We start from the raw sequence: 71,793 nt of genomic DNA, 5'->3' as shown, positions 1-71,793 counted from the left end.
GGATCATTCAGACCCCAGATGCACCCACTGAACCCAATTTGCCTCCACATGAGCCGTTGGACAAGACTCCTCCAGACCCTCAACCACCACATGTGTCAGTTGGAAGTGAAGAAATTGAATACCGAAATCCAGTTTTTGCGGAGTCAGTGGCTCCCACAGTTGATAAAGGGCCTACGGGATCTAATGAGATTTTCACACAATACATCCCACAACCTTGCAACGAACCAGAGTCTCAGGAGCAGAGCATTCAAAATGAGAATGAAACACCCTGTGAAGGAAGTCAACCTAGCAGTTCATAGCCCGAACCATTTATAAACCCAGATGTGGGTAGTGGTAGTCCAAAAAAGCGGAAGAGACGATCAACAATCAGGCCTCCTCCATCAGGGCAAACCTTCATACCTAACCAGGATCCAAACAAGCATCCTTCAATCTTTATACCTGTGGAGGGTGAAGATATGTCTGAGACAAGTGCAAGGATGCATTGTTACGAGTCTGAAGAGCTAGATTCTGTTGCAAGTGATGATGAAGACAGTCAGCAAGCAGCATTTCCTCAAGCTAATCCAGATGCTCCAGTAAGGGAGGTAAGGTTGGTGCTTGGCATGGAGTTTGAGAATCTAGAGCATTTCAAGAAGGCAGTTAGAAAGTTCAACATCAACATAGGGCGAAGCATATTCTTTCCAAGAGTGGATTCAACTAGGTGCAAGGCCATATGTTATGACGAGGATTGCCCATGGCAGATATATTGTGCAAAACGGTCGTTTCCATTAAGCTTCCAGGAGAAGACCTTTGTCAACGAACATACCTGCAGCAGAGTTAATAAGAACAAATCTACAGATGGAAAATGGGTTGTAGAGGAGTTTGAGGACAAGATCCGTGACCATCCAAACATGACTCAAAGGCAGGCACAAGATTTTTTCAAGAAGAAGTTTGATGTGATTGTGAATGAGAGGAAGATATACCGTGCAATGGTGAAGGCGAAAGAACTAATAGAAGGATCAGAGATAGCTCAGTATGCACTTCTTTGGGACTATGCTAATGAAATAATGAGGACCAACCCTAACTCCACCGTAAGGATTAGCACTGATTATGTCGAAGGGACTGGGCATAAATTCAAAAGGATTTACATATGCTTGGAAGGGTGTAAGAAGGGCTTTTCGGTCGGCTGCAGGCCTTTTATCGGGTTAGATGGTACTTTTCTAAAGGGATACTACTCTGGGTAGTTGTTGACTGCGATTGGCCATGATGCCAATAACCACATATATCCTATATCCTATGCTGTGGTGGAGTGCGAATGCAAGGATAGTTGGAAGTGATTTTCCGAACGTCTCCAAGAAGACTTAGGGGACGCAGCTATCAATGGAATCAACTTCATGTCAGACATGCAGAAGGTAATGGTCTCAATTCTTACTATTCGTGTATGTCTCTATAATTATTGATTTACATTGTTCTTTAAATAGTTACTGCTGTCATAGATATTGTCCTTCATAGGGGATAATCATATACTTGCTTTACTTTTTCCCAACAGGGCCTCATCCCTGCTATGCGTGAAGTAAACCCAGGAGCTCATCATAGATATTGTGCTATGCACATATGGCAGAACTTCAGAAAACAGTGAGGTGATACAGAGTTGAAGATGGCAATGTGGAGGTGTGCCAAGGCCACAACCTCGCAAGAGTTCAATGCTGTATTGGTTTGTCATGATCTTACACTAACAACTAACAAGGATCAAACCCTCCTAAGAATCAGATACACAGTGCACACAACATTACAAACCACAGCCATTGATATCATCAGAACCCAAAACCTAATTTTGCTAAATTCAGCTTCAAAGCTCCCTAATCTGGTGAGCATCTTCACTTCAGCCTCAACCTCATCAACATCTTCCTGCATCTTTCTTTCCGACAATGCTCTCCTCAAACCCTCCCACTGCCCTTCGATTTCGTCTATCCATGCAAAGAAGTTGTAGTCCGAGTTCTATCCATGGCAAAAAAACTAAAATCAGATGCACATTCAACTCCCACAAAACAGGGTGTACAACAGGTTACCTTCCAATTGGGACAACGGACGAACCACCTCCCAAGATTCATCGCCGTCTCTGACTGTAACAGCATCACCCCCAACCCACAGAAACATCTGCCATTGAACTTTCTATCATGCACCCGTTTTGAAATTGAGCTTCCAGACACACTACCACTGCCATTCGAAGGTGGAGTAAAGAGTCTTCGCCTCGACATTGGTATAATTTCGAAGATTCTTGTGAATCTAGGGTTCGTACTTTGGATGAAAGAAGGTTTGAATTTGGAAAATTTTGGGGTTGAGGGTACATTATAACGGTCAGACATGTCAGCAATCCACGTGTGCAGCCCCCCAAGCCATGTCACGCCGTGAAGTGCCACGTAGAGAGTGTTACTAATGGAGTTAACGCCGGAATATAGATTGGTTAGTTTGGTCCCACAGAACTCATGATTGATTGTTACATTTGGGTAGTTTCCTTCTCTTGTGGATGGATTTGTCAGCGTCTTCAACTTTTATGGGTACAAATGGTAGTTTACTCGACAAAATTTGTTAAATTTTTATAATTTTTAAGAGTTGCCTTTTTCATTCAAGAATTATATGTTGAAATTAAAATAATTCAAATGTAAAACTTTTTTATGAATTTTAGGAGACTGCCTTGTTTTTAACCTTTCCTTGGTCGTCTTTTATAAAATAAAACAAAATTTTGTCAATAGGTTTGATTGGTATAGTATGTTTTTTAGCTAAGAAAATTTTAGCTCGTGTCTTTTTCTATTTTAAGTTTTTACGAAGAATCATCTGTAATAGTAACACATATTATGATTTTTGAACCATGAAAATAGAAAAAGGTGAGGGGCCTGGGATGCAAAGAAACATTGAGGCCCGCACGTTTGTCAGGCTTGATTGGACGCAGATTACAGAGAGCAGTGCAATAAATATTAATATATTATTGGCTCCAAATAGGACAAACATCTGTCCATTGCTTTGTGTTCAGTCTCCCTCTCATCATTATTCCCAACATGATCGGTGACCCCTCATTAAAACCTTATTTTATGGGATAAACTTTTCTTAAAAGAACATGTATTATTCTTTGCACCTTTTTCCTTTAATTTATCCTTCTTAATGATTTGCATGCAGAAATAGGACCACTAATTAGGTGGCTACAATTGGTTAAGAGATTAGATGGCAGTTGAGGGAAGAAATGAAGTAATGCGGCCGGCAAAGGAAAACCCTACTACTTCCTTCACATTCACCATTGATACATATGCAACATAAAAATACTTCTAGGTCAGCCAGTTTAATTTCTTTGGAAATTGATAGGGGTCGAGTTAATTAATGAGTTCAAGATTATCATAACTTTGTAATAAAAAATAAACATCCCCATTTGTAAAAAAAAGGCATCAATATAACCCCTCACTGACTTTAACTAACAATGTAAACTAGAAAGAAGGAATTTTGCCAACATATGAAGCTAAATAAATAGCAGCAGGGGCATGTCGAAACAGAGAACATAATCGTTCTTGTGAACAAAAGCAATATCCTATGTTATATCCAACTATAACGAGAGCATGACTTTATTTAGTATGATATATTCAATCTGGAAAATGGTAAAGACTCTCGGGATCGCCACACATGTCATCTCTTTGCATATATACACACACAAATCAGCATGCAAAACACACCTTAACAGCCACCCTTCGCAAAGTGAAAACACAGTAGCTAATTACATACACAAACGTTAGTGTACTTGGATTTGCTTTGCTTATTTCTTGCCTCGCAGTTTGGCACCAAGGGCCCTCTCCAACTTGCCAATTATCTGCTGGTTTGGAATTGCTTTTCCTGACTCGTACTCCTGGATCACTTGAGGCTTCTCATTGATAATCTGCCAGTGAAACAGAATCTTCATCAATGGTGTCAAAGTATACATTATCAACATGAATGGGTGAACAACATATTTGGTGAAAGAGCAAAAGGAGAGTATGGTACCTGAGCAAGCTGTGCTTGAGTGAGTTTCTTGTCCATCCTTGCTTGCATGAGAGCCTTCTTGAGTTCAGTCGGCACACGTTCATCTACACACGAAAGTCGAATTTCACGACATAAGCAAATTGGCAGGAAGAGATGCCAATAATGTGTGTGTATGTGTATCCAAGAAGGTTTCATCTTGAAGGGATCAAAACACAGAAATGCATCCATCAAGTACAATAAACTGATGTTACAGGGGGTACTAACACTGATCATAATTAACTATCTTCTATCTTCATGAACATTAAACTAGATGAGCCTTAAGAACAATTGAAACATGGACACCACCAGAATAGAAGAAACAGAACGTAGACAAAGTGCATCTTTATACCATCAGAATCTGTTTTGGATGAATTATCGGTATGATAAAGTATGGCCTTATGACTAGTTATGAGTATTGACCTCTCATCATGTCCACCAATCATTTGAGTGTACAATGAACTACACTAAGTACAATTGCATGATTGAATTCACATATCCATCTAAATAGGCATTGTTAGACTTTAGATTTGAGATATGAAACAAATAAATACAAATTACAAATATAAAAACTCAAGCTAACGAATATCAGGAGAAACGTTTGGTGATGTATATGCATTCCATAAAAATGTGCATATATGCAGATAAGACTTGCATAAACAAACTATTCGGAGAAACAGCAAAACCATAAGCTGGATCACATGAGTCTCATATATTAATGCATAAATTACCAAGAAGAACATGTTCCAAGGGGGGAAAAAACCCTGCAGCTGGAAACTACTAAAAGCAGTCATTGCAGGGGAAAATAAACCGAAAACCAGGTGCAACAACATTGCGTCAATGCTAGAAAAATATAATACAAGTGAACTGGTAGAGTATAAAGTTTCAAAAAACTGACGAGCTAGATTCTCTGTATCATCATCAAGCCTCTTGGTGTTCAATGACGTGCTACTAGATGCAGCTCTGTTTGTCCCAGCATTATCTGCATACAACAACAAGAATAACTCAACAATCATCACTCCAAACCAGCTAAAATATCTTCAAACAAACTCAAGCTTAAAAAACGAAAAACTAATTACTCGACCCCATCATCAGAAAATTAACACAACAAAAAAGGAAGATATCCAAAATCTTAAAAAAAAGCTTCATTTCTTCAAAACAAACAAGGTGTTTAAGCACATAAGAACATCAGTTAAAGATAGAATCAACAGAGATAAAATAGAAATTGATTATCAGGAACGAGTTTGCAAATAATAATAATAATAATAATAGGAGCAATCCTAGGGTTTAGGGATTCGAGCCGAGAACTAATCAAAGAAAGGAGAAGGGGCCTAACACTTCTTGACGGTTTCGATATCGGCGCCGGCGCGGCGGGCGGCGTTGACGGCCTTCTCGTCCTTCTTGGCAGCGGCGGTGGGAGCCTTCTTGCGAATTACCACCGGCTCCCAGTCCTGCGAGATAGGTCCCACTCCCGACATGTTGGTTCTCGGAGATTAACGACTCTCACCGTCTCTCTCTCAGATGAAAGGTTTCTTTCTCCTCTTTCTTGTTTGTTAGGGCTAATAGGTTTTGCGACGCTATTCGTTCCGAAACGTATCAAATGGCGGTGTTCGTTCGCTGTCACTGTCACAGGTGGATAAACCAGCTTGAGGAACACGCCTCTTTCGGGATCAACCTCCTCTAAATTAAGAATTTAAGATAAACATCATCGTAAAATTATAAAATGAGGCATTAATCACGGTAAAGTTTATATTAGTGGGAGTTACAAATTCAATAATAATTTATAGTTGATAGTAATATATTTTAAAAATGTTTTTTTTTTATGTTTTATTAAAATATATAACAAACGAATATAAAATAAATGTCGTCTTTAAAATATATTTCGGGGTAAAATACATAATTAAACCAAACTCAATTTAATATTACACAATTTACCCAAATAAAAAAATGTTATATGGATCTCTCTAATCACTTCTATAATCTCTATGTACAGACTCAATTTAGCTATTCTTTATGATTTATGCATACATGCATCATATCCTACTAAATCTAATCAACTCGATTCGATTTAGCCATACCTAATAATTCGAAACAAGCCGTTTCGTTTAGCCCTGATATTGTCCTTATATAATTCAAAACACACTGATTAGATTTACTATGCATACATAAATCGAATTAGGCAAATTCGATTTACTGTGAGACCAATCTATATAAATATGATATGAACATGAATTCTGTATGAGAGTAAAACATAATGAATTAATGACTAATGAGAATAGTTTTCTAGTATTTGTGCACTATAGATGGTCGATTAAGAAAAAAATACATTCTGAAATTTAGTTTACTGATAAGGATCCTTTTAGTATTTTTCTAAACCCTTCAACGAGTTTCACTAAATTCCTGAATTCTATAATCTAAAAACTGAGGTTGCAAGGCGTGAAACGGGTTGAGAAGTTAGTCTATAAAATTTTGATTTCAGTTTTGCGAGATGACGTGAAGTATGATTCGTTCGTCATAGGGAGTGACGAAGATTTGGAAGTACGCCACGTCCTGCAGTGTAATCGTGCACTTTCTAAACGGCATATGAAACGTGTGCCTCTCCAAACGCCATCTTTCCACGAATGCACTCACCAATGGCTCATCCAATCTAAACCAAGTTTCCTTCAGTTTCGCAAGATGGTATAAACCATGGTTCTGAAAACCGGACCGGACCGGCCGGTTCAACCGGAAAAACCGGGAACCGGTCACCTAACCGGTCCGGGTAACACTAATAACCGCCTGGCAAAAAACCGGCCAAAAAACCGGTCGAACCGGCGGTTAACCGGCGAACCGGAAGAACCGTCCAGTTTTTTTACGGTTCAATGGTTTGCGAAGCATATGCCAAACGACGTCGTTTTGGCATTTTTTTTAAAAAAAAAAAAAAAGACTAACGTTCGCGACACTAACCCTAATCTGATAACCCCCCCTTTCTTTCCCCTTTCTTCCCCAGTTCCCTTTCCCGGTTTCCCCACAGCGTCCATACTCCATAGCCACCCACAGCGCGCCGCGTCCGTAGCCACCCACAGCCATCAAGGCCACCATACCCGAGCCCGCGACCACCACCGGCCGAGCCTGCCTTCTCGTCGCCACCCACAACCATCGAGAGCAACAGGACTCCTCGTCGCCACCCACAACCGTCGACAGCAGCCGACGACCACCGGCCGAGCCCGCCTCCTTCTGAATTTGGTAAGACTCTCTTCTTTCACCTTTGCTTCTTGATTTTGATTTTCTGAGGTTCTGAGGTTCTGCTTCTGGTAGCTGCTAGGGTTTTTTTGCATTGTTGCTTCTGTGACCTTGTTACCTGCTTCTGTGACCTTGTTACATGCTGCTGTTCTGTTTTGATTTTGGATTCCTTGTTACATGCTTCTGTGACCTTGTTACATTCTGGGACCTAGGCTTGCTGCTTCTGTTACCGCCTGTTCAATGCTTGATTTTGGATTTTGATATTCTGAGCCCCCCTTGATTTTCAGGATTGACTTTTTTTATTTTGATTTTTGAATATGTTTAGCATTGCTGCTTCTGTTCGCTCACTGCTTCATGAATCAAATCATGATGAATATTTTTTTTTCTGCTTCTGGTAGCTGCTTCTTTTTTGCATTGTTACTTCTGTGACCTTGATAGCTGCTTTGAATATGTTTTGCATTGCTGCTTCTGTTAGCTCACTGCTTCATGAATCAAATCATGATGAATATTTTGATTATTTTCTGTTCTGTTCTGTTCTGCTGCTGTTCTGTTTTGTATTTTCTGTTCTCATTGCTTCTGTTCTGTTCTGCTGCTGTTCTGTTTTGCATTTTCTGCTTCATGATGAATATTTTGATTATTTTCTGTTCTGTTCTGTTCTGCTGCTGTTCTGTTTTGCATTTTCTGTTCTCATTGCTTCTGTTCTGTTCTGCTGCTGTTCTGTTTTGCATTTTCTGCTTCATGATGAATATTTTGATTATTTTCTGTTCTGTTCTGTTCTGCTGCTGTTCTGTTTTGCATTTTCTGTTCTCATTGCTTCTGTTCTGTTCTGCTGCTGTTCTGTTTTGCATTTTCTGCTTCGTGATGAATATTTTGATTATTTTCATGGTTGTCTGAAGTTTTCTGGTCTTTGGTTTTCTGATTGTTATAGATGGAACTATCACAAAGTAACCCACAGCCACAAGATTCTCAAACTGGTTCATCCAGGGGTAAATCCGATCCAGCTTGGCAGTATTTTAACGGTTTTTTATTAAATTAATATATTTAAAATTATTTTTAGGTTTTTTAATAATTTTATTTAATATTTAATTAAACCGGTTGAACCCCAGTTGAACCCCAGTCGAACCATTGAACCATTGAACCAGTAACCTCACCGGTTCATTGACCGGTCCGGTTCTCGCAACCTTGGTATAAACAGACCATTTGCAAGTACGGAACGATAATCTCGTACAGGGTCAAACCCTGCTGTCGTCTCATGCTACCGATATATCAGTGAGGCTACATAAACAACATAACAAATTGTCTCTTACGACCACATTAAAACATATTTACATAATAATATCGACTAATGCATCTCTTAATCCAAATAATGCTATAAACGCAACCAAATAATGTTACGGGTATAAGCAAAAAATAAAATCATATATTCATCCAACTGGGCTTAATAAATAAGTTTAATACTAATAAAATGTTTTTATTAACAACCCAAATCACAACATCGATTTCATTGACTACTCTTACTCTAACTAAGTTTCACTACACATTTTCACTACTCATATTCTTCTACTTATTTGTAAACGCTTCCAAATTCGAACTTGCTCGGTCAAACCTTTAGAGATTATTAAGACACTAATCTAACAACTCTATCTAGTTTAACAATTGTAATAATGATTAGCGTTAAAAGAGACAAAAAAAATATTAAAGTAAAATATTTAATACTATTTTTGAAAAAAAAATGTATGCACTAACCTCTTCATTGATGACACCAGCAATATGGGCAACTCCATCCAAACGATAAAGACGATTTGGGTTATCAATCAGGTGATTTTTCAAATGTTGGAGTGTTTGGGTTGAGGTTTTTCTGAGATTTAGTGGGGCAGGATTTTGGATTTGTGATTCGAATGAGCTTAATTCGAATTTTATTTATAAGGATCCTTTTAGTAAATCTAATTAGACTTATTCAAATTTTCATGGGCAGAAAATCGTGTGTAATTCAAAACAACCATAGTCAAATTACTATGGGCAGCACACTGGGAGTAAATCGAAACAGGTTGTTTTAAATTATTGTGTGTTCGCGTGCATGACTAAATCGAAATGGGTTTATTAGATTTAGTAGGATAGGATGCATGCATGCATAAATCGAACCAATGTGTTTCGATTTACATAGAGAATAGCTAAATTGAGTCTGGCTCATTCGATTTAATAAAGAAGTGATTGGAGAGATTTATGTAACGTTTTTTGTTTAGATAAACGGTATAATATTGAGTTGGATTTGATTTAATAGCGCGTTTTACCCTATATTTCACATACAAATACATCATCATCTACTATTTCATAGATAATAATTAATTTTTCACTTGATTATTATATTAATTTTTTATTTTAAAATATTTAAATTTTTAATATTACAATTTTTTATTGATGACGACCATCATTCTAGTTCTAAACTTCTAATACAAAAGTGTTGATTTAGGTTTTATAGATAAATTAGAAATTAAAAAGATACTTACAACTATGAAAAATTCAAATCACACCATCTGTTTCGAGGGTTTTAGGCCGAATGTGAAGTTTAGATTCTTTATGGGACAACGTCCAATTTATTCTTTATGTTGAGATACTGTCGTTCGAGTTCTTTGTGAGGAGGTAGGGGTGGTACCTGCAAAAGACTTTGATACTTAAGTTAGCAAGGACTTTGAGCAGGTTTTTAGTATATTAGAATGTGAATATACTTGAGGGGTGTCCGTGTATTTATAGTAGAGTTAATAACCATCTTTCGGAGTAGTTCCACCTTTGTTGGTGGATAATCGTTCCCTTTATCTTGAGAGTTTGTTAGAATCTATCTTTTAGAAGAGATAGAGATAGTAGTAGATTTTCGTGGGGACAGTTACTTATTTGGATAAGTGAAATTAGACCTTCTTGTTGTGTCCGACCTCTTAGGAGGTCGGGTAAGAGGAGACCCTTTGTGGGTCTTTATGCTTAATGGGTCTAGCTTTATGTTTTGGGTCAGGATATAAACAGTGCCCCTGCTTGAGTCCGAGCTTTCATGAGGTCGGGCTCAAGCATTTGTGGCTTCAGTCTCCATTGTTGGGTACGCCGCCTTCAAGAAGTCGGGTACTCGACGTGTTTCAAAATTTTAAACGTTGCCTCTTTAATATTAGGGCGAACATTACGCGGCATTTTTCTGAGAATCTGCGGGCTTTAAAGAGAGGAGTAAAATGTCCCATTTTCCCTTCTCTCTTATACAATCCTCTTCTCTTCATTCTTTCCTCTTTTTCATTTCTGAAACACTTTTCATTTCATCATTCCTTTCTTCAAATACTCCTTTGTTCTTGCTTTGTAACCATTTTTTGGTTTCAAGATTTCTCCATCCTAATTCCTTTGAAAATTTTTTTGGCGCTTTGAAGAGGAACGTTTGAGTTTTCTTGCTGCTTGAAATGCACTTCCCTTTTCGCATCTTCATCAAAGTTGGTACTTTTTTGTTATTTTGTCTTTCGATTGCTCTAAGTACTTGCATTTGCTTGTTTTGGATGATACTTTGAGTTAGTGTTTTTGAAAAGTTTTGGCGAAGACTTTTGCTTTTGTTTTAACCATTACTGCTCGTTTATTGTTGAGAATACTTTTGAAACTATTTATTGTCTAAGATTATTGCTATAGACTTTGGCTGTGTCTTGAAAAACCGTTGCTGGTTGTTGTTGTGGACTATAATTGTGTTGTCCCCAAATGGTGTTGTTGTTGCTAGTTCAGGAGTGACGCCATTTCTATTCTTTGAATTTATTTGAAAAAATCTTTTGAAATCGTTTTTTGTATTCTGTTTGTTAAAAATTTGACTTCTTTTTCTTGGTGTCCGAGTTCTTTAGTGATAATTTCTTTGTTGCATTTGTAAGTATAATTTTATGTCTCGATATGTTATTCTCAACATGTCAACAAAGGTCCCCTCTTCTCTTTTAACTTGGGTAGATACTTCTGTCCTTACTCCTGTCCCCGTAATTGATAAGGAATATGCCGAGACCTTTCGTAGGCACTATAAGATGTGTGAAAAATGGGAAGATGACTGAAACTATGAGATAATAGTGGCTGACCCCGAGGAGAGGGTATGTTTTTCCCCTTTAGATAGCTCGGAACGCCCCTTCTTTTATGCTTATGATTGTTTTTCATGAAGCTAGGCATTAGGCTTTCCTTTTCTGACTTTGAAGTCAATGTACTGTAGACTTGCAATGTCGCTCCTTCCCAACTTCTCCCTAATTTGTGGGCCTTTCTGAAAATAAACCAACTCCTTTGTCGGGAGTTTGACACCCAACCTTCTCTCAAAGTTTTCTTTTACCTATTTGTTCTAGCCAAGCCCTTTGGTTCAGAAAAGCTAGCTTGGCTTTCCTTTCGTGCCGTGCAGGGTAGAAAGATTTTCTATATTTTTGACAAACACTTTCATGATTTGAAAAATTACTTTTTCAAAAATTGAGCCATGGAAGATACCCGACCTTTCTTTCTTTCAAAAATTAGTTTTCCATTGTATTGGGTAGAGAAATTGGTAATAGCTAAGTATAATATAGATGATTTAGATGATCTCGAGAAGAGTGTAGCAGGCGTTTTTCAAGAGTGCTGGGGTTGGGCTCTATACTTGGACACCAAAAAATTCTTAGGGGACCCCGGCTAGCTACAGTCTGAGCTAGATAGCTTTCTTACTTTTTGCTTATAAATTTTCGTTGCGAGTGATGTGTCTTTACTTGCCTTTGCAAAAAAATGGCTCCTAAGTCGGCTGCCATAAAGAAACTTCGAGCCACCAGAAAGAACGTCGTGGCTCGTGGTATTCAACAAGAGAAAACCGGAGATAATTTTACCTGAGCTACTCCGAAAAAGTTGAATTCGGGTGCAGGAGCTTAAAAGAAGATTATACCCGTCTCATCAACTCGGCTAATTCCTCCTAACTCACCTCTGAAAAGTGTTGGTGCTCGTCGTTCTTCTTCTTCCTCTGAACCACCTCCCAAAAGATAAAAAATTACTGGGGGGCATCTACAATAAGGGATTCGCCGGGCTCAATTGGAGTGAAAAAAACATCCTCCCTTATAGCCATATCAGCATGGACGATGTGGCTATCTAGAACCTCCTTCAACTCCTGGCCCAAGGTGAAATTTGGACGGTAGGTGTGTGTACTGCCTTCGTCAGGGAGTTAGAGAAGACTCCTCTTAGCGCCATGATGAGCGGATAATTTATACGCTTTTTGGCATTGTTTTCATATAGTTTTTAGTAAGTTTGAGCTACTTTTAGGGATGTTTTCATTAGTTTTTATGTTAAATTCACATTTCTGGACTTTACTATGAGTCTGTGTGTTTTTCTGTGATTTCAGGTAAATTCTGACTGAAATTGAGGGATTTGAGCAAAACTCTGGAGAAGGCTAACAAAAGGACTGCTGATGCTGTTGGATTCTGACCTCCCTGCCCTCGAAATGGATTTTCTGGAGCTACAGAACTCCAATTGGCGCGCTCTCAACGGCGTTGGAAAGTAGACATCCAGAGCTTTCCAGCAATATATAATAGTCCATACTTTATTCGAAGAATGACGACGTAACTTGGCGTTGAACGCCAAGTACACGCTGCTGTCTGGAGTAAAACGCCAGAAAAACGTCATGATCCGGAGTTGAACGCCCAAAACACGTCATAACCTGAAGTTTGACGCCAAGAAATGCCTCTACACGTGAATTCATCAAGCTCAGCCCAAGCACACACCAAGTGGGCCCCGGAAGTGGATTTATGCATCAATTACTTACTCATGTAAACCCTAGAAGCTAGTCTAGTATATATAGGACATTTATCTATTGTATTAGACATCTTTTGACCACTTTAAGTCTTTCATTATTCGGTCACTTGATCATGGAGAGGGCTGGCCATTCGGCCATGCCTGAACCTTTTGCTTATGTATTTTCAACGGTGGAGTTTCTGCACACCATAGATTAAGGGTGTGGAGCTCTGCTGTACCTCAAGTATTAATGAAATTCTATCTTCTTTTATTCAATTCTCTCTTATTCTTATTCCAAGATATTCATTCGTACCCAAGAACATGATGAATGTAATGAGTTCAATTACCCTCATTATTATTCTCACTTATGAACGCGAGTGATTGACAACCACTTACGTTCTACATGCAACAGAGCTTGAATGCGTATCTCTTAGATTCCCCAACAGAATCTTCGTGGTATAAGTTAGATAGTTGGCGGCATTCATCTGGATCCGGAAAGTCCAACCTTGTCTGTGGTGTTCTGAGTAGGATCCTGGGAGTCCGGAAAGTCCAACCTTGTCTGTGGTGTTCCGAGTAGGATTCCGATCATGAATGACCGTGACGTGCTTCAAACTTTAACCTGCTGGGCGTTGGTGACAGACGCAAAAGAGGGATTCTATTCCAGTAGGAGCGGGAACCAACCGGTGATTAGCCGTACTGTGACAGAGTGCGTTAGCATAGTTTTCACTGCGAGGATGGGATGTAGCTATCAGCCATGGGTGATGCCTCCAGACTGGTTAGCTGTGCGAGTGACAGCCGCACAGGTTATTTCCCCGTGAGGAATGAAAGTAGCCACAGCTGATGGTGAACCCCTATACAAAGCTTGCCATGGAAAGGAGTAAGAAGGATTGAGTAGAAGAAGTAGGAGAGCAGGCGTCCAAGAGCTCTACAGCATCTCCATCCGCTTATCTGAAATTCCCACCAATGAATCTGCATAAGTGTTCTATCCCTTTTATTATTTATTTCTTTTTATTATTCCTATCCTCAAACCCATAAATAATGTTTAATTTGCCCGACTGAGATTTACAAGGTGACCATAGCTTGCTTCATACCAACAATCTCTGTGGATTCGACCCTTACTCACGTAAGGTTATTACTTGGACGACCCAGTACACTTGCTGGTTAGTTGAACGAGATTGTGAAGAAAATAAACAATGCCCTCAGAGTATACATCTTTTATAAATCCAATTACAAGAAAAAAGGGAATCACAATTTCGTCCACCAAGTTTTTGGCGCCGTTGCCGGGGACAATCAATTTCAAACAAAAATTCAAACAATTGTTTCCAACCCACAATGGTGCCAAGTTTTTAATCCGGCAACAACACCAAGTTTTTGGCGCCGTTGCCGGGGATTGTTCGAGTATGGACAACTGACGGTTCATCTTGTTGCTCAGATTAGGTAATTTTCTTTTCAAAAATCTTTTTCAAAATTTTTCTTTTATTTTTCGTTTTTCCAAAAATGTTTTTCGAAAAAAATCAATAAAAATACAAAAAAAAAATTAGAAAATCATAAAAATCAAAAATATTTTGTGTTTCTTGTTTGAGTCTTGTGTTAATTTTTAAGTTTGGTGTCAAGTGCATGCTTTTAAAATTTTTCTTGCATTGTTTTCGAAAATTCATGCATTCATAGTGTTCTTCATGATCTTCAAGTTGTTCTTGACAAGTCCTCTTGTTTGATCTTGATGATTTCTTGTTTTGTGTCTTTTGTTGTTTTTCATGTGCATTTTTGCATTCATAATTTTCATGCATTAAAGATTTCTAAGTTTGGTGTCTTGCATGTTTTCTTTGCATCAAAAATTTTTCAAAATTATGTTCTTGATGTTCATCATGATCTTCATAGTGTTCTTGGTGTTCATCTTGACATTCATAGCATTCTTGCATGCATCTTGTGTCTTGATCCAAAATTTTCATGTTTTGGGTCATTTTTGTGTTTTTCATTCAATATTTAAAAATCAAAAATATCTTTTCCTTATTTTCCTCTAAAATTTCGAAATTTTGGGTTGACTTGGTCAAAAATTTTTTAAAAATTAGTTGTTTCTTACAAGTCAAGTCAAAATTTCAATTTTAAAAATTTTATCTTTTCAAAATCTTTTTCAAAAATCATATCTTTTTCATTTTTTAGCATTTTCGAAAATTTCAAAAATATTTTTCAAAATATTTTCAAAATCTTTTTCTTATCTTTTTATCAAATTTTCGAAAATTAGCTAACAATTAATGTGATTGGTTCAAAAATTTGAAGTTTGTTACTTTCTTGTTAAGAAAGGTTCAATCTTTAAATTCTAGAATCTTATCTTGTAGTTTCTTGTTAGTTAAGTAATTTTTAAAATTAAATCTTTTTTTTCAAATATCTTTTTCAAATATATCTTTTTATCTTTTATCTTATCTTTTTTCAAAAATTTTATCTTTTTCAAAATTTGATTTCAAAATATCTTATCTAACCTCCTATCTTCTTATCTTTTTCAAAATTTGATTTCAAATCTTTTTCAATCAACTAACTAACTCCTTGTTTGTTTCTTATCTTTTTCAAAACCACCTAACTACTTTTCCCTCTCTAAATTTTCGAAAATTCTCCCCCTCTTTTTCAAAATTCTTTTTAATTATTTTAAATTCTAATTTTAATCTCATCTCATCTTTAATTTTCGAAAATCACTAACCATTTTTTCAAAATTATTTTCGAAAATTTCTTTCTCTTCTCTTATTCTATTTAATTATTTAACTACTAACACTTCTCTTCACCTCTCTTCATCCGAATTCTTCTTCATCCTTCTTCATTCTTCTACCTCTTTCTTCTTCTACTAACCTGAGGGTATCTCTATACTGTGACATAGAGGATTCCTTTTTCTTTTCTTGTTTTCTTCTCTTTCTTATGAGCAGGAACAAGGAAAAGGGCACTCTTGTTGAAGTTGATCCAGAACCTGAAAGGACTCTGAAGAGAAAATTAAGAGAAGCTAAATTACAACAATCCAGAAGCAACCTTTCAGAAATTTTCGAACAAGAGAAGGAGATGGCCGAAAATAATAATAATAATAATGCAAGGAGAATGCTTGGTGACTTCACAAAGCCAACATCCAAATTTGATGGAAGAAGCATCTCCATTCCTGCCATTGGAGCCAATAACTTTGAGCTTAAGCCTCAACTAGTTGCTTTGATGCAACAAAACTGCAAGTTTTATGGACTTCCATCTGAAGATCCTTATCAGTTCTTAACTGAATTCTTGCAAGTCTGTGATACTGTAAAGACGAATGGAGTTGATCCTGAAGTCTACAGACTCATGCTTTTCCCTTTTGCTGTAAGAGACAGAGCTAGAATATGGTTGGATTCACAACCTAAGGATAGCCTGGACTCCTGGGATAAGCTGGTCACTGCCTTCTTAGATAAATTCTTTCCTCCTCAAAAGCTGAGCAAGCTGAGAGTGGATGTTCAAACTTTCAAACAAAAAGATGGTGAATCCCTCTATGAAGCTTGGGAAAGATACAAGCAGCTGACCAAGAGATGTCCATCTGACATGTTTTCAGAATGGACCCTATTAGATATATTCTATTATGGTCTCTCTGAATTTTCGAAAATGTCACTGGACCATTCTGCAGGTGGATCTATTCACCTGAAGAAAACGCCTGAAGAGGCTCAAGAACTCATTGACATGGTTGCAAACAACCAGTTCATGTATACCTCTGAGAGGAATTCCGTAAATAATGGGGTCCCTCAGAAGAAGGGAGTTCTTGAAATTGATGCTCTGAATGCCATACTGGCTCAGAACAAAGTGTTGACTCAACAAGTCAACATGATCTCTCAAAATCTGAATGGATTGCAACATGCATCCAACAGTACTAGAGAGGTAGCTTCTGAAGAAGCTTATGATCCTGAGAACCCTGCCATGGCAGAGGTTAATTATCTGGGTGAACCATATGGAAATACCTATAACCCATCATGGAGAAATCATCCAAATTTCTCCTGGAAGGATCAACAAAAACCTCAACAAGGTTTTAACAATGGTGGACGCAATAGGCTGAATAATAGTAAGCCATATCCATCATCTTCTCAGCAACAGACAGAGAACTCTGAACAAAATAATTCTAATTTAGCTAATATAGTCTCTGATCTGTCAAAGGCCACCTTCAGTTTCATGAATGAAACAAGATCCTCCATTAGAAATTTGGAGGCACAAGTAGGCCAGCTGAGTAAGAAAGTTATTGAAACTCCTCCCAGTATTCTCCCAAGTAATACAGAAGAGAATCCAAAAGGAGAGTGCAAAGCCATTGACTTAGTCAACATGGCCGAAAGCACAAAGGAGGAGGATGACGAAAATCCTAGTGAGAAAGAACTCCTGGGACGTCCTCCAAGCAAGAAGGAGCTTCCTAATAAGGATCCTGGGGAATCTGAGGCTCACACAGAGACCATAGAGATTCCACTAAATCTCCTTCTGCCATTCATGAGCTCTGACTATTATTCATCCTCTGAGGAGGATGAAGATGTGACTAGTGAGCAAGTTGCTCAATATCTAGGAGCTATCATGAAACTGAATGCCAAGCTGTTTGGTAATGAGACTTTGGAAAGTAAACCTCCCTTGCTCATTAATGAATTAGAAACTTGGATTCAGGAAACTCTACCTCAAAAGAAACAAGATCCTGGCAAGTTCTTAATACCTTGCACCATTGGCACCATGAGCTTTGAAAAAGCTCTGTGTGATCTTGGGTCAGGGATAAACCTTATGCCACTCTCTGTAATGGAGAAGCTAAGAATCATTGAGGTACAACCTGCCTTGTTCTCATTACAATTGGCAGATAAATCCATAAGACAAGCTCATGGGATAGTAGAGGACGTGCTTATAAAAGTTGAAAACTTTTACATCCCTGCTGATTTCATAGTCCTAGATACTAGGAAGAAAGATGATGAATGCATCATCCTAGGAAGACCTTTCCTAGCCACAGCAGAAGCTGTGATAGATGTCAACAGAGGAGAGCTAGTCCTTCAATTAAATGGGGAATACCTTGTGTTTCAAGCACATGGCCATCCCTCTGTGACAAAAGAGAGTAAGCATGAAGAGCTTCTCTCAGTTCAAGGTCAAGAAGAGCCCACACAGTCAAACTCTAAGTTTGGTGTTGTGAAGCCACAACCAAACTCTAAGTTTGGTGTTCAAGCCCCATATCCAAACTCTAAGTTTGGTGTTGGGACTAGACAACATTGACTTGATTGCTCTGTGGCTCCATGAGAGCCACTGTCAAGCTATTGACATTAAAGAAGCGCTTGTTGGGAGGCAACCCAATTTTATTTATCTAATTTTATTTTATTTTGTTTCTTTGTTATTTTTGTGTTTAATTAGGTACATGATCATGAGGAGTCACGAAAAAATCAAAAAAAAAAATTAAAAACAGAGTCAAAAACAGAAGAAAAAAATTTTTCACCCTGGAGGACGCACGGGCCGGCGTTCAGCGCCCAGAAGATGCATCTGGCGGGCGTTCAACGCCAGAACAGAGCATCTTCCTGGCGCTGAACGCCCAAAACAAGCACCATCCTGGCGTTTAACGCCAGGATGCGCACGCAGAGGACAATCTGGCGCTGAACGCCAGAAACAAGCTTGAAACTGGCGTTCAACGCCAGAATCAAGCATCACATGGGCGTTTAACGCCCAGAACATGCACCAATGGGCGTTTGAACGCCAGAATGGTGCATGAAGGCAATTTACACGCCTATAGGGTGAAGGAATGGTATTTCTTTCCACCTCAGGACCTGTGGACCCCACAGGATCCCCACCTACCTTTTCTTTTAATCCTATTCACACTCTCCTAATCCAAATCTCATTCTCAATGTCACCCTTCCCAAAAACCTTCACCAATCACATCAATTTCTCTTCCCAATTACCCCATGCACCATTCACATCAACCTCCTCTTCCCCATAAACCCCACCTACCCCCATTACATTCAAATTCAATTTCCCACCCATTCCCACCCAAAATGGCCGAAACCTAACCCTCCCCCCCTCCCTATAAATACCTCCCTTTTCTTCTTCATTTTCACACAACATAACCCCTTCTTCTCTACATAGCCGAACCCCCCTTCTCCCTCTCTACTCACATTTTCTTCTTCTTCTTCTTCTCCTCTTCTTTTCTTTTTGCTCGAGGACGAGCAAATTTTAAGTTTGGTGTGGTAAAAAGCCTAGCTTTTTATTTATTTATTTATTTTCACCATCAATGGCACCCAAGACCGGAGTTTCCTCAAGAAAAGGAAAAGGGAAGGTAAAAGCTTCCACTTCCGAATCATGGGAAAAGGAGAGATTCATCTCCAAGAGCCACCAAGACCACTTCTATGATGTTGTGGCAAAGAAGAGGGTGATCCCTGAGGTCCCCTTCAAGCTCAAAAAGAATGAGTATCCGGAAATCCGACATGAGATCCAAAGAAGAGGGTGGGAAGTCATAACCAACCCCATGCAACAAGTCGGATTATTGATGGTTCAAGAGTTCTATGCTAATGCATGGATCACTAGGAACCATGATCAAAGTATGAACCCGAATCCAAAGAACTATCTCACAATGGTTCGGGGGAAATACTTAGATTTCAGTCCGGAAAATGTGAGGTTGGCGTTTCATCTACCCATGATGCAAGGTGATGAACGCCCCTACACAAGGAGGGTCAACTTCAATCAAAGGTTGGACCAAGTCCTAATGGACATTTGTGTGGAAGGCGCCCAATGGAGAGTAGACTCCAAAGGCAAACCAGTCCAACTAAGAAGACTGGACCTCAAGCCTGTAGCTAGAGGATGGCTGGAGTTCATCCAAAGATCCATCATCCCTACAAGCAACCGATCTGAAGTTACTGTGGATCGGGCAATCATGATTCATAGCATCATGATTGGAGAGGAAGTAGAGGTTCATGAAGTCATAGCCAATGAACTCTACAAAATAGCTGACAAGCCTTCATACATGGCACGGCTAGCCTTCCCCCACCTCATATGCCATCTATGTTATTCAGCTGGAGTTATCATAGATGGAGATGTCTCCATTGAAGAAGACAAGCCCATCACCAAGAAAAGGATGGAGCAAACAAGGAAAGTCCCTCACGGCCCCCAAGGAGAACATGAGGAAGTTCATCAACAAATGCCTCATGGAATGCACTTTTCTCCCAACAACTATTGGGAGCAACTCAGTACCTCCTTAGAAGACTTGAGCCAAAACGTGGAACAACTAAGGGTGGAACACCATGAACACACCCTCACTCTCCAAGAAATAAGAGAAGATCAAAGAGCTATGAGAGAGGAGCAACAAAGGCAAGGAAGGGACATAGAAGAGTTGAAGAACATCATTGGTCCTTCAAGAAGAAGACGCCACTAGAGGTGGATTCATTCCTTGTTCTTTATTTTCTTTCTGTTTTCGGTTTTTAAGTGTTATGTTTATCTATGTTTTTGTGTCTCTACTTCATGATCATTAGTGTGTAACCATGCCTTAAAGCTATGAATAAAATCCATTAGTCTTTCACCTCTCTTAAAAGAAAAATATTTTAATTCAAAAGAATAAGAAGTACATAATTTTCGAAATTATTAGTGAATTTAATTTAATTATATTGATGTGGTGGCAATAATTTTTGTTTTCTGAATGAATGCTTGAACAGTGCATATTTTTGATCTTGTTGTTTATGAGTGTTAAAATTGTTGGCTCTTGAAAGAATGATGAACAAAGAGAAATGTTATTGATGAACTGAAAAATTCATGAATTGATTCTTGAAGCAAGAAAAAGCAGTGAAAAAAAAAAAAGTGGCGAAAAAAATAAAATAGAAAGAAAAAGCAAGCAGAAAAAGCCAATAGCCCTTAAAACCAAAAGGCAAGGGTAGCAAGGATCCAAGGCTTTGAGCATCAATGGATAGGAGGGCCCAAGGAAATAAAATCCAGGCCTAAGCGGCTAAATCAAGCTGTCCCTAACCATGTGCTTGTGTCATGAAGGTCCAAGTGAAAAGCTTGAGACTGAGTGGTTAAAGTCGTGATCCAAAGCAAAAGAGTGTGCTTAAGAGCTCTGGACACCACTAACTGGGGACTTTAGCAAAGCTGAATCACAATCTGAAAAGGTTCACCCAGTTATGTGTCTGTGGCATTTGTGTATCCGGTGGTAATACTGGAAGACAAAGTGCTTAGGGCCACAGCCAAGACTCATAAAGTAGCTGTGTTCAAGAATCAACATGCCTAACTAGGAAAGTCAATAACACTATCTGAAATTCTAAGTTCCTAGAGAAGCCAATCACTCTAAACTTCAAAGGAAAAAGTGAGATGCCAAAACTGTTCAGAAGCAAAAAGCTACAAGTCCCGCTCATCTAATTAAATTAATATTCATTGATATTTTGGACTTTATAGTATATTCACTTCTTTTCATCCTATTTGATTTTCAGTTGCTTGGGGACAAGCAACAATTTAAGTTTGGTGTTGTGATGAGCGGATAATTTATACGCTTTTTGGCATTGTTTTCATATAGTTTTTAGTAAGTTTGAGCTACTTTTAGGGATGTTTTCATTAGTTTTTATGTTAAATTCACATTTCTGGACTTTACTATGAGTCTGTGTGTTTTTCTGTGATTTCAGGTAAATTCTGACTGAAATTGAGGGATTTGAGCAAAACTCTGGAGAAGGCTAACAAAAGGACTGCTGATGCTGTTGGATTCTGACCTCCCTGCACTCGAAATGGATTTTCTGGAGCTAAAGAACTCCAATTGGCCCGCTCTCAACGGCGTTGAAAAGTAGACATCCAGAGCTTTCCAGCAATATATAATAGTCCATACTTTATTCGAAGAATGACGACGTAACTTGGCGTTGAACGCCAAGTACACGCTGCTGTCTGGAGTAAAACGCCAGAAAAACGTCATGATCCGGAGTTGAACGCCCAAAACACGTCATAACCTGAAGTTTGACGCCAAGAAATGCCTCTACACGTGAATTCATCAAGCTCAGCCCAAGAACACACCAAGTGGGCCCCGGAAGTGGATTTATGCATCAATTACTTACTCATGTAAACCCTAGAAGCTAGTCTAGTATATATAGGACATTTATCTATTGTATTAGACATCTTTTGACCACTTTAAGTCTTTCATTATTCGGTCACTTGATCATGGAGAGGGCTGGCCATTCGGCCATGCCTGAACCTTTTGCTTATGTATTTTCAACGGTGGAGTTTCTGCACACCATAGATTAAGGGTGTGGAGCTCTGCTGTACCTCAAGTATTAATGAAATTCTATCTTCTTTTATTCAATTCTCTCTTATTCTTATTCCAAGATATTCATTCGTACCCAAGAACATGATGAATGTAATGAGTTCAATTACCCTCATTATTATTCTCACTTATGAACGCGAGTGATTGACAACCACTTACGTTCTACATGCAACAGAGCTTGAATGCGTATCTCTTAGATTCCCCAACAGAATCTTCGTGGTATAAGTTAGATAGTTGGCGGCATTCATCTGGATCCGGAAAGTCCAACCTTGTCTGTGGTGTTCTGAGTAGGATCCTGGGAGTCCGGAAAGTCCAACCTTGTCTGTGGTGTTCCGAGTAGGATTCCGATCATGAATGACCGTGACGTGCTTCAAACTTTAACCTGCTGGGCGTTGGTGACAGACGCAAAAGAGGGATTCTATTCCAGTAGGAGCGGGAACCAACCGGTGATTAGCCGTACTGTGACAGAGTGCGTTAGCATAGTTTTCACTGCGAGGATGGGATGTAGCTATCAGCCATGGGTGATGCCTCCAGACTGGTTAGCTGTGCGAGTGACAGCCGCACAGGTTATTTCCCCGTGAGGAATGAAAGTAGCCACAGCTGATGGTGAACCCCTATACAAAGCTTGCCATGGAAAGGAGTAAGAAGGATTGAGTAGAAGAAGTAGGAGAGCAGGCGTCCAAGAGCTCTACAGCATCTCCATCCGCTTATCTGAAATTCCCACCAATGAATCTGCATAAGTGTTCTATCCCTTTTATTATTTATTTCTTTTTATTATTCCTATCCTCAAACCCATAAATAATGTTTAATTTGCCTGACTGAGATTTACAAGGTGACCATAGCTTGCTTCATACCAACAATCTCTGTGGATTCGACCCTTACTCACGTAAGGTTATTACTTGGACGACCCAGTACACTTGCTGGTTAGTTGAACGAGATTGTGAAGAAAATAAACAATGCCCTCAGAGTATACATCTTTTATAAATCCAATTACAAGAAAAAAGGGAATCACAATTTCGTCCACCACGCCACTCACAACTCTCTGATGGCTAATCAAGCAGAGGTGGAGAGGCTGAAGGAGATCAAGAAAGATCTGGAGGAGGAGAGGGACGGGTTGGCATCCGACTTGAAAAAATCTCGGGCCAAAGCAAAGAAGGCGGAGGCGGCCTTGGCCATGGTGGAGAGGCTGAAAAAGAAGGCAAAGGAGAGCTATACTCGAGTCCTTAGGGAGAGTATTGACCTCGAGGAGGGGTTGGATAAGGCCCGGGAGAGATATGCAACACTTGAGGAGTCTGTAGCTGAGGGAATGGATGAAATATTTGCCAACCTGAAAGCTCAAAATCAAATTATTGCTCCCGAGGCAAATCTTTCCTTGTAATAGCTGGTAGCTTTTGAATACTTTTATTTTGCTAGTAGTCAAACAACTTTAGAATTTTTTTAAAGACCCTTTCTTCATCTTAATAATGATTTTAGGTCTTTAAGCAGTTTTTTTTTTTTTTGAGTTAGCTCTTAGCCTATACAACTATTTAGTTGGAGATTACACCTCGACAACTTTTAATGTTATTTTTTTTGCTAAGTTTAAAGATGATGTTGGCAAGTTTGTTGTTTATATTAATTTCCTTTTGTAAGTTCCGACTTCGTGTGATCGGACTTTGTTAAGTTACTTTTACACTTCGTTTTTATTCCGCCTTAGTTTTGAGGTCATTTATCACGAACTATTTACATAACTTCTTACATTAATTTGTACCTTGTCGCTTCATCTTGCCAATCATTTTAGGTCGGACAATGATTTTCGCAGTTTGTCAAGCTTAAATTAATGTGTTTTTATAGGAAACTTTGGAGAAAAAATGAAGTTATCATTGATAAATGAAAAATTCCTTTACATAAATTTGCTACTAAAGATTTTGACTACCTTTAGCCCTTATTATGGTGCCTCGTTAAAACTCCCTTCAAACAAAACCCTTCTTGAAAAAAAAATCTTTAGGTCAGGAAAAAAGTGCACTGGAAAACAAGGTGCACTATCTAATTGTAGTAGTTTTTTAGGTTACATGCGTGTTACGACCTCGAAAGTTCCCTTCCTTGTAGGTTAGACACTTTATAATAACTTTTTCCTAAGACTTCAACAATCTTGTAGGGTCCTTTCTAGTTGGCAGCTAGCTTTCTTTCACCCGACTTTAGTTCCGATGTCATTTTGGATCAGTATTAGGCCGTTTGTGGTGAAACTTCTTTTGATCACCTTTTGATTATACCTAAGGGTCATCCTTTGATTTAGTGCTTTTTCTTTGATCCGAGCTTGTTCCCGGATTTCTGGGAGGAGGTCGAGCTCTTCCTTTTGTGCTCGGGTATTAATCTCTTCATTGTAGAAAATAACCCTTGGTGATTCTTCATTGACTTCTATAGGAATTATAGCTTCCATTCTGTAAGCAAGTCAAAAAGGTGACTCCCCTGTTGTAGAGTGAAGAGTTGTCCGATATGCCCATAAGACTTGAGAGAGCTCGTCTGCCCATGCTTCTTTTTCATCTTGTAGTCGGCGCTTTAATCCGGCCAATATGACTTTGTTTGCAGCTTCAACTTGTCCATTGGCCTGGGAATGTTCCACCGATGTGAATTGATATTTTATCTTGAGATCAGCCACCAAATTCTTAAAGGTTGAGTCGGTAAATTGGGTCCCATTGTCCGTGGTGATGGAGTGGAGAACTCCAAACCTTGTGACAATATTTTTATAGAGAAACTTCTGACATCTCTGGGCAGTAATAGTTGCTAGTGGTTCTGTTTCAATCCATTTAGCGAACTAGTCGATCCATACTATGGGATATTTCACATGCCCTGGAGCTTGAGGGAATGGTCCGAGTAGATCAAGACCCCATTTTGCAAATGGCCATGGTGAGGTGACACTGATAAGCTCTTCAGGAGGTGCAACATGGAAGTTAGCATGTTTCTGGCATGGCGGACACTTTTCAACAAACTCGGCCGCTTCTCTTTGCAAGGTCGGCCAAAAGAAGCCATCTCGGATCACTTTCTTGGCTACTGATCAGGCTCCCAAGTGGTTCCCACATATGCCATTATGCACTTCCTCTAAGACCTCATTCGTATTAGAGGTCGAGACGCACTTTAGGAGAAGTATTAATACCGCTCTTTTGTATGGGACGTTGTGAACCAATGCATAGTTTTGTGCTTCCCTTATGAGTCTTCGAGCCTTTTTTTTATTTTCACGGATAATATCAAATTTAAGATAATTGATTATAGGGGTCATCCATCCCAAATTCAAATTGGATATAGCCATTATGTCCGAGTTGTCATTTCTCTTTGATACTGTTGGGTGTGGAGAGTTTCCTGGATGAGACTTCTATTGTTGTCCCCTAGCTTGGTGTTGTCTAGCTTGGAAAGGGCGTCTGCTCAAGAATTTGATTCCTGAGTTATGTGTCGGATCTCTCCTTCCGAGAATTGTGATAGTTATTTCTGAGCTTCGTCTAGGTACCTCTTCATGTTGGGGTCTTTGGCTTGATAAGTGATGCGTGAGCATCTTTACTATCTTTTCCTAGTGAATTTGCATCTAATTTATTGAGTTTAATAAAGAATTTTAATTATCTTTTAGCCAATATGGATGCTACTTTGAGTCTTGTGCAATTTTATTTATTTTAGGTAGCATTCGGCTGGATTTGATGGAGTTTCTGCAGCACAAAAATCAAAGGAGATGGTAGCGAGGAGCGACCCGTACGCGTAACTGACGCATGCGCGTGATTTAGAGCTTTCCATGGCGACGCGTGCGCATGACTGACACGTACGCGTGATTTGAAGAATTGCCCAGCGACGCGTGCGCGTGATCGACGCGTCCGCGTGACTTGCGAAAAAGACCATCGACGCGTACACATGACTGACACGTACGCGTGACATGTGCCACGTGCAGAAAACGCTGGGGGCGATTTCTGGGCTGCTTTTGACCCAGTTTTCAGCCCAGAAAGCACATATCAGAGGCTGCAGAGTGAAGGAATCAAGTGGTCCCCATCCATCAATTGAAGACTTGATGATTATTATAATTAATTTTGATTTAAATTCAATTTGATTTTTAAAATAGGAAAAAATATTATCTTAATTTTAGATATTAGATTTTAAATTAATTAGGATTAGTTATAAAAAGGGATTCCATTTTCATTCCATACTACTTCATTCCGTATTAGACATTTTATCAGAATCCTTATTTTCTTCTCTGAACCATGAGCAACTAATCCTCCATTGTTAAGGTTATGAGCTCTGTCTATTTGTATGGATTGATTCATTTGCTCTTTCTAATTTAATTTATATTTTTATTTATATTTCAATAATTGTTTTCGTTCTTTATTTTATGAATTTGAGTGGAATGGAAGTATGACCCATGTTCTAATTGAGTTATTGTATAACTTGGAAAAGCTCTTTACTTGAACAACAGTTTGAAAACATATTATCCTGAATTTCTAATTGTTTGTATTTAACGGGATATGTGACATATAATCCCCTTATTTTTGGATAATTAGGATTCTTGTGGCATATAAACTGGAATTTGATCATCACCTTCTAATTGGAATTAATTGACTAAGGAATTGACAGTTAATGAATTTTAGAGGAGACTAGGAAGGTCTAAGGAATTAAGGTCTAGTCACATATAGTTTGTCATGAATTAAATCTATTGCATGATTAAAATAGTTAGTAAAAAAAATCAATTCGGAAAATAGATAACTCTGAAGCCTTAACTGTTTCTCCATAATTTATTCCCAACTTAATTATTTGTCTATTCTTTTGATATTCTGAGTTGCTGTTTAATGCTTTCTGAACATCCAAACACTATTTTTTGCTTGCCTAACTAAGCCAATCAATCAATCATTGTTGCTTGATCCATCAATCCTCATGGGATCGATCTTTACTCACGTAAGGTATTAATTGGTACGACCCGATGCATTTGCCGGTTAGTTTGTGGGTTATAAAATACCGCACCAATAAGTGTCATTAACTTGTGAAGTTACCACTTGAGAGTCATTAAACACTATCAACTTTTGTGCCCCCACTTCTTTAGCCAACAAGCAAGACTTCATACTCTGCTTGGTTATTAGAAGTAGGAAACTCGAACCATAACTAGAGTTATATTCGAGTTCTTTACTCAATTTCCAAGATTACACCTGCTCCACTGTCAGCTTTATTGAATGACCCATCTACGTATAAACTCCAAGTTGTCAGACTTTTCTGACTTTCAGTGTATTCGGCTATAAAGTTGTACTGGGACTTGATTGCTGTCTGAGCTTCATATTTCAAATCAAACTCAGACAGCTTTACAGCCCACTGCAGCATCCTTCCTACTAGGTCAATTTTTTGTAGAATGTGCTTCATTCATTGATTAGTACGTACCTTTATCGTGTGAGCCTGGAAATAAGATCAGAGCTTTCGAGAGGTGAGAATAAGAGCATATGCGAGCTTTTCTATTTTTTTTGATAGTTTAACTCTACTCCTTGTAAAGCTTTACTGACAAAGTAGATAGGTTGCTATCCGTTCTCATCTTCTCGGACCAAAGCTGAGGCTATAGCTTGGCTTGCCACTGCTAAGTAGAGAAAGAGCTCTTCTCCCATAGTAGGTCGGGCGAGTATGGGTAGTTGGCCCAAAAATGCTTTGAAGTCTTGAAAATTTTGTTTACATTTCGGGGTCCACTCAAATTACTTTCCCTTTCTGAGGATCGAGTATAAAGGTAGGGATTTCAATGCTGATCCTGATAAGAATCTGGATAGTGCTGCCAACCATTCGTTTAATTGTTAAAATTCTTTGAGATAGGTAGGGCTCTTTATGTCTAGTATGGCTCTACACTTATCCGGGTTTGTCTCTATGCCTCTTTAAGTTAGCATGAAGCCTAAGAACTTTCCCTCCTCCACTGAAAAGGTGCATTTTGATAGGTTTTGTCTCATCTCATGCTTTCTTATAGTGAAAAATACCTCGGAGAGGTCGGACAAGAGTGATGAGTCGACCTTGGTTTTTACGAGCATGTCGTCCATATATACTTCCATGAGTTTCCCTAAAGGAGGGGAAAATACTTTGTTCATTACTCGTTGGTATGTGACTCTGGCATTCTTTAATCCAAAAGGCATTACTACGTAACAATAGTTAGCGTTAGGAGTTATAAAAGAGGTATTCTCTTGGTCCGATTTATACATCAGGATTTGGTTATATCCAGAGTATGTGTCCATAAAGGACAAGTACCGATAACCTGAAGCCGAGTCTACCAAAGCTTGGAATCCTTGAGACAAGCTTTGTTGAGGTCTGTGTAGTCTACGCACATCCTTCATTTTTACAAGGACCACGTTGGCCAGCCATATTGGGTATTTTACCTCTCTTATGAACTGGCTTCCAATAATGCTTGCACCTGTTCTTCCACGACTTGAGTCCTTTCGGGCTCAAGTTTCCGACGCTTTTGCTGAATGAGTCTGGAACCCGGGTAAACGGCAAGCTTATGAGGCATCAAGTCGGGATCTATACCTGGCATGTCAGATGCTTTCCAGACAAAGAGGTCAGAATTTCTTTGTAGTAGATCAACTAGTTGTGCTTTCAGACTTTCTCCTAGGTTTGCCCCTATATTCGTTGTCTTTTTAGGGTGATCTCCAATTTGCACCTCTTCTACCTTTCCTCCAGGTTGAGGTCGTAGCTCTTCCTGAGTTCAAATACCACCGAGCTCAATGGAGTTGACCTCTTTTTCACCTGAGCTGCCTGTTAGGTTAAGGCTTTAATTGTAACACTTTCGTGCTAACTTTTGATCTCTCTTTATGGTGGCAATTCCTTCTGTAGTGGAAAACTTCATACATAATTGAGATGTAAAGACAACTGTTGCAAGTCGGTTTAGAATAGTTCGTCCTATCAGGGCATTATATGCTGACACGACGTCGATCACGATATAGTCGACGCTTAACGTTCTTGACTTAGTGCCCTTTCCAAAAGTTGTGTATAGAGAAATAAACGCGAGGGCTCGGATCAGTGTGTCCCCCAGCCCGAAGATGTTATCTGAGTACACCTTTAGATCCTTCTCTTCCAGCCCAAGTTTATCAAAGGCGGGTTTAAATAATATATCTTTCGAGCTACCTTGATCCACTAAGGTTCTATGGAGGTTTGCATCAACGAGGATCATTGTTATTACCACTGGATCGTCATAGCCAGGCGTTATACCTTGAGCATTGGTGCACGAAATTGTGATCATCAATGGTGCCAAAAACTTGGTACGCACAATTGTAATCTCACTTCTTTATCACAACTTCGCACAACTAACCAGCAAGTGTACTGGGTCGTCCAAGTAATAAACCTTACGCGAGTAAGGGTCGATCCCACAGAGATTGTTGGTATGAAGCAAGCTATGGTCACCTTGTAAATCTCAGTCAGGCAAACTCAAATGGGTATGGTGATATACGAATAAAACATAAAGATAAGGATAGAGATACTTATGTAATTCATTGGTGGGAATTTCAGATAAGCGTATGAAGATGCTTATCCCTTCCGTCTCTCTGCTTTCCTACTGTCTTCATCCAATCCTTCTTACTCCTTTCCATGGCAAGCTTATGCAAGGGTTTCACCGTTGTCAATGGCTACCTCCCATCCTCTCAGTGAAAATATTCAACGCACCTTGTCACGGCACGGCTATCCATCTGTCGGTTCTCAATCAGGCCGGAATAGAATCCAGTGATTCTTTTGCGTCTGTCACTAACGCCCCGCCCTTAGGAGTTTGAAGCACGTCACAGTCATTCAGTCATTGAATCCTACTCAGAATACCACAGACAAGGTTAGACCTTCCGGATTCTCTTGAATGCCGCCATCAGTTCTAGCCTATACCACGAAGACTCTGATCTCATGGAATGGCTGGCTCATTTGTCAGGCGAGCACTCGGTTATCAGGCGATCAACCATGCGTCGTGTATCAGGAATCCAAGAGATATCCACCCAATCTAAGGTAGAACGGAGGTGGTTGTCAGTCACACGTTCATAGGTGAGAATGATGATGAGTGTCACGGATCATCACATTCATCAAGTTGAAGAACAAGTGGTATCTTAGAACAAGAACAAGCGGAATTGAATAAAAGAACAATAGTAATTGCATTAATACTCGAGGTACAGCAGAGCTCCACACCTTAATCTATGGTGTGTAGAAACTCTACCGTTGAAAATACATAAGAACAAGGTCTAGGCATGGCTGAATGGCCAGCCTCCCAATGATCTAAGATAGCATCAGAACAAAGATAACTACCAAGATATCTCAATACAATAGTAAAAGGTCCTACTTATAGAGAACTAGTAGCCTAGGGTGTACAGAGATGAGTAAATGACATAAAAATCCACTTCCGGGCCCACTTGGTGTGTGCTTGGGCTGAGCATTGAAGCATTTTCGTGTAGAGACTCTTCTTGGAGTTAAACGCCAGCTAAAACACCAGTTTGGGCGTTTAACTCCCATTTTGGTGCCAGTTCCGGCGTTTAACGCTGGGATTTCTGAGGGTGACTTTGAACGCCGGTTTGGGCCATCAAATCTTGGGCAAAGTATGGACTATCATATATTGCTGGAAAGCCCAGGATGTCTACTTTCCAACGCCGTTAAGAGCGCGCCATTTGGGCTTCTGTAGCTCCAGAAAATCCACTTCGAGTGCTGGGAGGTCAGAATCCAACAGCATCTGCAGTCCTTTTTAGTCTCTGGATCAGATTTTTGCTCAGGTCCCTCAATTTCAGCCAGAAAATACCTGAAATCACAGAAAAACACACAAACTCATAGTAAAGTCCAGAAAAGTGAATTTTAACTAAAAATTAATAAAAATATACTAAAAACTAACTAGATCATACTAAAAACATACTAAAAACAATGCCAAAAAGCGTACAAATTATCCGCTCATCAAGCATCTTCTTTAGTGAATGAGATGGTTGGCAAGTTGGGAGTGTTGTTACCTTCCCCGAGTTGGTATACCTCTTTGAGATCCTTTTTCGTGATGATTTTGAGATTCTTCCTCCCACAAATCCCCCATTAATCATGTGTATGTATCATTGAGGAGTTTGCAGTGGACGTTCTTGCCATCCTCATTCTTCATCTCTTGTTCTTTTTCTTTTTCTTTGATCGTCCAATCTTTCCGCCAAGTACTTGTCTAGTCGATTTTTTTTGGCCAACTTTTCAATGACATTCTTTAAATACTCGCAGTACTCTATCCGACTTCCTGCCCTTTTGTGTTTGATTGGGTGAGAAGGTGGAAGCTTCTCGATGTAGCATATCTCCTTGTGAATATCTACAAGAGAGACTCGAAGTGAGGTATAGTTATGATACCTTAGAGGTTTTTCTGGATTGTACTCCTCTTTTTTCTTGGCTTCTTTCTCTTTTTTTCCGAGGTGGATAAGGCAGGCCGACTCTCTCGAGAGAATCTTTTGGTCGTGAATTCTCCTCCATGTTGATGTATTTCTCTGCCCGTTCTTGTATTTCGTACAAAGAAGCCGGGTGTCACTTGGATATGGATTGAGAGAACGATCCTTCTTTAAGGCCATTAACTAATCCCATTATCACTGCTTCTGTAGGTAAATTTTGTATTTTCAAACATACTTTGTTGAACCTTTCCATGTAATCTCAGAGTGTCTCACCGATTTCTTGTTTGACTCCTAGCAAGCTTGGGCCATGTTTCACCTTATTCTTCTGAATTGAGAATCTATTAAGAAATTTTCTTGCTAGGTCATCAAAACAAGTTACCAACTTGGGAGTTAAGTTATCAAACCACTTCATCGCGACTTTGGTCAGAGTAGTCGGGAAGGCTTTGCAATGAGTAGCATCAGAGGCGTCGGCCAGGTACATCCGACTTTTGAAGTTGCTAAGATGGTGTTTTGGGTCGGTCGTTCCATCATAGAGATCCATGTCGGGGGTTTGAAATTTCTGAGAACTCTGGCTCGTATGATCTCTTCAACAAACGGGTCTTCACCTCCCAGAGGACTTTCTTCCCAATCTGTTTGATTGTTTCACCTTCTGAGATCAGCTTCCAACTTTAAGAGCTTTTCTTCTAGCTCTTTTCATCATCGTACCTTCCTTCGCAACTCCTGTTCTGCTTCTCGTTGTCGTTCAGCTTCCAATTCGAGTAGCTCTAGTCGTCCGCCGTAGCCGTGTACTAATCTTAGTATCTCCATTGGTGGGGAGGTTCTTCATCTTCCCGATGTTCCTTCTCCGTGAGGGGCATGCGTTCTCTCTCGTGGTGGAGGTAGTGCAAGTGTGTGGTCATCATGGTGGGGCTCTGGTTCTGACTCAGACGCCGTGTGACCGTCTTCATACTGATTGTCTACCATTATTAAGGGTTGAGCTCCAGTACTCCGGCAACGGCGCCAATGTTCCGAGGGTTACCTAAAACGGAAATTTGGGTCCGAACGTGAGGTCCATACTCATTATGGGACAACGTCCAACTTGTTCTGTATGCCGAAGTGCTGCAGTCTGAATTCCTTGTGAGGAGGTGGGGGTGGTACCTGCAAGGGACTCCGATACTTAAGTTAGCAAGGACTTTAAACAAGTTTTTAGTAGATTAGAATGTGAATATACCTGAGGGGTGTCAGTATATTTATAGTAGAGTTAATAACTACCTTTTGGAGTAGTTATACCTTTGTTAGTGGAAAATCGTTCCCTTTATCTTGAGACTTTGTTAGAATCTATCTTTTAAGAGAGATAGAGATAGTAGGAAAGATTTGTAAAAGTACTTATTTGGATAAGTGAAACTGGACCTTTTTGTTGTGTCCGACGTCGGGTAAGAGAAGGCCCTTTGTGGGCCTTTATACTTAATGGGTTTCACTTTATATTTTGGATTAAGGTATGAACACCATCATTTTTTCTTTCAAAATATGAAAAAATCCACTTTAAAATTGTTAATTTTACAAAAAAAAAAATATATTACTCGTAAAAATGTAAAAAGTTTGTGAAAAGTGTAAAACATAGTATTTTTCACAAATTATTTTTCATATTGTTTTGTAGTGATGTCTAGCTGAATGAACGAACATGTGATGAATTGATGGCTGGTGGGCCAAGACTTTTTTTTTTTTTCGATATAGGTGAGAATCTAACATTACAATTGGGTGAGTGCGAGAAGTCCAACACACATTTTCCATACATGTTGGGTAAAGCAGTCCAATTTAATGGTAATCAATATATTTTTAAGTGGATGAAAGAAAGTAAAAACGTGTGTGGTCACATTAGGTTTTGAATGGCTTTTTCGGTGATGTAAAACTCTTAAATAAATTTTTAAGAAAATGTTCTATCCAAATTGCTCGCTGATATAGTAATCTAAGAGGTACATTAAAAGTCTTTTTTACTAATTTTTTTATTTTTAGAATTTTTTTAATATTTTTTGGTTCATATTGTTAAATTTTTTGAAGAAATTTTTAGTATTTATTGTTTATATAATATTTTTAAATTATTTATGAATTTTTTTTGTTATTTTTGTTTGAATTTGTATAATTTTTATTATGTGTTTTTGAATTAATATGTATTTTATTTACTATTATTATTTTTTTATAATATAAATTGTTCTTACCAGGCTGAGCCGAGGTATAGGTCGCTCCTTCTTGGTAAGGTCGGCAAGCTCCCGAGATATGTCCCGGACTTCGTCGGTAAGAGAGAGGTGGAGGTGGGTACCTGCAAAGGCATTCCGACGCTCAAGTTAATAGATGAAAAATATATGAGGAGTTTTTCTTAGAAAGATTGCATACCTCTTTCGTTTCTGTCCTTTGCTTTTATATTTGTTCGGTTTGGGATGACCGTTTTGTCTGAGTTGTAACGTCTGAGGAGGGCATTAATTGCATGTCCGACGTTATGGAGATAAATGCTGATTATTGCGAATGTTCGGCCATCATTGTGGGTGCGTTACCGAGCTATAATTCGTAACCGATCTTACTGGTCATATCACAGCCCCCAAGCTTAGCCTGGCTTTGAGGAGACGGGTTGAGCTTTTTTGCCGGGTTATAGCTCGGTGTATGGAGCCCCCAGGTCAACGTGGCTCACTCAGTAGTACTTTTTGCTTCTTTTTATTTTTTAATTAGAGATTTCGAAATGTATTAGTGTAGGGCCTGTTTTTATTGGGCCTTGTGTATAGTTATTATGATTTGGTTCAACTTCCCAAGTTGGTTCATAACCGTTCTAAGTGGGTGTTGATGTGTGGTTTGGATTAATTGATGGAACTGAAAAGTTCATTTAATTAGTGGCTTTGGAAGGAGAGTGGCTTTTCTGTTTTCCCGTTTAAGTTTGAAGCTTCAGTTTTTCATAGAAGCATGAGTACTAGAGGTTAGTAAACCTTCTCCTACTTCTTCGTTTGTTAAATTTTTCTTGGGAATGGGTGATAAAAAGAAAAAGTTTTTACCTCAAACCGAAGGTTTTGAGGATTATAGTTGGGTTGACAGGGACGTGCACATTCGAGGCTCACTGTTTTCTGACGTTGAGAGTGTCAACAGGGTAAATCTGGGTAGGATAGCTAGGGCTGGGTTTCGGTTGGAACTGTTGCCATGCAACCGGTCGGATCGTGTTTTTCATAGAAGGAATGATTTTCAGAGTTTTTATATGTATAGCTGTGTCATGGAGGAGTTGCGAGTGAAGCTTCCCTTTACTAGTTTCGAATGTAGTGTTTTGAAACAACTGAACTGTGCGCCCTCCCAAGTACATCCTAATGGCTGGGCTTTTATTAGATGTTTCCAAGGTTTGATGGATTTCCTTGAAGTTAAGCCGGATTTAGAACTGTTTTTCTGTTTGTTTCAGGCTAAGGGGGTATGGAAAGGTGTATGGATTAATCTGAATAGTACTCCAGGTTTTTCAGTTTTTAAACTTTATAAATCTTCTTTTAAGGATTTCAAGGAAATGTATCTGAAAGTGAAATCCGTTGATGAAGAATTTCCTTTTTACATTGATGAAAATTTGGGTGAGAAATTTCCTATGTATTGGTGTTGCCACCCGCAACACATACTGGGCCCCGAGTTTATAAATGGTCAAAATGAGTGTATGATTTCATTTCTGCTAGAGATGGTTGAGAAAAGTGGTTTGATTTCTGTGTCTGATTTACTTCCTTGGGAGGAAGATAAGGGCTCTGTTATAGAATACTTTGGTAAGGTTTTGAAAAACTGTTTCTTAATGTTATGTGTTTTTGATTGCCTATCTAAATAACTGTTCGGTGTTTTCAGCTGGTGCTTTTCCAGGGGTGACCGCATCTAGCTTAAGGTCTCGGTTTAAAGCAAAAAACTTTGAGGGTTCGTCGTCTAATCAGGATAAGGTTGATGGGGGTGCCGAGGTTAATCAGCCCCCACCGAGGAAGAAGGCAATTGTTTTTAAGAAGAGGAAGACAGAGTCAACTTTATCGGGAGACATGCAGGGTAAGGATGAAAATGTTCGGCTGGATGATTTATCAAGTTTTTTGACGAAGCAGCAGAGGCTACACGTATTTGAAGAGGAAGGCGAGAGCTCGTCTGTGTGGAGCCAAAAGTTTCCATTTAATATTGTTGCTGATGAAGTCGTTCAGACTGTGACGGACGTTAGGCGGGTAGAGGAGGTTGGGGATATAGGTGTTGATCAGTTTTTACAGGTATCGGTTGTTCTTGTTTGTTTGTTTTTTTTTTATACTGAATTTTGATCTGTGGTTATTAGGTGTTGGGGTTTCGGCTAGCTTCCATTGGTCGTAGCCAAGAGAAAAAACATAGGAAGTCGGTTGGTGAGGTTTCGCAAGTTTCTGAATTGAAGGAACAACTTTTGTTGAAAGAAACGAGCATAATTGATTTGAAGAAAAAGCTGTCTGAGGTCGAGAATGAACTGAAGGTCCAAAAAGAGTGTTATGAGGAGATTTCTGGTCTACTGAAGAAAAAGGAAAATGATTTGTCGAGTTTGAGTACTCAGGTGATTGAGGTATCGGCGAAGATGAAAGATCTTGAGAGTCGCAGGGAAGGAGATGTGCTGGATGCTTTTGCTGAGGGTTTTCAACGGGCTGTTAATCAGGCGAGCTTTTTGTGTCCGGAAGAAGACTTTTCAGCCATGGATCCCGGTAAAGTAATTCGGGATGGTAAGCTTGTTGATGATGAAGAGGAAGAAGGCGGTGACAATAACTGATTTTTTCTTTTTAGAAAAGAAGAAATTTTTTGTTTTGAATTGAGGATATGGTTTATTATGACTGAGTAGTAATATTTTGTATCTAAGTATTTAGCTGTCAGAAAACTGTTTTGATTGGGGTTTGTTTGCTTTCCCCACCGTGTATTTTGCTGCCTTCGGATGGCTTTAATGACAGTTTGGATTATTGCATTTGCGCATTCGTATAGTAATAATGCGACTTTAGATGTAATCTGTCTCTCCTTTAAAGGAGTGTAATTTGGTCTGGAGTAAGTCCCATTCAGGGAATGAGTGATCAGTATTATTAAAGTGAAATGTAAATTACAATGTATTAACAGCAGTACCTGTGAAATGTATAATTTTTTCAAGGTAAGCCAGCCTCGTTAAAACCTCCACGAGCAAAAACCCTTTGGGAAAAATTCTCGTGGTAGGAAAAAGAGTACTGGCCTGCTGATTTACTAACTGTAGTATCGCCTCAGGGAGCCGACGTTCCATGTGCTAGGAAGTTTAGTGCCATTAATGTCTTCCAACTTGTACGCCCCTCTGCCGAGGACTTCAGATATTTTGTAGGGACCATCCCATGTTGCAGCAAGTTTCCCATGAGAAGGAGGTCGGCGGGCTTGTTCGGTTTTTCTGAGTACCAAGTCACCAGTGTTAAAGGTCCTCGGTTTCACCTTCTGCCTATATCGTCGGCTGAGTTGTTGTTGCAGTGCTCGGTGTCGAGTGGCTGCTGTTTCTCGTATTTCCTCAATTAGATCGAGTTCTGCTTGCCGAGCTTGGTCATGCTCTTTAGCTATTGTCCGCATTGAGCCATGTGAGACTTCTATAGGGATCATGGCTTCAGATCCGTATACCAAACGGAATGGGCTTTCTTTTGTTGTTGAATGAGCGGTAGTATTATATGCCCATAACACTTCTGGTACGAGCTCGGCCCATAATCCTTTTGCGTCGTCCAGCTTTTTCCTTAAAGCCTGGAGGATAACCTTATTGGCGGCTTCTGCTAATCCGTTTGACTGTGGATGTTCGACTGAAGAAAAATGCTGTTTTATTTTAAGATTCTGCAAAAAAGCTTTAAAACTTTGGTCGATAAATTGACGGCCATTGTCAGTTATAATATTACTCGATATGCCAAATCTGCATATTATGTTTTTCCAAACGAAGCTTATCATTTGTGCGGATGTGATTTTTGCCAAAGGTTGTGCTTCAATCCACTTGGAAAAGTAATCAATTGCCACTACCAAGTATTTTACCTGTCTTGGAGCAGTGGGGAAAGGTCCTAGAATATCGATTCCCCATTTTTCGAATGGCCAGCTTACCGTCGAATGGTGAAGATGCTCTGCCGGTAGATGAATGATCGGCGAATGCCGCTGACAATTGTCACATGTTCTGACCTTGTGTTTGCTATCTTCCCATATCGTCGGCCAGTAAAAACCTGCTCGGAGGATTTTCTGTGATAGGCTTCGAGCTCCAGAGTGTATTCCACAGATTCCCTCGTGTGCTTCTGATAGTACAAGTTCGGCATCTGCCCTGTTCAAACATTTTAGTAGAGGTCGAGAGTATCCTCGCCTGTACAGGTTATCATTTAACAGTGTATAATAGGAAGCCTGTCTTCTAAATTTACCCTTATTGTCAATGTAGCTCGGAATTGTTCCCGAACGGAGGTATTGAATGTAAGGTTGTTGCCAATTTTCTTTATCAACAATGTTTAGAACGTTATGTGTATCAATGCTCGGCTTATCTAGTGTTGACTGTAGGAGGGTAGTGGTGTATGTCTGTGTAGTTGCTAGTTTTGACAGAATATCTGCTCTATGGTTTTGTTCCCTAGGAATATGAATGATGTCTATTGTTGAAAAATTTTGTAACAGTTGATGAACAATATCCAGGTATTTTAATAAGATCGGGTCTTTTGTTTGAAAAGTGTGGTTTACCTGCTGGACAATTAATAATGAATCACAGTAAACTCTTAAACTATCAATATGTAGATCGGTTGCTAACCTGAGCCCTGCGATGAGGGCTTCATATTCGGATTGGTTGTTGCTGGCCTTGAATGAGAATCTGAGGGAGTGTTCGAGCACTATTCCGTCCGAATTTTCGAGTAGTATTCCAGCGCCCGCGCCTTGAGGGTTGGAAGCCCCGTCCACAAATAAGGTCCAGGTTGGACTTGATGTGTCTGAGCATGGTTCTGTAAGCTCGGCGATAAAGTCTACGAGGTATTGGGACTTGACCGACCCTCGTGGCTGATATTGAATGTCAAATTCTGACAACTCGATAGCCCACTTAATTAGTCTTCCTGCTAATTCGGGTTTTGAAAGAACCTGCCGCAAAGGTTGTCCTGTTCTGACGATGATTGTGTGACTTTGGAAATATGGTCGGAGGCATCTTGATGAGAATACTAAAGCTAAGGCGAGCTTTTCCAATCTTGGGTAGCGAAGCTCGGCGTTTTGTAAGGACTTGCTCACAAAATAGACTGGCTGTTGGATCCGATCTGTTTCTGTTACAAGTGCAGAACTGATAGCATTGTCAGTGATAGATAAGTATAAGTATAATGGCTCGCCGGGTATTGGCTTTTGTAAGACAGGGGGTTTTGAAAGAAATTCTTTTAATTTCTGGAAGGCCAGCTCACAGTCCTGGTTCCATTCAAAATGCTTTGCATTCTTTTTTAAACATTGAAAAAAATTTGATGATTTAGGTGCTAAGCATGGTAAAAATCTAGATAAAGCGGCTAATCGTCCTGTTAGCCGTTGGACCTCTTTTACTGTGGATGGGCTTTGCATGGTGAGTATTGCTTGACATTTTTCTGGATTTGCTTCAATTCCTCGGCTTGTGAGGATGAATCCGAGGAATTTTCCTCCCTGCACTCCAAAGGCGCATTTTTCTGGATTTAGCCTCATGTTGTATCGCCGGATCTGTCCGAAGATTTCAGCTAGGTCTTGGATATGAGAGTCGCCGAGCTTTGTTTTGGCGACCATATCATCAACATAAACTTCTATATTTCGGCCGATTTGCTGCTGGAAGATCTTGTTCATTAGCCGCTGATATGTGGCTCCTGCATTCTTTAGACCAAAAGGCATGACATTATAGCAATAATTTCCGTTTTCAGTTATGAAAGCCGTTTTTTCTTGGTCCATTTTGTGCATAAGAATCTGGTTGTAGCCAGAGTATGCGTCCATAAAGCTTAAAGTACCATAGCCACAAGAGTTGTCAACCAGTGTATCAATACAAGGGAGAGGGTAAGCATCTTTTGGGCATGCTTTATTTAAATCAGTGAAATCGACGCACATGCGCCACTTACCATTGTTTTTTCTTACCATGACGACATTAGCGAGCCATGTTGTAAATCGGATTTCTCTGATGAAGTTTGCATGTATGAGCTTTTGTACCTCGGCAATTGATGCTTGTCGCTTTTCGGTGCCGAGGTTTCTTTTTTTCTGGGAGATCGGCCTAGCTGCTGGATTCAGTGCCAATTTATGTGTTATAATAGAAGGGTCTATTCCTGGCATGTCAGCGGAGGTCCATGCGAATAAGTCGGCATTCTCCTGCAGGAAGCTTGTCAGATTTTTCGTATCTTCTGGAGTCATGGAAGTACCTACAAAAGTAAATTTTAGTGGATCGTCTTTTAAAATGATTTTTGTCAACTCCTCGTTCGGCGTAGGCCGATCCTGAAAGTCGGCCCTTGGGTCAAGCTCGGATATTGTTATCTGTTCCGACTTTATAGAGTTGACATGTGACTGTCCGACTTTTTTGGGTGGCTTTAGGCTTGTGTTGTAGCATTGCCTCGCCTCCTGGAGATCTCCGTGAACTGTAGCTATGACATTGTCCTGCACAGGGAACTTAACACAGAGGTGAACAGTGGAAACGATTGCAGCGAATTTGTTTAAAAATGGTCTGCCTAATATAACGTTGTACGGGCTAAAACAGTCGACCACAAGATACTGGATATCCTGTGTATTGTGTAATGGTTGCTCACCGAGTGTGGTTTGTAACCACACTGATCCGAGTACAGGAACTCGTTCCCCTGAAAATCCAACCAGGTCTCCCATGTATGGCTGCAGAATGTTGTTACTCAGCTTCATCTTTTCAAAGGTGGTGAAAAATAGAACATCTGCACTGCTTCCTGGGTCGAGTAAAACTTTCTTCACTATCAGGTCTCCCAGCTGAATTGAAATGACAACAGGGTCGTCTAGATTGGCATCGGCACCGTTGAAGTCGGTTGGTCTGAAGGTTACTTCTGAAATGTTCGTCGGCGGCCGAGGATGGCTTGGGGCATCCGTAATTGCTAGCATAGCCCTGTAAGTACGCTTTCTGGCCGAGCTTGTGTGACCTCCTCCAGCATAGCCTCCTGAGATACAGTTTATTACCCCTCTAGGTTGTGCCGGTGCTTTGTCCTTTCCTTTTGAGGAGGTGCCAGCTGCTGGTGCGTCTGGTGTGGGGCTAGTATTTTTCTGCATCTGTCCTGCAATAAATTTATCGAGATGTCCTTGTCTTGCTAGCCGTTCGAGGAGATCTTTGGCGATGACACATTCGTCGGTGGTGTGTCCGTGTTTCTGGTGAAAGGTGCAATACTTTGATCTGTCGACGCCCTTTGACTCGGGGTAATTGCCAGCTTTGCGAGGAGGCTTGATTAGTTTGGAGTTTAATATCTCCTTTATGATATCATCCCTTTTTGTATTGAATTTTGTGTATGAGTCATATCGTGGAACCGGCTTAAATGCTTTTCTGCTATCCCGAGGTTTATCGTCGTCCTTATTTGTTGCCGATCTTTCCGTTTTCCTTGCTTGTCTGAGTTCCTCAACGTCGATTTGACCCTTGGCCTTTTCACGAAATTCGGCTAAGGTTTTTGGCTTGGTTATTGCAATAGTTTCCTGGAATTTGCCAGGGCGAAGGCCGCTTTTTATGGCATGCAAATGAACTTCTGGATGGAGGTCGGGAATTCTCATGGCGACCTTTGTAAAGCGGGTGATATAGTCCTTCAGACTTTCTTGTGCTCCCTGTTTTATGGTCGTCAAGTAATCAGAATCGTGGAGATATATTGCGGATGCTGCAAAATGATCCTCAAATTGGGCGGCCAGCTCTTGAAAACGAGATATCGAATCTGCAGGCAAAGAACAGAACCAGTCAAGTGCAGGACCGTCTAAAAAAGATGGAAAACATCGACAAAGAATTGGGTCAGATGCACCGTTAACGATCATGATAGATCGGAACTTCTTGACATGCTGTTTTGGGTCACCCAACCCGTCGTATGGGGTTAAAGTCGTCGGCAGAGTGAATTGTCGGGGGAGTTGGAAGTTCATTATATCTGCTGTGAATGGTCCTGCCGAGTTGTCGGGTTGTTCTTCTTCGTTATTGGGTTGGGTTTCATCATGGCGCGGATTTCCTTCATTATCGCTCTGCGGCGTCTCTGAGACATGAGTTCGTTCGTTGTTTTCATGATCGTGATTTTGATGCTCTAGGCGAGCTTGTTCTAATTGTGCGATTTGGTTTTGCATTCTCTGGTTTTCCTCTGCCATTCGCTGATTTGCTTGTTGGAGTTCAGTCACCATCCTCAGAAGTTCGGATGGAGTCGGCGGGGGAACGTCAGCCATGGAAGTGTATGTAACTTTTGGGGCCTGTTACGAATGATATTTTTAGAATTTTTTCGGCCCCACAGTGGGCGCCAATGTTCTTACCAGGCTGAGCCGAGGTATAGGTCGCTCCTTCTTAGTAAGGTCGGCAAGCTCCCGAGATATGTCCCGGACTTCGTCGGTAAGAGAGAGGTGGAGGTGGGTACCTGCAAAGGCACTCCGACGCTCAAGTTAATAGATGAAAAATATATGAGGAGTTTTTCTTAGAAAGATTGCATACCTCTTTCGTTTCTGTCCTTTGCTTTTATATTTGTTCGGTTTGGGATGACCGTTTTGTCTGAGTTGTAACGTCTGAGGAGGGCATTAATTGCATGTCCGACGTTATGGAGATAAATGCTGATTATTGCGAATGTTCGGCCATCATTGTGGGTGCGTTACCGAGCTATAATTCGTAACCGATCTTACTGGTCATATCATAAATTATTAATTCTATTAAAAGGACTAAATTCAATTAAAAAAGAGTAATAAAAAAATTAGGATCAATTTATTTACTGTTTTTTTATTTTTTGTGTTATTTTAATTTTAGCATTGGACAATTTTATCTGTATTGGATGGATGCCTTTGCTGTGGAGAAAGCTTTTCTATCAAGTCTTCTTTTCTTTGATCGCCTAAATCCTTGACTTGAACACTTCACTGAAATCATGTAGAAGAGGTCATTCCTTAATGAATTGATTAAATCTTTTAGCATATCTTGCAGCCCAATCTTCCCTCATTCATGCTTTAAGGTGTTATTTTTTATAATATAAATTATTAATCACATTAGATAAAATAAATTAAATAAAAAATTAATCATACATAATAATAGTATAAAATTATAATATATTAAAAAAGTATTAAAAATATTTAAAAAAATAAAAAAATTAAATAAGAGTATGTTCATTTTGTACGATTAACTTCTTTATATAAAAAATAATAATTTTTAACTGATTATCATTACAAAATCGTAAAATTTTATTCGAAATAATATAAATTACTGTCCCAAGTACAAAATGCGATTTTAAAATTAAAAAAAATTTTCGCTTACAGCTAAATACCATTTCACATTAAAAAAAATTCAAAATCATCCAATGCGACATCTACGTGAAAGTGGACTCCACCTGTCCACCATTCTCCGGTTCAACACCTCTCATCTCCGTATTTGGGAATAACACAAACAAAATTTCCATAAAAATCATCCTATAAAAATAGAATTTAATTTTAATACATTATTAATATAAATAGTTTTATACGTGAAAACTAAAAATATTTATCCAAATATGCGGATCTAATTACATAAAAATATTATAATAATTTATTACAATAATAAAAATTTTGAAATTTTGTTTAAATAAATAAATTAAATATTTTATTTATCAAAATATATTATTATAAAAATATTTATTAATTAATATAATATTATTTATTCCATTTATATTAAAAATAATATATTATATTTTGTTTACACTATAAATAAAATAAATAAAATAATATAAACAAAATATTAAAAAAGTCTATTAATGCCTGAAATAATAATAATAAGTATAAAATTAATTAAAATAATAAATATTTAATTTTTTTTATTATAAAATTGTTAAAATATAAATTTAGATAAGTTATGTAAATCAATTTTACTTTTTAAGATAATTTAAAATAAACTATAAATACTGTCTTTTTAGTTATTCAATAGTCTATTATAAAAATTAAATAGATATTTAAGTATCCCATTTACATTTTAAATAAAATTAACTAAAAAAAATTTAATACGTATCTCATTTACATCCTAAAAAAAATTAAATTAAATGTCACGACAAGAATTTCAGTCAGGTTAAGATTGCTGCATCCAAAAGCACCATCATAAATAAAAAGGAATAAATTATTATTTATTAAAATTGTATTAATTTAATAAAATTAAAAATTATTCAATAAAATTATTTATTATATCATTTTAATAATTTTATCAAATTTAATTTTAATGAATATAAAATTAATTTATATATTTTATGAATTAAAATATCAATGCTAAAATCTTTTATATTAAAATTTATAATAATTAATCAAATTATTTAAGTTCAATTATTTTTAATGATAAAAAAATAAAACGAGGACTCATATTACATTTGTACAAATAACAACGCTAAAAAAATTATACAAGATCAATAGTTTAGAGCCAAATATTAATTTCTCATAGAGCCATATATTTTTTTTGTCGTACCTAGGATGTAAACGAGATACATATTAAATTTTTTTTAGTCAATTTTATTTAAAGTGTAATGAAATATTTATATATCTATTTAATTTTCATGATAGACTATTGGATAACTAAAAAGACAGTATTTATAATTTATTTTAGATTATTTTAAAAAATAAAATCGATTTACATAACTCATCTAAGTTTATGTTTTAACAATTTTATAATAAAAAATATTAAATATTTATTATTTTAATTAATTTTATACTTATTATTATTATTTCAGACATTAATAGACTTTTTTAATATTTTGTTTATATTATTTTATTTATAGTGTAAACAAAATATATGTATATACATGTTGTTTTTAATATAAATGGAATAATAATATACATTAATTAATAAATATTCTTATAATAATATATTTTGATAAATAAAATATTTAATTTATTTATTTAAAAAATTTCTCAAAATTTTTATTATTATAATAAACTATTATAATAAAATTTTTATTTACTTTAATTTAATCCTTCTTTTCCTTTTTCATTTAAAAGAAATAGCCTCCAATCAACAATTAACACACAAGGACAGCATGATATGTTGATTTTCTTGGTAAGCACCATAGAATCTCCCAATAAACAACTTTTATTTTAAAGAATAAAAGGGGGAAAACCCCTTTTCCAAGTTACCGAGGCATGCACAGACACACAGCATACCCAGGATGCAAACACTCCCAACTGTGAAAATATGGAAGGTAATTTACATATTTACATATAATTTACAATTTACTTGTGGAACCATCAACCATGTGATAGTGATATAACATATCATTTACAATTTACTTGTAGAACAATCAACCATGTGATAGTGATATGTATAATTCATCTCTTGCCGCGCAATCTGGCGCGAACGGCTCTCTCCAACTTGCTAACTGTCTTCTGGTTTGAAGGTCTAAGAGAGGGGACTCCCATGAAATCATCCATCAGTAAGTCACCCATTGACGGTGGAGCTAGCAGCCAGACCTTGAGCACAACATCGTCTTTAGCCCCGTCCTTCGCTAACCAATCAGCACAAGAGTTCCCTTCTCTCAAAGTATGCTCAACCTGGACCTGCCAGTCTCGCTGCAACAGTTCTTGGATATTAGCCAACAATCCAGCAAATTGATGGCGATCATGGTTGCCGCCATTCGAGACCAAGCTCACAACGGTCATAGAGTCTGAATGACATATAAGCTTTCGGATGCCCCAATCCCAGGCTAGAAGGAGGCCTCTTTCGACAGCAGCCAACTCGGCATGCAGAGTGGAACTGTTTTCAAGGAAGCCGGAGATGCCAACCACCCAAGTACCACAATCATCCCTCAGCAAACAGCCAAAGCCTGCCTTTTGCTGTTTTTCATAAAAGCTACCATCCACGTTCAGCTTTGCGAACCCCTGTGGCGGACACACCCAACAGACTATCCTTGGTTCATCCTGAGAAGATGGCAAAATATGAACACCGACCATAAGAGGCGCGTGTGCATGTGCGTGCAAAAACAAAATGGGAATTTCTTTGGTGAAGAATGAAGAATGTAACTAAATGTGGCAGGCAAAAAAAGAGAGAGTAGAATGCAATACTTGAGCAAGCTGAGCCTGAATGAGTTCCTCCTCCATCCTTGCTTGCATTATAGCTTTCTTGGCTTCAATCAGTTCAAGATCATCTAGGCATAAAACAAAGGGAATGCACCAAGCACTTAATATTTAGTGTAAGAAACTTAAACTGAGATTAGACAGCAGTGCAATTTATATGGCTGGCCATGACTCCTTCAAGAATATATAACGACATGGTTAATGCTGCAAGGACTCCTTTCCTTAGGCAGAAGCTATTTTGCTGTTTCTATGTTCCCCAAGAAAAATGACTGAAAACTCTTATCAAATTACGAAAGGATGATCACCGCAACAGAAGTAGACAACAAAAAATGACAAAAACTACTGTTATATTGATTGATCACCAGTTCGACCAATTATCGGAATATGCTGAATTAAACTATGTTCACTTAAATTTACATGTCATTTTGGTTGGGAGAAAAACTAGCATAAGCTTCTATACTGTTGTTTTTGGAAGGAAGACTGAGACTGAGAGCCAGAGACTAAATTAAGTATTTTTATTATGTTTACTGTAAAATATACTAAACTGAGTTATGTCTAAGTATCATATTTAGTTTAAGATAAATATGAAGATTGAGGGATAGATTTGGAATTTAAAAAGTTAAATAAGAGTATTTTTGAAAAGAAATATTAAAGTTTCAGTCTCCTGTCACAGAAATTTCAGTCCTCTGTTCCCACTTTTTGGAGGTACTGAAGGGACTAAAATTTTGTGTTCCGGAACTAAAATTTTAGTTTTAGTCTCTAACCACCAAATACAATACTGAGTCCCAGTCCTTAACTTTAGTTCCAATCACCGGAAACAAACACTACCTAACTGTTTTGAGAGACCAAATCAAACAAAGAAAATTAAATTGCACAAGTTAAACCTATACATGAGCTAATATAGAGATATTAGTTCCAACTTTAGTTATGTAACAGACAGATCTAAAACAACAAAACTATATCCCACTAGGTGGGTCAGCTACATGAATTAAACATGTCATTGCACACACTTTTATAATACTCCAAAACTTTGACAGTTAAACCTCGACATTTTTATACAAATAAATATATAAAAATGATTATTTCCCTGAATACGCATAAAGAAAAATGGTCACCAAAATGCGCACATTTCACTATTGGCACCTGCGAAACGGAAATGCATACCAATTCTCCCATGGCGCCCGAGCATGCGAAATGGAGCCGTTGGCCATTTCTCACCCGGCGCACACGAAATGGAGAGTGGTGAATAATAATAATAATAATAATAATAATAATATTGTGCGCATTTTGGTGACCATTTTTCTTTGTGAGTATTTAGGGAAATAATCATTTTTATATATTTATTTGAATAAAAAAGCCGTTAGAACTCTGCTGTGGCAAGTAAATATACGAGTTGTTTGATGGTATAATGCAGAAACTCCATTTTCATGCCACATTCTTCTACTCTTTCTTTTTCTATATTTATTTACAAAAAACATGCCACATTCTTCAAACTTAAAATAGAGCTATTTAACTGCAGAAACAGCAGAAACATGATCATCAACAACAGGTGCTGCAACAAGGTTGTTTGAACTGTAGAAAAAAATCAAACCATGAAATAGACCAGTATGAATGTGCAGACTCACAATCTGGATTCTCTGTATCTTCATCGGTCGAACTGATGATCAATGAAGTGCCAGCTTCATATTTCCCAGTAAAATCTGCATACAACAATTTGATAATAATAATCACCCTCAGACCAGCTAATATTAAAAGAAAAATAAATAACAAATAAATAAATAAGTTCGAGCTAAAAATGTGAGGAAAAATTATAACTCTACCATAAACACAAGGAACATCCATGGAATCTTCGCCCATCAGAGAGAAGTTCATTGGTAGTGGAGGTAAAAGCCATATCTTTAGAGCATCAACATCGTTAGCCCCTTGCTTAGCTAACCAATCAGCAGAAGATACCCCTTTACTAGGTGTGCGCTCAACATGCACCTCCCAATCTCGCTCAAGTAGATTTTGGATATCAGCCACCAATCCAGCATATTCATGATGATAGTCAAGATCACCAGATACCAAAGACACCACCATTAAAGAATCCGAATGACAAAGAAGCATACGGATGCCCCAATCCCAAGCTAGAATGAGGCCCCTTTTCAAAGCAATCAACTCAGCATATAGAATGGAAACATTCCCAAGAAAACCAGAAATACCCACAATCCAAGCACCACAATCATCCTTAAGCAGACAGCCAAAGCCCGCCCGGTCATGACTTTCACATAAGCTACCTTCCACATTCAGCTTTGTGAACCCCTCTGGTGTAAACTCCCAACTAACAGTACCTGGCTCATGCCGAGAAGGCGATGATGAACCCAAATGAATACTTGCCATCTGCACATTTGTCATCAATAATGGTAAAACATGAAAAATGAACCATACATGCACTTTTGGAAAAATAAATAAATGTACGAGGTGAGTTTGGTTGACAGAGAGAGTGGAGAAGCAATACTCGAGAAGTCAGAGCTTGAGTGAGTTCTTCCTCTATCCTTACCTGCATTTTAGAATTCTTGGCATCACTGTCATCTACACACAAAACTTCATCATCACATTCATGAGCAATACTTGCTTGGAAGAGATGCAAATGATCAAAAGACTAAAAACAGGGAAAACAAAGCAAGCAATTTATTTTGGTGTAAGAAACTTTAAACTGAGACTACACAGCCGTGGTTCCATAACACATTAATCTTTAAGAATATACTACTACATGAGTCTTGCAACACTTTAACTGAGCAGAAGTAAAAGCCTTGAGTTGTAGACTATCAAATTTATAGTTGCAGTGGCAAGATGATATCAATTTGTAGGAAGACCTAACAAGTTAAAGATCTATCATCATGAACTCAGTTTTAAGCATTGTACTTAGATTTAAGTATTTAACATATATATATATATGTGTGTGTGTGTGTGTGTGTGTGTTAAATACTTAAATCTATGTCAAACTTGAGCAAATACAGAAATATGACTTTTCCAAGTAATTATGTAAAAGCAATAAAACAATTTTAAGACACATTTTATGATATTCCTAATTTCCAACAGTTAGAACTCTGCCATGGTAAGTAAATTTAAAGCTATAGTAACAAAGCATATCTTTAATTGCAACTGTGTTCAACTTAAAATTCAACTATCCAGAGAAACAGTGGAAACATGATCCCATCAATGCTAGCATATTTAGAATCTCCAAACTCAATCAAAACTCCATGCAAAAATTCCACAGCAGGAAACCACAAAATTAGTCTGGTATGAAACTGCAAACTCACAATCTAGGTTCTTTGTATCTTCATCGAGAGGCTCGGTGCTTGATGAAGTGCTACTAGAAACAGCATTGCTTGTCCCGGTATAATCTGTAGACAACAATTTAAAATTTATCACTCTCAGACCAGCAAAGTACTTTTAATAAATAATCTAAAAACGTAAAAAATGCTCAGAACTCAACCATAATCACAAGGAATATCCATGGAATCATTTATCATCAAGCACTTCATTGGTAGTGGAGGTAGAAGCCAGACCTTGAGTGCATCGTCATCCCTAGCCCCTTTCTTGGCCAACAAATCAGCACAAGAGTTCATTCCTCTTAGAGTGTGCTGAAGTTGCACCTCCCAATCTCGGCCTAACAAATTTTGGATATCAGCCATCAATCCAGCATATTGATGGTGATAGTCAAGATGATCGGACACCAAAGTCACAGCCATTAAAGAATCCGAATGACAAAGAAGCTTACGGATCCCCCAATCCCAGGCGAGAAGGAGGCCTCTTTCGACAGCAAACAACTCAGCATATAGAATTGAAGTGTTCCCCAAAAAACCAGAAATTCCAACCAACCAACCGCCACAATCATTTGTAAGATGACAACCAAACCCAGCTCTGTGATCAGTGTCAGATAACCAACCATTCACATTCAGCTTAGTGAAGCCCTGCCGTGGAGAAGGAAGAGATGAACAAGAAAGAAGACTTGCCATCTGCAAGTCAACACTAACCACTGATCATGAACTGTAAACACCCAATTTTGATTGGCCAGATAAAAAATCAGTGATACTTTTTCCTAGAATAACTTTTTTGACTAAAAACATGTGTTTTTTTATGTTTCAATTCAGTTTTGATTTATTTTACAAAAGTAAATAAAGAGAAGATAAAAAAAAGATTGAAATAAAACAACTAAACCCATCCCACCCCCCCACCCCCCCAAAAAAAACCAAAAAAAAAAAAAACCTTCCTTCAAAGAAAGGTACAATGAATCAAGTTGCGTAGCCACTTACATAACTTACCTCAGAATCATGTGTATTACATCATAGTACCATATGAAACATTTATGATCATAACTAAATTTCATAATAAAAAAATGCAATAGATTAGGATGGAAATTGGAAACCTCAAAGGACGGTATTGAGCAATTTGATCATGGGCGAGGACGGTGTTGCATTCACTCTTTTCTTGAGTGTGTTAAGGGCGTGTTTGGAAGAGTGGGAAAGACGAGGAATTGACTTGGTAAAGTTTAGTCAACTATTTGAACTTTTTAGAATGAGAATGCAGAATGATTTGGAATCGGAGGAGGCAATCAAATGAATAAAACTAAAAGAAAATAAAATAGTGGACTTTAATTTTTTTTACACAGTAAAAACTAAAAACTAAAAAAAATAAACAAATAAAGAACATTTAGTTCATTACTGATTGAATCAATTCTAATTTCTAAGCAACGCTTTGATCCTTGAAGTTGTAATAAAAAAAGCGAAGTAATTTTACCAAAGGAAAAAAAATTAATGTTCATAATTAATAGAAATATTAAACAAAAATAAATATTAAATTAACACACACAAAAATATTGAAAAATTATTTGTATTGAAGAAGAATTTAATATTTCTATAAATAGATTAGGAAAAAAATAGTGAAGTGTTAAAATTGGAAAAAACCTTATTTTAAAACTCATAAATATTTAGATTGTACTAACAAAAGTGCAATTCTTCATTGATTTGTTAAACTAACTAATTTTTAACATAGTGGGTGATTAACATATTTCAAATAAGCAAATTTTCCATTTCGATTATTAATCCTGGTATCATTTTTTTCTAACTTGTGACGTAATAATTTTAATGTTGATAATTAATTTCCTCATAAATAATATTGTCTTATTGCATTAGCACTAGCATGAGACAAATACTATGGTTACAAAAACAAAATTAAACACCAATTTGGCTTAATTGACATGGAAACAATTTGCACCAATTTGAACCTGGAATCCGTAATCTTTCTAGAAATTTTTTTATTTTAATATTTATTCAGATTTAATATAAATAAATAAAATCAAATATAAATAAAAATTGGGATGTGGTGGTGTTGAAGTTGAAGATCTTCATTTGGGTCACTATCATTGATCCTATTTTCGCCTCTCTTTCTCTTCTTTGTTCTTCCTCTTCTCTTATAACTATCGATCCCTTTCTCTCTCTTTTCCTCTTTTACTCCAACCTGCTCAAATCTTCTTCCATCATTGCTGTATCACACTCTCGACAACCTTCCCTTCTTTCCTTTCCTTATGGGTTCCCCAGGTACCCCCTTCTTCTTCTCCCTCTCTCTGCACCGCTAATATTTTTTCAACTGGAATCTCATGCCTCATTTGTGGTTCTGAACAAGTAATCTTCTTCATGTGTTTCCATCCTTTTTCAGCTTCTATATTTTAATGGGTCACGGTTGTTTCTCCCAATTTCTATGTGGTTTAACTGTTCCTCAAATTTTTCCGTGTTTTTTAACAGTGTATACTATATTCATTACTCTTTCTGAATTAAGAAAAAAAATTTTAAAAAGAAAAAATGAGAAGGAGTATTCTTTTGTTCATTAAATATAACTTGCAGTGAAGGGATTTGGATTTTATATTTGTGTATAGCTTCTGGGGCTATTTGTATATAATGCTAGGGAGAGAAAAAAAACGCCACAAGTTATCTTATTTAGCATTCATTAAACATTCATTAATTGTTGTTAATGAATGATAATTAAGGTAAGTTCTGGTTTATTTTGGTTAATTCTTTTTGGTTACCAAACATTTCCCTTATATATAGCATATTTGGAGATACTATAGACAAAATGGTATTAAATCTTGAGTACTGGAATAGATAGTGGTTTCCCCAAATGTCTGCATATTTATATAACTCTCTATATATCATTCATTGTTTAGTGATTTGTTGTTAGATTTGTTATGATGAAAATGTCTGAACTCTGGAGTATGACTCATATATTTTTGGCTGTGCTACCGTTCTTGTCTTGTCCAATAGGCCCATAAATTAGATTAGCTGTGAAGGAACATCCACAGATATTCAGATTCATAACCTGTTGGTTTTGATTCTGAAACTAAATTACAGTTATTATCCAATTGTATACCCAGTAGATTGATAAGCTGCTCAGGAGGTGTTGTCGGCTTGCTGCTTTCGGAGCTTTGTTCTGAGTAGATAAGTTGATCACACCTCGACAACATGCCGTATTATGTTCAGAGACTTTATAGGTTATGCAATACATCCCTTTCATCTGATGGACCTGTGTCTGATGAAGCTATTGAAAAAGTTCGTGAGAAGTTAGGTATATTGCCCTTTCCCTTTTTTTCTTATTATTTTCTTCTCTGTAATTTAGTTTCTGATCTTTTTTAGGACAGTTTATTTTGTTGTTCATGCAAATAAATTGCATATAATCATATTCACAATGAATTCAATGAGTTAACATCACTTGTGAGTTGTGAAAAACTTGTGAAAATGTGAAATACGCGTGATGAGTTGTGATACATATTGATGAATAATTAGGATACGAGTTAAGTCTAATATAATTCATTGTTCTCAGTTAAATTTTTTGGGCTAGTAAAGACAGTTTGTCAGAATTTTCTACTTGAGAGTTGAATATGAGTCTCCCTTGAAACTTTGGATGATCTAGTCTTCTTTTCTGGTGTGAAAGAAGGATCCTGATTTTCTGTTTAAATTTAAGAAAGTTAAGATGGAAATAAATATAAGTTTGTATTGAAGCTATTTTTGTAAACTTCATTTCCATTTGTCATTCTTGAATTAATTTACTGGACAATTTGTACTTTAGCATAAAAAAGGTTGAAATTTGGAGTGAGTTTGAAATTAGTCAGCTGGTTACATCCTAAGTTTGCATCATACGTTTTCATTTCCTTCAAGCTCCTCATCACTTTGGAATATAGGTCCAAGTTCTTAAACCATGCAACTTATGGTATCATATGATTTATGTTAGATTATCTTTATCTTACCACATAATATTTTTCCTTTCCAACTGACATTTTCTTAGTGCCTTTTAACAAAACGTTTCAGAAAAAATCAAGCCATCAGATGTTGGTCTTGAACAAGAGGCACAAGCGGTTAGGAACTGGTCTGGAGCAATGCTTGAGCGTAATGGGGGCATTCAACCATTACCTCCAATCAAATACTTGCATTTACATGAGTCCAACAGCTTCTCTGTAAGTATTAAGTCCCATAGCTCCACATCAACTTTATGTCATTATCAGCAATTTTATAATATGAGGAGTGCTAGGGGGCCAGCAGATTTTGTGAGTTGTAACTATCAATTAGCCATCAATAGTGTATTTAATGGTGTGAGATTTCATCTAATGGTGGATAATCACTCATTTTTGTTTTGCTGGCTAAGTGCTAGCCAGATTTTAACAACTCTGCTGGTCTCCTAGACTTTTCCTTATAATATAACTACACGAAGTTTGATCAATAATTTTATCCCTTGTAGATAGGAATTTTCTGCATGCCCCCTTCATCTGTTATTCCTCTGCATAATCATCCCGGAATGACAGTGTTCAGCAAACTCTTATATGGATCAATGCATGTTAAATCGTATGACTGGATCGATCCCTCTACCCCAAATGATCCAGCTGAAGGTTTGTTCTCTATGGTTATCCCTGCTTTCATGTTAACTCATCCAATTTTTAGTTGGCCATACCTTGAAAAAAAAGTGTTGAATGTGGTGACTACACAACACTTGTTATTGAGGTAAGACAAGATGAAAATATGTTATCATTCTTCAATATTGTTCGTGGCTGCCAATTACTAGGAAAACACCGAAACTTTGTGCAAAATAGTCCGAGGTCTCACTTATTAGTGAAAAATATTAAAATCATGCACAGCAATATATAATTGTCTAGGAACTGTAAACTGGCATATAGTGTTATGATCACTCGTATGAATCTTGCTGTTCCTTTTTGGTATAAACACTGGTTCATTGGCTTGAGCTACTAGATATTTGCAAGAGGGGTTGTCCTGCGAATTTATAGGCTTAGTAATATCAATATGCTTTGTCACATCCAATAATTTTGACTGAATTCTAATATATGTTCTAACTATTAATTTAATTGCCTTAGAATTTGTCCTAGAATTCCTTTGTTCTTGTCAGTTTAGCTGCAACTTGCCTTGACTTGAATCTAGCTTTTTAAATTCTTATCAGATATCAGATTTCTGAACTAGAAAAACTCACTCCTGTGATTGTTTCCTTAATTTGTGGTTGGGTAGCACAACAACAACATTAATCCTTTTCTGCTTAGGAGATACGAAACTAAACTTGTGACTGTGATACTGTGATAGAGATAATTTGTTGTTAGCATGCCAAGTAATGGACTAAGTTTATAATATGTTCAACTTTAAACTTTAACTACTAAAATAGCCTAAAGTTGTATTTGCATTTCTTGGGAATGGTTTTTCCTTTTGTCAATTCAAAGAAATACTGTCTCAGTTATGTATGTTATTTTCTTCTAATATTTGTATAAATCCCTGGAGTAAGAGGTATATGAAGTTCTGCACTTATCACTTTAAAAGGATTGAAAATGCTTGGTTTTTCATGTGAATCATCATCATGCCCATCAGAATAAAAATATACCAACTTAATATGAATCAACCTTTGTAATTTATCTCTCTCAAGGGACAGTACGCAGTTGTTTTGCTTAAATTAGAATCTTATTTAGGATTAGAGTTCTGATTTTGGAAGATAATGTTCATCGGGTAAAATTCATCAGAATAAATCTTTTGTTTCCACAGACTCACCCATAACCAACACAACACCTAGTTTAATATAAAATTTCTTGAGTGCGTCACATATTTATTCTTCAATATTTAACTTTCTTTTTTTCCATTAACATGAGACAAATACTACGATTACAAAAAAAATTATAAACCAATGTAACTTAATTGACATGAAAAAATTTGTACCAATTTAAACTTCATTCCGTTCCTTTTTTTTTTTGGTAATTTTGTAACTACCATAATCTTTATAGTAATTTTTATTTTAATATTTACTCAGATTTAACTAAAACAAAATAAAATAAAATATAAATAAAAATTGGGATTTGATGTTAAAGTTGAAGATTTTCATTTGGGTCTCTATCATCGTTACTATTTTCACCTCTTTCTCTTTTTAGTTCTTCTCTTTCTCATCTCTTTTAACTATCGGATCCCTTTTTCTCTCTTTTCCTCTCTTAAATCTTCCATTATTGCTGTACCACACTCTCAAGAACTTTTCCTTCTTTCCTTCACTCATGGGTTCCCTGATACCTTCTTTCACTTGTGGGTTTCTCTGATACTTTCTTTCAATCATAGGTTCTCCTGATACCTTCTTTCTCCTTCTCCTTTTCTGGTTCTGATCCAAGTCATCTTCTTTGTGCGTTCTAAGCTTTTTCAGCTTCCATATTTTAATAGGTCACTTCTATTTCTCCCAATTTCTTTGTGGTTTAACTGTTCCTCAAATTTCTTGTGTTTGTTAGTAGTGCATACTATATTCGCTACTGTTTTTAACTGTGCATACTATATCTGTGGTTTAACCCGTGCATACTGTAGTGGGATAAAGTTTTGTTGTTGTGTGTTCTTTTTTCTCGGCAGAGAATGTCTTGTCCTCCCTCTCCTTATACTAGCATTTCTTTCATCTTAGTAAAATCTTCTTGTATTTTTTTATTTCATTTTTTTTAAGAATGGAGGAGATTAATCAGTTTGGTTTATGGGGTCCAACAAATTTGTTATTGACAGCTAGACCCGCAAAACTTGTAAAAGATACAGAGATGATGGCACCAACTCCAACAACGGTTCTTTATCCAACTCACGGAGGAAACATACATTGTTTTAGAGCCATAACTCCATGTGCAATCCTCGACGTGTTATCTCCGCCTTACTCTGCAGACAATGGAAGGCACTGCTCTTACTTCCGTGAAAGGAACGATCTCCCAGGTAATCCAATTTACATCCAGCATGGTCGAAATTTTGCCAGTTGCCGTCTCTTCTCTTAAGCAAACCGCATGTTTTTGTTTCAATTGCAGGCAACTTTGAGTTCAACGGGGTCACATTTTCCAACATAACATGGTTGGAAGAATTTGAACCTCCCGATGACTTTGTTATCCGGCGAGGGCTGTACAAGGGTCCGGTTATCAGAACTTAAAGGCATACCTTTCTATGTTTTGTGTAATTTTAACACTAGAGAGAGAAATTGGGTTACTATCTATTTAGGTTTACAGATTACAAGTTACAACAAAGGAAGATTGTGTCCAGAAAAGCCAATGCTATATAATAATTATATCTAGGGCGATTTCAGCTAGGCATTTTGGCTTGTACATAACACAATGCACTATGGTTGTTGTTGCAGTTTCTCTATATATAAGTCATAAGTCCCTGGCCTTAGTTTAATCCATTAGAAGAGTTTCAGAATTTGAGTGGAGAAAGGAAAAAAAAAAAGAGAGACAGAATCTCAATCATATGATGAGTGAGTGGGCTCCTATTAAATTTTGTTTGCTTAATATAGTGTGAAAGAACATAATTCTGATTGAAGTTTATTTGCATTAGCAGTTAGCACCATTAGCATGCTGCATGCATGAGTTGAACTACACTTTCTTTACATACATAGAATAGAAGCCATGAGGAATGGAATTTTTTTTTATAAAGTTTAAATACCAATGGCGTATTTATTGTCAATGGGGACATGATTTGATTTTGGATTGGGATGAGTATTTTGCTTAATATAAACTCGTGTATATTTTACCGAAAAAAAAAAACTCGTGTATAAAATAAAAATAGTAACTAAATAATGAATCTTTAAAGGATTCTTGATTTAAAACTTTATTACTTGAATATGAAATATATTGTATATCAACTTCATATTTAAAGAAGTTTAAATTCATATATTTTCTTCTCTAGTGATTTTTCAGAAGCATTTTAATTTGTAAAATATTAAGATCAAAGAGACTTTCGAAGACTAAAGAGTTAACCTTTTATCTTTTAAGGAGTAAAATGTCAACTAGTATCGAACACATAATTAGACCGATTTTCAAAGTTATTGATAACTCTCTTTAAAACTTTTCAAAGTCAAATTTAATTAGTCAATTTTTTAATTATATAACTCAAAAAAGTTTATTTAAAATATCAAGTGTGAAGGTTATGTCCAAGGCAAAAATAAATTTAAGTATAGTTTTGATTCTTAAAACCAGACCAAATCAGCATATTCGACCGGACTAATAAAAAATTCGTCATTAGACCGATTCGATTCGGGATAAAAAAAACCGTTATCAGTAAACCTATAGAAAAAACTAGTAAAAAATCCATTAAATCAATTGAATCGAATTGATCTTTTGAAAATTAACCGATTTAAAAAAATATATTTCTTAACAAAGATGTATTATATATATTATTTTATAATATCCATTGAACATTTAAAAAAAGAGTCATGCTAAGGAGGCAATGAAATATTTGTACAATGGACTATTGAGTTAAAAAATAAACATCATCTATACTATTCAGAATAACTATTCGGGTACTAGGATAATAAATATTTCATGTCATAAAATCATTCATTCCAAAAGCTTAAGCTGATTTTGGAGTTCACCAATGATTAAACTTTTGACCTTTCGGATATAGAGCTCTAATATCATGTCATGATACCACTCATCCCAAAAGCTTAAGCTGATAAAAAAGGGTAACACTAATGATTATATCTCTCTAATACTCCATAAATCTCTATTCTACATATTATATAAATATTCCATTGACTCCCTATACTTCCTTTTAAAAAAATCACATCCTTGAATTTAAGCTAGATTGTTTACAAGGTTTCGAGTTTCGACGAATCACCGTGGACCAATTAAGGTAATTTCTGAATTAAGAAAATAATTTTTAATTTGAAATGTCCAAAAGGGTAGATCATAGATGGAGTCTGTTTATGCTCAGTTTCTTCCTGGCTAGCTAGCTCCCTGATTTACATAACTAAAATAAAATAAACTTATCCTACTTGATCATTTCTATAGAGAAAGAATTTCTTGAGATTCTGACTTGAAATAAACAAATTAAAGCATAGGAACAAGACCATATATTATAGAGCCAGCATCCATCTCAGTAACACCACAAAGTCTACAGCTATATATATTTTTTCTTCAGAATATAAATCTTGCTAATTGCCAAAAAATGGTTGCAAATTAAGTATAAATTAGAAGGCACCGCAAAACATGGGCATGTGATCAATTTGATGTGATCCAGCATGGCATTATATAATTTGTGAGATTATATGATTTTGTAATAATAATAATTTGTGATGGTTTTGATTTCTAATTTGTGTTGGCATAAGAGTCGCCGCAAAGATAGGCATTATATATGCTAACTCATCCACGAGCTAAGAGAGAAAGCACTTGGACCATCATCTACAATAGAATCTTTGCATGCATGCTATTTTTATTTATAATTGTTATTAATACTTATTATATAAGTCTCATATAATCACAGATTACTATGAGATGAGAAACAATAAGCCAAAATTCTTAGACCGTGTAATCGGATACTTGATCTTGAACTTGGGAAACAGTGCACAAAACTAGATACTATGTATATAACTATATATAGCTACATTTACATGATCTAGATGTAGAATATATATATAGTTAGAGATCATTTATGTATCTTCATTCTCCCCTTAAATTTTACTCATTCATTAATTGTTGATTGAAAAGAAAATATTCTCTAGCAAAATCAATTTTTAAGATAGATATCATCATAAATAAAAAATTTAAATTAATAAAAAGAAGTATATCTATATACATCAATAGTTATATCTTTAAGGATAAAAATAGAAAAGCATATATTTTCCAAAGATTAGTCATAACATAACTTGACCATTTCTTATTCGTTTCTTGATTGGTTACATCTTTTTATTATGTCTTTCTCCAGATTATGATATAATGGGAGAGGAATAATTGACCATATATTAATTAAGTGTGGTTGCATTTTTAGATATTTATTGAAGTATGCATCGTCATTGTTTGAATACAACTATATTTTACGTATACATTAAAATTGATCACTAAAATTAACTATATTTTATTAACTATATATATATATATATATGTGTGTGTGTGTGACAAATACATAATAATTAATTTAAATAACTAACTTTAATATAAAAATAACATTTTTAGTTTGCATATGCTCTCAATTCCAAAGGTATATTAATTATTAAGTTGAAGAAATTTGAATTCTGTTGGTTGGTCGTCAATTTCTTATGGTTGTTGGGATTCAAGATTTAATCAATTCACGCATCCCTTCTGTTATTATATATATTAAAGTACGTTCAATGTAACTCGATTATTAATATTATATATGTAATGATATGTTTATGCGAGAAGATTAAAGGAACCTTAGTTCCATAATGTTTAAGGAATATTTATATATTAAACGACATTCTTGACACTCATATAAAAATATGATTATTATCAATTAATTATGTATTTAAATTGCTTTATAATTATAAAAAATATTAATATTAAAATAATATTTATTATAAAAGATGTATGTATATATAATAAAATTGTTAAAAAATTATGGTAAAAAATCTTATATTGCAAAAAAAAGGGCCTTTGAAATTGCATCTCCTACCCAAGCTAAGACAAGGATATTGAACCCTATAAATATATATTTATTTTAATAATAATTAACAAATACAAAATAAAATAATTTAAAAATATTTTAGACTAATTATTTTCAATTATCTTCCAAACATTTAAAAAAAAAAAATTACTGCGTGCAGCCATAAAAGAATCAAAGATGGAAAGTGTGAAAGTGGGAATAAAGTAAAATAAACGTATACGTCATAGTAGAAAAACAGGATGAAAATGACTTCACTACTAATTAGAAAAATGATATTAAAACCTGGAAAATTGAATGTGATAAAATACAACATAAATAAATAAATAATTAAATAATTAATTAAAAGGGTTACAGAAATAGACCTTTGCATTGCCCAACCGGCAAGAGATTTTACCATAATAATATAATAAAAATTGTTATTATGAGAAAGATTCTTTTGCTTCTGTTCAAAGTAGTGTTCATAAATTATAAAACATGTTATGATGTCAACTCCCATGCACAGAAAATGACAAACATGAAAGTTTTTGTAAAGTCGGTACGTAGAGCTAAGAGAATTCCCTTTCTTTTTAATTCCTTCTCCTAAGTCCACACGAGAACCAAATTTAATTTAATAATTTTAATTTATAATACGTAGCATCTCCCTCATCCAAATCCCTTTGTTTAATCCTTCGAATATTTGTCTTCATTTAAGTTTCTCTCTCTCTCCCCATCTTGAATACTCCTCCAAGAGGCACATATAAAAATTGTGTTCACACAACTCAATAGTCAAATTTGGGTGTCTTGTAGCCAATTCCTAATCCTTGAAAAATGATTCCTCATTGGGACCTACACTTTATATTATAAAATATATAAATTATAGAAATAATTTAATTTAAATTTACTACAAATATAAAATAATTTTATAAATACATCTAATAATAATAACAACGTAATATTATATCAGTAAAATTAACTATTTTTACATTAACAACTTAAATAAGGTGAAAATTCAGATACAATTGTCTTCACATAAAATTGATAGTTAAAAGTCGTTAAATGAAAATTTAGTTAAATCAGTTAAATCATCTAACAACTCTCAATTATTAACTTCACGTGAAGTCGACTGCACTTGAGTTTTCACTTTTAAATAATTATTTTAAAAAATAAATTTAATTACACGTTTATATAAAATACTTTATCCTATCAAATATATTAAAATTAAACTTTTATAGAAAATAGAAAAAAAAATATATGTATATAGAAATGTATGATCTTAATGGGCTAATGACAAATGGCTCAAATTCTTTGTAAGATGCCCGAGAAAGTAAAATGTTGGACAATTGGGATGGCGATCCACAAATGAGACAATTTTAGAGAATTATCAAATATGACACTAAGTGTCTTATTATATATCTTTTACCATGGCATGAATTATCCTTCGTTTTATTATATATGTTTATAGTACTTCTCTTGGTTTGTAAATTTTCAACATATTTACCTTGTTCTCCTCAAATTTATTGTCGGTATATATTACGTGTATGGAAACAAACTTAGCTTCGAGCGTTTCAAATCCAGTCCTATATATTATTTGAACATGGCAAGTTAATTCTCCAATGGAAAGAATAACATAATATATCTTGATGGACTTTGGGCCATCAAATAATTTAGAGAGAATTATATTATATATTTTAAAAATTTTAGAAATTAAAAATTATTTTAAAAAAATCAATTCACACATATGTATTATGTACGTACAAATAAAACCTATATATGTATATGTATACATTATTATTATTATTATTATTATTTTCATTTTTTTAAAAACTTGTTTTGCTATCTTGCAGTTCTGTTGTGAAGCTCTAGGAATTAAGGATCAATGGCGAGTTGCTGATTGGATTTTGCTAGCTAGGGGAGTGAAATTTGCCACGGTTTTGGCACCTCACAAATATATTTATATCATTATGTCAGAAGAAATATAAAATTTCTATAGCTAAATCTCAACCACCGTACCAACATTAGTGTCTAATTAGCTAGGTAGCTGAAGGTATAAACATTATATGTCTAATTAAAAATTTCAGAAATAATAATCACTTTAAAATTGAATAGATCTAAATTATTCTAATAGGCTCTAACTCAAAAGGTGAGACATGCCTTACATACAATTATTATAAATACTACTATATTATGTGTACACTAAAATTAACCACTAAAATTAGCTACTAATATAAAATACATGTTAAAATATAAATAAATATTGAAAATAAATTAAACTACAATATATTTATACAAAAATATATTAATGGCTGATTTTAGTGTATAAATAGCATTTTTGTTATAAATATTATAGAGATCTTATTATTATTGAAAAAAATATAAAATTTGCAATAATAATAAATTTAAATAAAAAAGTTAATTCATGATAATGAGAAATTCACAAATTTTCATAGACTATGAAATATATGTTTTTTGTCTTCATCACTTGATGAAATGGCACTGATTATATTAAACATGTAAAAAAAGAGTTAGAAACAACACAATTCATTACATTATATTGGTGTCTGGTGGTGATAATTGTTATAAAAACACAAAATCCCCCCCCCCTCCAAAAGCATGTATTCAAGTTTGTATAACTATATGTTTAAGAATTAGCTTATTAATAGCTTTATTATTATCCATATCATTCTGTTGGAGATATAAATAGTTATATATTTTCTTTTATTAATTTAAATTTTTAAAAGACTGTAATTCATATTTGGTGATTGTTACAATAATGTCTAAAAACTTATATATGCTTAACTAGTTGAAAAAAAATTTAAAAATTAATATTTAATTAAAAATATATAAATAAATAATTTTTGAATATTTACAATTTTTTATAAAAAATAAATTAAACAAAAATTAGACATAAAATAATAAATTAAACACCATAAAATTCATCTTTATATTTTACCTCCTACTTTTGTTTACCTGTATCCTTGCTTAGCTTAGATGTTTTTTATTTTTTATTTTCTTTTTTTTTGGTTGGAAAAATCATAGCTAGCATTCATGAAATGATCAACGAGACATGAGAAGCATATAGTAGAAATACTTTTGCCCTTACATATCATTACCAATGTCCTCGTCCCATGATATATATATATTAAGACATACTGACATGAACATTTCGAGGTAGTAGATAATATAATATATATTGGATTCTTTTGTAACACTTAGGGATTTGGAGCACAGGTAATATATTTTTAAGTGTAGTAGGAACTACCTAATAAGACCTTTGTTTTTCCCAACTATAATGAAAATTGAAAAACATAAGCAAAAGTTCTTGTAGTATTACTAGGACAAAATTTTGAATTGATGAATATACCAAAAGTTATTTGTTTACAAGCTAAGTCCAAGCACTTAATTGAATGAGAGTTATATATCTTCTGTCATTGCATAGACCAACATATATTATCAGATCATCAATAGTATAATTTTCTGTTGGAGCTTTTATTAGGAGATATACCATTAATGAGTTTAGGGTTTATGATTTTATGTATATACTATATAGATATATATTCACTCTTGTTTATTTAGTGCACTAAGTAGACATATATATTTTACTATCATATGATGATATATACATTTCACACCCATTAAATCATTTTTTAAAATTTAAATTAATAAAAAATATATATAAATAATTATATTTCTAATATTTTTTTACACAAAATTCTATTTTCAATTTGTGTGAATTTTTGCATAATTTTTTTTTAATTTATCTTATACTGAATTATTTTTCATTTAATAAAGATCAAACTTTAGATATTTTAGGCATAAAAAATATGATACCATATTATAAAATTATTTTATCCAAATTAAAAGTTTAAGCTAATACAATGCACATAAATTATTAATCTCAAATACAAAGAATAAAGAAAATGTATTAATTCAGTTTACAAAATAATAGAAATTGGTTTTTTTTTTTTTAGTTATAGGGCAACACTAGTTATAATTAACAAATTAAAACTAAAGTATACTCTATTAAGAAAAATAATAGCAGATTAAAAGGGGATTGGATAGCACTGATCCAAATGCAGTGATTCTAATAATGGAATGAACATGCTAAGAAAGTACCAAGGAAAGTGATGTGTTTGTTGTGTGCTATATACATACAGAGTAGGGAAGCCAAGAGTCCTAGTTACACAATCATAAAATTAGATTAGTTCACTAGTTCACTTAAATAAGTATTGATTATTCGAATTTTTTTGTGTATATAGCAATTTATCAACCAATAATAACTCTTAAATAAAACTTTAATGCATGACGGATTAGTTATTGGTTTAGCATGTAGGAAATACGGAGAGAAACTAAAAAAACAGTCACACAATAGTCATGGTCAAAATATATATATAAGCCTGCCAATAATAATATTACTACACACTATGATTGCAACTTATTAAGATTAATTAGTTTCAATTATTGATGTTAACGACTAAAAAGAAAAGATCAGAAGTAGGAGCTGTCAGTAACAGAGGTCAACTGATTATTATCACGAAGAGATTATATGGGCATCAAGAAGGATGGAATGAAATTCTTAGAGAGAGAAGCTAAGAGAGGTGTGATAGAAAAATTGGAAAAAGTAAAAAGAGAAAAAAAGAAATCACATGATTGTGAATAATCCAAGATAGGGGTCATGTGTGTGCATGTTTAATTATTTGATCTCATCTCATGGTGAAATTAGTTGCCATAATTCAAATGTTTTTAAAATAATGATTTGTCCGACCATGGTCTTATCTTCACACATGTATGTAAAATATTTATATTAATTAATTAATTAATGGTGTGTGAGAATATTTGATTGAGAATGCCATTTCAACATTCAATTTTTCCATACATTATTATTCCAATAAGTCCCACTTGATGCTAATAATGCATCTCCCACCTTCTTTCTTCACTACTACCTTGCTTGCTTCCTTATTCATTCATTCATTCATTCTCTTTTGTCTCTCTCTTCTCTCTCTTTTGAAACAAGTACTAGGGTTTCCACTTTAATATTCCATCATCATCATCATTAACACTGCTTGATGGTATATACTTCTTCATGAATATATAGCATAGTCAACATCTATCTTCATCTGCTCTTAAATGAGGGAGATTGACTTTTTTTTTTAGATCTTTTTCAAAGAACAAGATAGATCGATCAAGAGTTGGAAGCAGCTATAATAAGGAGTTGAACTAAATAAGGTAGTTGTCATCATCAAGCTACTTCTTCCATTCTCTATTCAATTATTTAACTTTTTTCTTTTTCTTTTTTTCTTTCTTCAGGAATAACCATTTCTATTTGGTTCTATTTCCAAGTCTTGATTTCAATTTCCTGGTCTTTTTTTTTTTTTTATAGATTTCATAAAGCTTTGAGTTTCTCTCCAAAATTAATTTCAGAAACATCATCTACTTAATTTATACATGTTACCCTATATATCCCCTTTAAAAGATAATGAAAGAAAGACAAGAAGCATGTCTCATTGAGAGAAAGATTTAATTTGAAACTATACACATAATAATAATAATTATTATAGAGAGGTATCTTATAGGTAGTGATGCACTCTGTTGTATATATAGTTTATACACTTTACAACTTTCAACCTATAGGTTATAATATGTGGAATTCCAAGACCTAGGAACATGCATATACAAACAGTTATAATTACTAGTAACAATAAATTTATGGTACAAATGTTAAATAGGGACATATAGTCCTTCTATGTGTGTATCTATGTCTGCAAAATCACCACAACTAATTAAATTGCATTGATCTTTTCCCACACACACACACACACGTAATAATATAATGCCATATATCTTGGCCCTTTATTTTCTCTCTCTCGCTCTCTATGTATATATATATATGGAAGCGACAAAGTTCATTGGATTCTGAAATTTTGAGTGTACTATATGTATGAAACAATTTCACAGGAAGTTGAAAGGAATCATTTAATATAATGGGTGAGAGAATTAGTGAAGGCAAAGAAGGGTCTTGTTGTCTAATTACTAGTCCTAATAATGGGAGTAGAAAACGTTCATTCATAGACTTGAATGAAGAAGCTGGTGATGATGAGAACAGAAGCAATAAGAATGATAATGAGATATGTTCATCTTCATGGCAAGAAGGGAATTTGAGTAGCAGCAACAACAACAACGCCACATCATCAAGCGAAGAAGAAGAAGAAGAAGATGATAAGAATAATAATAATAAAGGAAGAAGAACAAGTATGGTTAGACAATATGTGAGGTCAAAGATGCCAAGGCTTCGTTGGACTCCTGATCTCCATCTTGCTTTTGTTCAAGCTGTTAATCGCCTTGGTGGACAAGAAAGTAAGTATCTAATCACACTACCATTTCAAATTCATATCCTTATATATATTCGGATTTCATAGACATATTTTTTTTTAAGAATAAATGAACAAAATTACACATAAAAGAGTTTCACGTGGATATAAATATGAAATCATACCTGAAATACTGATTTTAAAGGACAAAAATACACCCCAAATCTTACAAACTTACTACAATATGTGACAATGTTATCCATCAAAAACAATTTTTCAGATGTACTTTGATATTTACAATCTTGTGTTTATATTTTTGTCTATTCCAAATTTTTTCATATGTACTTTTGTCTTTCTTTTTTTTTTTTAAACTTATCCAAATATTTGAATTGGCAATAATGGGTTCAGGAGCAACACCAAAGTTGGTTCTTCAGTTGATGAATGTGAGAGGTCTTAGCATTGCACATGTAAAGAGTCATTTGCAGGCAAGTTCATATATATATATATATATATATATATATATATATATATATATATATATATATATATATATATATATATATTCATATATCTTTTCTATTAGATTAAACTTTTAAAACAAATGATTTATTCGATTTTTAGAAAAATTAAAAAAATGAGATTTTTACATCAAGAATATGGGTAGATATATAATCATTTATATATTTTCTCTTGTCAATTTAAGATTTTGGAAAAACTGATTTTATAATAAAAAAGTCTCGTTATATCTACTAATTTTTTTTAATCTTTTCTTCAATAATAACGTATTGATCTATCCTTGTATTTAAATAATTATTTTGAAATTCAGATGTATCGAAGTAAGAAGCTTGATGAGTCTGGTCAAGGTAAAAATTTTAGAATTTTCATTACTATTGAAGGTTTAGTAATTTACATCACGTATAAATTCACAATATTATTTCAGTTTTATCCCAAAGTAGGGCAATGCAACAAGGAAGGCATCAAATTTTGGAGATGTACCAAAGATTAAATGTACAAGCACACTTTGGGGTTGATAACATTATTAACAGGAGTAGTAGTTATGTACCATCATCATCTCTCCCCATTAAACAACAACCATATAACATTAAACCTCATCATCATGCCTCTTCAAGGTATCACTTACTAGTAAAACTTTGATTATCATAAGCGTGTATAAAAGAATTTTATATTATTATCTAATGATTTAATTACTCCATCGGTCTTTATAATTTCAATAAATTTTTAATTAGTCCTATTTTTTTTTTTAATTAGGCCTTTCTATTATAATAGATTTTGTAAATAAGTCTTTACTGTAACAAAAATATTAAAATTAACGGAATATATATTCTGTTAAATTATAAGTAATATTTAATCAAGTATTAGATATATTTATTTTATTTAATAAAATATTTTGTTAATTTCAACATTTTTGTCACGACAAGAATTTAATTAAAAAATCTGATATGGTATAAGAATTTAATAAAAATAAATAAAAATTTAATTAAAAATTCAGTAAAATTATAGAGATTGATAGCGAAATTAAATCTTATCTAATTAATTAAATACTAACATATATGATGCATGTAATAGTAATACATGTTTATTAAAATTCTTTTAACTATTCTCTTTAATTTGCAGATTTCATCCAACTGGGATTTTCAATAGTCACATGATGACAAGATCAAGTTCATTGGAGGACAAAGATTCAAGGTTATATGAAGCAAGCTCACATCTACTTGATGTAAGGGATGCAATAATAAGAAGAAATAATAGTAGTAATAGTAATGGAGCTTTTAGGTCTTGCCAAATACTTGAACAAGTGAAGTGGCCTCCTCCTCCTCCTAGAGGAACCTTAAAGGATAAGAATGATAATGGATCACAAGAAAGTGAGAAACATGAAACTTTAGTAGCCATTTCAATGGATGACAACAATACTAGATTTGGTGCACAACCTTCATCACAACAATGGAGCACTACTACCTTGGCTGATTATCAATGTCATCATCATCAAAGAAGTTCTTTCAGTGTTGCCTTCCCTGCTGGCCATCATGCCAAGTTAGATGCTCAGGTAATAATAATAACACTAGCTACTATATTTTATACCTCTAATTTCTTACTTGCAAATTGGAATTTATTTGATTTATTTATTTTTACTAGATTTTGCTAAGGTAGTTGTTAAGATTTTTGTTGCAAGTTTTTCATTGAACAACAAAGAAATCTATCTTGATTATATATAACAATCAGTATATTTTAGTACATAGTATTTTTTAGGTTTTGTTAACATGTAAAAAACATTAACCGCTAGCTGTATATTATTTTATAAAAAAAAATTTAAAAATAATAAAAAATGAGTTTAAAATATTTTAAAATTATTTTATTTTACATTCTTTAATTATTATTCATTTTATTTTGTATTTATTAATTATTACTAAAATAATTGAATAATATTAAAAATAATAAACATATAATTATAACTATTTAAGTTAAATAAAATAATTTTAAATTATTTTCTTATTACCTCTCTAATATTATCAATTTCATAATAATGTCCTCCATGGTTCATTATTACTTCATTATAGTAAAGTCAATTGTTTTTACTTACTATTTAAATTCTTGAGTTTCTTTTTACTGTTGATGTTGTAAATTCTTACTTATGTTATTAGGGAAAGTATGTGGAATCAATGTACAATAGATGTTTAGGGAGTATTACAGATATAACCATTAGCGTTACATTTTTTTATTAGCGTAAGTCTTTGAGATGAGTGGTATCATAACATGATATTAGAGCTTTAGATTCAAAAGGTCAAGAGTTTAATCCTTGGTGAACCCCAAAATTAGTTTAAACTTTTGGGATGAGTGGTTTTATGACATGAGATGTTTATTATCCCTAGTACTCGGATGGTTATTCTAAATATTATGGGTGATCTTCATTTTGTAACTCATATAGTCCATTGTACACATTGTATAAATAATTCATTAATTATTATGCATACTAACTAAATTCATTAATTAATTAGTGGTGTAGGATATTTAGCATTTGGAAGAAATTTTATTTAATTTTTTTATTTCCTTTTCGAGGTTATTGCAGGTACATGATCTAAAAAACCAAATGCATGATGAGAAGAAGAAAGGGTCGTCATCATCATCGAGTTTCCTAGAGCTTAAGCTAAGCCAAGACTCATTAGAAAACCCACAAAGTGAACAAGAAATCAATACTAAACTTTCTCTTTCGTTGTTCTCTTCATCATCAAATTCAAGTGATTACAAACACAAAGAGAAGAAAACCCAGGTTGAGCGTTTATTTTTACAACAAAATTTCACACAAAGGAGTCTATTGGGCTGAGTACTTATTAGGATCTGACCATGTCAAATAGAGTAGATCTTTTAAGTACTTGTCTCATCATAAGTCATAACAAACCACATAGAACAGAAAATATTATTTTTTGTAATCCGAATTTTTGGTATCAATTAAGTTGACTTCTTTTATGTTTTATCCATCTCATAAAAAACCATATTAAATTTATGTAAAAAATTAGTTACTAAATTAATTATATTCGTATAAAATATATATATAAAAATATAAAATATACATTAATATGTATATAATAATTAATTTGATGGATATTTTTTATGAACATATAATTTTTTGAATGTGAAATTCAAATAAATTTAAAATTTATAACACCTCCAATAATAACAGTACAATATACTAAAAATATACACATTTTATGATGCTACCTAAATGAAAAGGCTTCTTATTAAATTATTAATGAGAGAAAGTATAAATGTAATAATGGTGGTGCTTTATTTTTGGGTGCCAGGACAACACTGAATAAGTAAATGCTATGAAAAATAATTAAAAAATAGGACTAATAATAAACGTATTAAAATATATATAGGCATTTTATTATGATACTTAAATGAAAAGGCTTTTGCATTATTAATTAGAGAAAATATAAATGTAATGGTGGTTGTTCACAATAAGATTTAATGAGTCTAATGCCGCGAAAAATAATTAAAAAATAGAACTAATAATAAACGTCAAAATATCAAAAAGTACATTATGTTAAAAAAATTTAAAAAGATAAAAATTAAAAAAATTATTTTTCTAATACTTTTATTTTAAAAAATATTATGTACATATAAAAAATTAATCATTAAATTTAATTACTATATATATTTACATAGAAATATATAAATTATTTAAATAATTTTTTTAATATATATTTTATATTTTAATATGTATTATATATAAATAATTATTTTTTTATATACATTTAATATAATTCTTTATTTTTACTTAAAAAATTTTGTCAAACATACTAAAACTAGTGTTAAACCCGTGCGATGCACGGGCTTATATTTAAATTTGATAAGTTAAATTAAAAATAATATTTTATATCTATATATTTTTTAAAGTTAGTATAACACTATTATCGTCCTTATATAATAAACGTGTTAAATATGTTGTTTTATCTTTATTCAAAGTAAAATATAAATAGAAGAGTTTGAAATTTATAATATTCTTGAATCATAAGGAGGGAGACATGAAAAAAATAAAAACATATATAATTGTAATAATAGCATGTTAATTTTACACTAAATTTTTTTATCAAAAAGCTAATAAAAATTTATCGACAATCTAGTATCTTACTAACTTCATTAGAAAAGCAATTGGCATAGGATGTTGTGCTCCTTGTTACACATTTCATTTCAAATCTGAAAAAGGAGTTATAAATAAATTAGTTATATCTATAGTAAATATTTGTACAAAAGTATAAATCATAACATGCTGTTAAAGTGAAAATAATATTATTCTTACCTAAATATTATTAAAAACCTCTTTGAACACGACATTTGTTGTTGATAACTTTGGATTACCGTCTTCGTCTAGAATTAAAACCCTGAGGCCACTGCGACTCTTAACTCTTGACAAAGCAACATAAAGTTGTCCATGGGTGAACACTGATTTTGGCAAATAAAGTCCTACATGTGATAATGATTGACCCTGACTCTTGTTAATGGTCATTGCAAAGCATAGTGTTAATGGAAATTGTCTCTGTTGGAACTTAAATGGCAATCCTGAATCTGAAGGGATCAAGTTCATTATTGGAATGTACACTTTATCTCCAATATTTCTACCGGTCACTATCGTCCCTCCAATTACGTTGCTGCCAAGTTCGTTAACTATTAATCTTGTCCCGTTGCAAAAACCCGAAGTCTGGTCTATGTTTCAGAGTAGCATTACAGCGACTCCTGTCTTCAAAGTCAACTTGTGATTGGGTAGTCCCGAACATTTGATGTCATTTAGGAACTCTGGTGTGAACCACTCTTGTTGTACATCTTCATTCTCATCAGCTTGACATATTGTGTTAGAGCTCAAATACTTCTTTTCTATCCCTGGAAAGATTGTCAAGACAAAATCATTTACCTTCTCGACACTCTCAAGCATGGGTGCAAGAATTGCCCTACTCTAAAAATACCTGTAATCTGACATGTTTTACAACAATTCGGATATGCAAAGTCTACCAAATGGTCATCAGTAGTTGTAATCAATAGATCATCTGAAATTTCAACTTCTGATTCATCACCAATAATAGAGCCAATATTTCCATTTCCAACATCAAGTATCCAATTAGCAAATCTCTTCATTTCACCTTCATCTTGATCCGAAGAAGACATTAGAAGCCTCATATTTGTATGCAGTTTCAGAACCTTACAAAATGACCAGAGATGGGATGAGTTAATAGCGGATGCCAATATATCGTGTCTACTTCCTTTCAGAATCACCGGAAGTATCTGTCTGAAATCACCTCCTAGAACAACAACCTTACCACCAAATGGTTTATGTGTCTTATGTTGATCGGTAACTGACATAAGATCCCTGAGCGTCCGATCAAGTGATTCAAAGCACATTTTAT

At 35.4% G+C, this 71,793-nt stretch overlaps 4 protein-coding genes and 1 non-coding gene across 16 annotated transcripts; 2 read left to right on the top strand and 3 right to left on the bottom strand.

Moving 5' to 3' along the window:
* Window positions 1-3,466: 3,466 nt before the first annotated feature.
* LOC112707210 (multiprotein-bridging factor 1a) lies at window positions 3,467-5,768 on the bottom strand. Its single transcript, XM_025758865.3, has 4 exons — window positions 5,351-5,768; window positions 4,913-4,996; window positions 4,000-4,082; window positions 3,467-3,895 (listed from the first exon to the last, which is right to left on the bottom strand). Exons 1-4 carry the CDS (start codon window positions 5,490-5,492, stop codon window positions 3,776-3,778), a joined length of 429 nt encoding a protein of 142 aa, XP_025614650.1. The 5' UTR covers window positions 5,493-5,768; the 3' UTR covers window positions 3,467-3,775.
* Window positions 5,769-16,404: 10,636 nt separating this feature from the next.
* Window positions 16,405-16,508, bottom strand: LOC112708597 (small nucleolar RNA R71). Its single transcript, XR_003156449.1, has one exon. It is a non-coding gene; the product is annotated as a small nucleolar RNA R71 (small nucleolar RNA).
* A 28,163-nt stretch (window positions 16,509-44,671) lies between these two features.
* LOC112707209 (uncharacterized) lies at window positions 44,672-50,267 on the bottom strand. Of its 5 annotated transcripts, none has more exons than XM_072201226.1 (8): window positions 50,084-50,267; window positions 49,151-49,673; window positions 48,975-49,058; window positions 48,170-48,243; window positions 47,493-48,051; window positions 47,298-47,372; window positions 45,661-45,743; window positions 44,672-45,516 (listed from the first exon to the last, which is right to left on the bottom strand). In XM_072201226.1, the coding sequence occupies exons 2-8, from the start codon at window positions 49,671-49,673 to the stop codon at window positions 44,929-44,931; spliced, it is 1,986 nt and encodes a 661-aa protein (XP_072057327.1). In that variant the 5' UTR covers window positions 50,084-50,267; the 3' UTR covers window positions 44,672-44,928. The 5 variants fall into 5 exon arrangements, with proteins under 5 accessions (XP_072057327.1, XP_025614649.1, XP_072057329.1 ...); XM_025758864.3 differs by having other exon boundaries at window positions 48,212-48,243; window positions 50,084-50,266; XM_072201228.1 differs by having other exon boundaries at window positions 48,212-48,243; window positions 49,151-49,704; window positions 50,084-50,255.
* A 742-nt stretch (window positions 50,268-51,009) lies between these two features.
* LOC112707208 (plant cysteine oxidase 4) lies at window positions 51,010-56,513 on the top strand. Of its 8 annotated transcripts, none has more exons than XM_025758860.3 (6): window positions 51,010-51,254; window positions 52,085-52,275; window positions 53,016-53,161; window positions 53,443-53,590; window positions 55,722-55,919; window positions 56,009-56,513. In XM_025758860.3, exons 2-6 carry the CDS (start codon window positions 52,173-52,175, stop codon window positions 56,125-56,127), a joined length of 714 nt encoding a protein of 237 aa, XP_025614645.1. In that variant the 5' UTR covers window positions 51,010-51,254; window positions 52,085-52,172; the 3' UTR covers window positions 56,128-56,513. The 8 variants fall into 8 exon arrangements, with proteins under 8 accessions (XP_025614645.1, XP_025614640.1, XP_025614644.1 ...); XM_025758855.3 differs by having other exon boundaries at window positions 51,027-51,254; window positions 51,975-52,275; XM_025758859.3 differs by having other exon boundaries at window positions 51,032-51,254; window positions 52,088-52,275.
* A 7,951-nt stretch (window positions 56,514-64,464) lies between these two features.
* LOC112707207 (uncharacterized) lies at window positions 64,465-69,363 on the top strand. Its single transcript, XM_025758853.3, has 7 exons — window positions 64,465-64,793; window positions 65,523-65,921; window positions 66,284-66,360; window positions 66,702-66,738; window positions 66,816-67,005; window positions 67,511-67,940; window positions 68,961-69,363. The coding sequence occupies exons 2-7, from the start codon at window positions 65,549-65,551 to the stop codon at window positions 69,213-69,215; spliced, it is 1,362 nt and encodes a 453-aa protein (XP_025614638.1). The 5' UTR covers window positions 64,465-64,793; window positions 65,523-65,548; the 3' UTR covers window positions 69,216-69,363.
* The last annotated feature ends 2,430 nt before the right edge of the window (window positions 69,364-71,793 follow it).

Source organism: Arachis hypogaea, chromosome 8 (assembly GCF_003086295.3).
Source record: "Arachis hypogaea cultivar Tifrunner chromosome 8, arahy.Tifrunner.gnm2.J5K5, whole genome shotgun sequence".
Classification (NCBI taxonomy): Eukaryota; Viridiplantae; Streptophyta; class Magnoliopsida; order Fabales; family Fabaceae; genus Arachis; species Arachis hypogaea.
This window is presented reverse-complemented; position numbering and strand designations above follow the sequence as displayed.

What these genes read in the sequence shown, in the direction of transcription:
- LOC112707210 (XM_025758865.3), bottom strand. Translation starts at nt 5,492, where the DNA reads ATGTCGGGAGTGGGACCTATCTCGCAGGACTGGGAGCCGGTGGTAATT. An exon ending in TATCGAAACCGTCAAGAAGT is followed by an intron (nt 4,997 to 5,350) that starts GTTAGGCCCCTT and finishes TGTTGTATGCAG; the next exon opens with ATAATGCTGGGACAAACAGA. An exon ending in TGATACAGAGAATCTAGCTC is followed by an intron (nt 4,083 to 4,912) that starts GTCAGTTTTTTG and finishes TTTCGTGTGTAG; the next exon opens with ATGAACGTGTGCCGACTGAA.
- LOC112707209 (XM_072201226.1), bottom strand. Translation starts at nt 49,673, where the DNA reads ATGGCAAGTCTTCTTTCTTGTTCATCTCTTCCTTCTCCACGGCAGGGC. An exon ending in GGATGTTCCTTGTGTTTATG is followed by an intron (nt 47,373 to 47,492) that starts GTAGAGTTATAA and finishes TGTTGTATGCAG; the next exon opens with ATTTTACTGGGAAATATGAA. An exon ending in AGATACAGAGAATCCAGATT is followed by an intron (nt 45,744 to 47,297) that starts GTGAGTCTGCAC and finishes TTTTATGCCTAG; the next exon opens with ATGATCTTGAACTGATTGAA.
- LOC112707208 (XM_025758860.3), top strand. Translation starts at nt 52,173, where the DNA reads ATGCCGTATTATGTTCAGAGACTTTATAGGTTATGCAATACATCCCTT. An exon ending in AAAAGTTCGTGAGAAGTTAG is followed by an intron (nt 52,276 to 53,015) that starts GTATATTGCCCT and finishes AAAACGTTTCAG; the next exon opens with AAAAAATCAAGCCATCAGAT. An exon ending in CCCAAATGATCCAGCTGAAG is followed by an intron (nt 53,591 to 55,721) that starts GTTTGTTCTCTA and finishes TGTTATTGACAG; the next exon opens with CTAGACCCGCAAAACTTGTA.
- LOC112707207 (XM_025758853.3), top strand. Translation starts at nt 65,549, where the DNA reads ATGGGTGAGAGAATTAGTGAAGGCAAAGAAGGGTCTTGTTGTCTAATT. An exon ending in GCTTGATGAGTCTGGTCAAG is followed by an intron (nt 66,739 to 66,815) that starts GTAAAAATTTTA and finishes ATATTATTTCAG; the next exon opens with TTTTATCCCAAAGTAGGGCA. An exon ending in CATCATCATGCCTCTTCAAG is followed by an intron (nt 67,006 to 67,510) that starts GTATCACTTACT and finishes TTTAATTTGCAG; the next exon opens with ATTTCATCCAACTGGGATTT.